The following is a 61,169-nucleotide window of genomic DNA, read 5'->3' as shown; positions in this document are numbered from 1 at the left end:
AACACATACATTTAAGCAGCATCTCAAGGTTAAAGGGACAGTGTACTATGATATTGCTTTTTTAAGGTTTATTTGTGTATTTGAAATATTTTGAAGCCAATACATAATCAAATGGATTGAGCTTGTAGGTACTTTATCACATTGTGGACATATACTTGCTTATTTACTTTCAATTGTATTACCTTCATCTCTTTAGAACCCACTGGAGTGTAATTTATTCTAATGCTAACACAGCTTGGCACTGATGCCAAAATATATAAAGGGACAGTCTAGTCCAAAGAAAACCTTCTTCTTTTAAATAGGGCATGTTATTTCAAACTACTTTAAGATTTAATTAGAACACTTCCTTTGTTCTCTTGGTATTCTTAGTTGAAAGCAAAACCTAGGATGGCTCATATGATCATTTCTAAGATCTTCTTGAAGGCTGCCTCTTTGCAATTGTGTCAAACCAATCACAGACACAACCTCTCACCTGCAGACATAAAACACCTGATAATGCCCACCCTATCAGTAACATCACTACTATATATAACAATGTGTCAATTTATATTGGATGTGAGATACATTGATTTACATCTTAGAAGTGAATATTACTATATGCACCCTTCAGAAACAACTATTGTGGATGTGAGTTATAGTACAAGAAGATGTCATAAACAGGATAATATTACCTTTTTTGGGCCATTTCCACACAGGCCTTATTATATGTTTTAACAATATTAGTGTACTAAAACACCCCTCACATGGATGTAGATGACAATTATATGGTAAATAACAGAGGACAAGATTTATGGTGAACTATAAGAATATTTATTTATTTTTTGGCTTCTGGTATGAGACAGCTGAGGTGGCTGTAGTGGATTGCCTTGTTCTTCTGGTTTGAGAAGATTCTTCTGTTTCTGCTGGTGTGCTGGCCACAGATGATAGGCTGGAGGCAGTGTCCTGCTGGTGTGTAAAGTGCTCAACCAACACACCCAAGAGTTGATTTTGTTCTCTGCATCTATTGTCCATTTGCATCTGCAAATCAGACAGAATTCGCATCATCTGGGATTGGTTATGAACACTTGCACTTAATGATGCTGCTATGTCTCTCTGTAGCTCTATGCTACGTTGTTGTCTCCTCTGTTGGCTCCTGAAGAACCTCTCTTGGGTTCTTTGTATATTCTCGGTGCTTGTTATGAGCCTCCTCTGGAGTGCAATGTATTCCTCCCACAGGGGTGAATACAATGCATCCACAGGCTCTTGAGCAGCAGGGCTTCTAGGTGCTTGAGGTGCAGGTTCAGCTGCATTTGCTGCTGCTTGAGGTGCAGGTTCAGCTACATCTGGTGGTGCTTGAGGTGCAGGTTCAGCTACATTTGCTGCTGCTTGAGGTGCAGGTTCAGCTACATCTGGTGGTGCTTGAGGTGCAGGTTCAGCTGCATCTGCTGCTGCTTGAGTACTTTCAGCTATATGTTCTTCTGCAGATGGTGGTGCTCTTCCAAGTGAAGAGGATGGTGATGCTCTTCCAAGTGAAGAGGATGGTGGTGCTCTCCCAAGTGAAGAGTATGGTGGAGCTCTCAGGGTGGATTGATAGTCCCACTGATGACCAGTGTGTGACCACTCAGCCTGTCCAGTTGGCACTTCTTGTGACATAGCCTGTGTGTAAAAGCCATGAATGCCTTGAGATTGTGTTGGGGGGGGGGGGGGATAAATAAATGGACCCTTTGTGGCTGTCTTGGCTCCCCCTCAAATCCAAAAGAAGAATATTCCTCTGGCCAGGAATCTTGCCAGGGGTCATATGTCAATGGTGGCATCACTTCCGGGTCCTCAACTGAAGCCATCCAACCCTGCTCATGTCTGGGAGCATAATGTTCACGTGGTTGCCTGAAGACTGGTGGTGGTGGTGGCTGCATGCCTGTGACTGGAAAAAATAGGTATCTCAAAGGAGATTTTTATGCCTGTGACTGGTGGTGGTGGTGGAGGTGGCGGCATGCCTGTGACTGGTGGGGGTGGTGGAGGTGGCGGCATGCCTGTTTGCATCCCCGTGACAGGAGGTTCTGTGGAGGAGTCAAATGATGAGAGGGATTAGTACAGTCATATATATGTCCATGTGGGCATACAATGTACATTGATACATGCTAGGGCCTATGCTGATTCTCATGTCAAACTCTATAACATGCATGTGCACATTGTGATTTGTGATATGAGGGAATTTAATATGCGCAGTATACAGGTATGTGTTTCATTCAATAGTTATGTGTACATGTCAATGATGGAGAAAATGTGTTCTTTAAGTGACACTATGGTCACACAATTTACTTTAGCCTGATGTAGGCACTGAACCTGCTTTCTTGAGCTAAAAGTATTGTGATGGCTATAGTGTCCATTTACTGAAAACTCTACATGTGGCTTGTGGCCTGTGTAACTCTGAGACATGTTAGTATTGCACTATTCCTCCTCATATCATGAATTACATTGTGTTACCTCTCCCTGCCCTCCTCACACTACACACACTCACACTCACTCCCAGTTCAATCACACACAATCACAACCAAACATTCAGCCTATCACACTGTAAAATTTAAATAAAATGTGTGAGGTGTTAGAAAAAAAAGTGTTGTGTATTTTGTATATGTATGTATGCAATATGTGTGCAATATGTAAAAATATGTGTAAGTGTACAAGCTTAACCAACCAACAATGCGACCTAACTCCTCTGTTTGCGCCTCTCTCTCTGCTCTGACTAATCCTCCACTCCACTGTAGTGTGCTGTAGCTCAATGAACCATCCAAACACACTGAAGAAAATGGCGGCTGCGCATGGGTTTATATATTAATTTTGAATAGCGTAATTACGTGGCGCATTTTTAGATGGAGTTGCGGTTGATTTTTACGAGTGTTAGCCTAATTTGCATAAACTACTCTTTATTGAGACTTTACGTGGACAAAATACAGACGTAAGTCACTTGCGACGACTATTTGCCCACTTTTCGGAAGATCGCCAGTTTGTCCTACTTACGCCAGTTTAGCATCTAAGGGCGCAGTATATGTAATACCCCGATGTGCGAGGTGAAATTACGGGCGCCGCCGAAAACTACGCCGTATATCGGATTGCGCCCGTAGCGTTCACATTGTACCTCACTTGTAATACCAGTGCACATTTGCATGCGCTGGTATTATTCAGTTGAGCGCAAATATCGCTTTTGGGGAAGCAATATTTTTGCGCTCAACTTGTAATCTGGCCCTTAATATATTGTTTTTAAAAAATCTTCAGCTATTCATTGAATTCAAAAAGTTTCATAGAAGTGTGATTTGAGCTATATTTTTAAAGGGACATTAACCCCTTAATGACCGAGGACGTGCAGGGTACGTCCTCAGAAAAAAGGCAGTTAACGCCTGAGGACGTACCCTGCACGTCCTCGGTGTGGAAAGCAGCTGGAAGCGATCCTGCTCGCTTCCAGCTGCTTTCTGGTTATTGCAGTGATGCCTCGATATGGAGGCATCCTGCAATAACTTTTTACGGCCATCCGATGCAGAGAGAGCCACTCTGTGGCCCTCCCTGCACCGGACATCGATGGCCGGTATCGTTGGTGGGTGGGAGCCGGTGTGGGAGGTGGGTGGCGGCCATCGATGGCCCTGGTCATGTGGAGGGGGCGGGATCGTGGGCGGGGAAGTCCGGGGGAGCGCGCGGGCGCGCGCACGTGCACGAGGGGGCAGGAGCGGGCACGTGCATGGGGAGGGAGCGGGTGGGAACCGCTGCACTACAGAAAAAATGTGTCCCAAAACAAAATAAAAGTGGGACCTATAATGTAAAAAAAAACCCTTAGGTGTCATTTAGGTAGTGGGGGTTGGTCTGTGGGGGGGGGGGGGGGAAGCTACACTACAGAAAAAAAAAAAAAACATTTGTTTGTCCAAACTGGGTACTGACAGACAGCTGCCAGTACCCAAGATGGCCCCCAATAAGGCAGAGGGGGAGGCTTAGAGAGCTGTTTTGGGGGGATCAGGGAGGTTGGGGGCTAAGGGGGGATCCTAAACACAGCATATGTAAATATGCTTTTTTTGTTCTTTTTTTAAAAAAAAAACAATTTTTATTTTAGTACTGGCAGACTTTCTGCCAGTACTTAAGATGGCGGGGACAATTGTGGGGTGGGGGAGGGAAGGGAGCTGTTTGGGAGGGATCAGGGGGTGGGATGTGTCAGGTGGGAGGCTGATCTCTACACTAAAGCTAAAATTAACCCTGCAAGCTCCCTACAAACCACCTAATTAACCCCTTCACTGCTAGCCATAATACACGTGTGATGCACAGCAGCATTTAGCGACTTTCTAATTACCAAAAAGCAATGCCAAAGTCATATATGTCTGCTATTTCTGAACAAAGGGCATCCCAGAGAAGCATTTACAACCATTTGTGCCATAATTGCACAAGCTGTTTGTAAATAAATTCAGTGAGAAACTTAAAATTGTGAGAAAATTAACGTTTTTTTAATTTGATCGCATTTGGCGGTGAAATGGTGGCATGAAATATACCAAAATGGGCCTATATCAATACTTGGGGTTGTCTACTACACTACACTAAAGATAAAATTAACCCTAGATGCTCCCTAATTAACCCCTTCACTGCTGGATATAATACACGTATTGTGCGCAGTGGCATTTAGCAGCCTTCTAATTACCAAAAAGCAAAGCCAAAGCCATATATGTATGCTATTTCTGAACAAAGGGGATCCCAGAGAAGCATTTACAACCATTTATGCTATAATTGCATAAGTTGTTTTTAAATAATTTCAGTGAGAAACCTAAAGTTTGTGAATAAATTTGTGAAAAAGTGAACAATTTTTTTTATTTGATCGCATTTGGCGGTGAAATGATGTCATGAAATATACCAAAATGGGCCTAGATCAATACTTTGGGATGTCTTCTAAAAAAAATATATACATGTCAATGGATATTCAGGGATTCCTGAAAGATATTAGTGTTCCAATGTAACTAGCGCTAATTTTGAAAAAAAGTGGTTTGGAAATAGCAAAGTGCTACTTGTATTTATGGCCCTATAACTTGCAAAAAAAGCAAAGAACATGTAAACATTGGGTATTTCTAAACTCAGGACAAAATTTAGAAACTATTTAGCATGGGTGTTTTTTGGTGGTTGTAGATGTGTAACAGATCTTGGGGGTCAAAGTTAGAAAAAGTGTGTTTTTTCATTTTTTCCTCATATTTTATAATGTTTTTTATAGTAAATTATAAGATATGATGAAAATAATGGTATCTTTAGAAAGTCCATTTAATGGTGAGAAAAACGGTATATAATATGTGTGGGTACAGTAAATGAGTAAGAGGAAAATTACAGCTAAACACAAACACTGCAAAAATGTAAAAATAGCCTTGGTCCCAAACGGACAGAAAATGGAAAAGTGCTGCGGTCATTAAGGGGTTAAACAGTTGAAAGGGATAGGAAAGTAAAAATGAAACTTGCATGATTCAGATAGAGCATGTCATTTTAAGACACTTTTAAATTCACTTCTCTTTTCAAATGTGCTTCTTTCTCTTGGTATCCCTTGTTGAAAAAGAATATGCACATATCCTACACTAGTGGGAGCAAGTTGCTGATTGGGGCCTGCACACATTTGTCTCTTGTGATTGGCTGACTATATGAGTTCAGTTAGCAACCAGTAGAGCAAAGCTGTTCCTTCAGCAAAGGATAACAAGAGAATAAAGCAAATTTGATAATAGAAGTAAATTGGAAAGTTATTTAAAATTGTATGTTCTATCTAAATCATGAATGAAAATTTTGGGGTTTCCTATCCCTTTAAGATTGTACCTATTTTGTAATTTACTTTAATTCAGTCCTATTGAGTCCTTCGGCCAAGGACAATTATGGACAGATTATAAACATAAAATAAAAAAGATAGTATGCAAACAAGGCTGTGGGGAAACCCTGTTAGATAGTTCATTTGTTTGCACCCTCTTTTTTCTTGCATGTTTTATATATGTCTCTAATTTTCCTAAGCAGAAGAGTTAGATAAGGGAAAAACCTGGGTTTCAATGCATGTGATAGAAACTAAACCTTTCAATTTATATGTTCAATATTTAAAGAAATAATAATAATAATAAAATATATCCACATACTTACTATTCCCAGGCTAATCTTTGATTTTGATTATGTCTAACATGTATTGACTGTTTAAAGGATTACAAAAGTTTTAAAAACTGAGAATATTAAAAACATATGGCCAGATTACGAGTTTTGCGTTATGAGTGGCTCGGTAATAACTTGCAAGTTATCTCCACCGCTCACCTTTAATAGCGCTGTGGGCAAAATGGCAGCGTTGAGCTCCATATCGCACACAAATACCAGTGCTGCTTTAGGGCGCGATCCGATATAGATCGCAGTTTGCGGCGCAAGCGAGGGAACCGGCGTCGCCCGCAGTTTCAGCTCGCAACTCGAGCTATCCCATATAAGTCGCCGTCAGATGCTAACGTGCCGTAAGTCTGACAAACCAGCGATGTCCAGAAATCTGCGCAAGTACAAATTTCTGGTGTCGCCAGTGACTTGCGGCACGTTATAAACTGCCGGCGCCTATAAAACCTGACTAAAGTCTAAAACACCCGCACTGTCTAACACGCCTCCCTAACAAAGCCCGACAAGTCTAACACGCCTCCCTAACAAAGCCCGACAAGTCTAACACGCCTCCCTAACAAAGCCTGGCACGTCTAACCCTCTATCCGCTATCCCCCCTCACTATCCTAACAATAAAAAAGCTATTAACCCCTAAACCGCCGCTCCCGTACCCCGCCGCAACCTAATAAAGTTATTAACCCCTAAACCGTCGCTCCCGTACCCCGCCGCCAGCTATATTATATCTATAACCCCCTAAAGTGAGCCCCTAACACCGCCGCCATCTATATTAAAATTATTAACCCCTAATTTAATCTACCTACCCCGCCGCCAGCTATATTATCTATATTAACCCTAAGTATATTATAGTTAATATAGGTATTACATTATATATATTAACTATATTAACCCTAATTATATTAGGGTTAATATAGTTAATATAGTTACTATAGTATTTATATTAACTATATTAACTCTATCTAACCCTAACACCCCTAACTAAATTCTTATTAAATTAATCTAATTCATTTATAAACTAAAATATTCCTATTTAAATCTAAATACTTACCTATAAAATAAACCCTAAGATAGCTACAATATAATTAATAATTACATTGTAGATATGTTAGGGTTAATATTTATTTTACAGGTAAATTGTTAATTATTTTAACTAGGTATAATAGCTATTAAATAGTTATTAACTATTTAATATCTACCTAGTTAAAATAATTACCCAATTACCTGTAAAATAAATCCTAACCTAAGTTACAAATACACCTACACTATCAATAAATTAAATAAACTACAAACATCTATCTAAAAATACAATTAAATTAACTAAACTAAATTACAAAAACAAACAAACACTAAATTACAAAAAATAAAAAAGATTACAAGATTTTTAAGCTAATTACACCTATTCTAAGCCCCCTAATAAAATAATAAACCCCCAAAATAAAAAAAATTCCCTGCCCTATTCTAAATTAAAGAAATTTCAAAGCTCTTTACCTTACCAGCCCTTAAAAGGGCCTTTTGTGGGGCATGCCCCAAAGAATTCAGCTCTTTTGCATACAAATACAATACCCCCCCCCCCATTACAACCCACCACCCACATACCCCTATTCTAAAACCACCCAAACCCCCCTTAAAAAAGCCTAACACTACCCCCCTGAAGATCTCCCTACCTTGTCTTCACCACACCGGGCCGAACTCCTGATCCGATCCGGGCGATGTCTTCCTCCAAGCGGAAAAGAAGAATTCTTCCTCCGGCGATGTCTTCCTCCAAGCGGCAAAGAAGAATTCTTCCTCCGGCGACGTCTTCCTCCAAGCGGCAGCAAAGTCTTCATTCTTCCAGCGGCATCTTCAATCTTCTTTCTTCGCTCCGCCGCCGCGGAGCATCCATCCCGGACGACTACTGAACTTGGAATGAGGTACCTTTAAATGACGTCATCCAAGATGGCGTCCGCCGAATTCCGATTGGCTGATAGGATTCTATCAGCCAATCGGAATTAAGTTAGAAAAATCTGATTGGCTGATTGAATCAGCCAATCAGATTCAAGTTCAATCTGATTGGCTGATCCAATCAGCCAATCAGATTGAGCTCGCATTCTATTGGCTGATCGGAACTGCCAATAGAATGCGAGCTCAATCTGATTGGCTGATTGGATCAGCCAATCGGATTGAACTTGAATCTAATTGGCTGATTCAATCAGCCAATCAGATTTTTCTAACTTAATTCCGATTGGCTGATAGAATCCTATCAGCCAATCGGAATTCGGCGGACGCCATCTTGGATGACGTCATTTAAAGGTACCTCATTCCAAGTTCAGTAGTCGTCCGGGATGGATGCTCCGCGGCGGCGGAGCGAAGAAAGAAGATTGAAGATGCCGCCGGAAGAATGAAGACTTTGCTGCCGCTTGGAGGAAGACGTCGCCGGAGGAAGAATTCTTCTTTGCCGCTTGGAGGAAGACATCGCCGGAGGAAGAATTCTTCTTTGCCGCTTGGAGGAAGACATCGCCCGGATCGGATCAGGAGTTCGGCCCGGTGTGGTGAAGACAAGGTAGGGAGATCTTCAGGGGGGTAGTGTTAGGCTTTTTTAAGGGGGGTTTGGGTGGTTTTAGAATAGGGGTATGTGGGTGGTGGGTTGTAATGGAGGGGGGGTATTGTATTTGTATGCAAAAGAGCTGAATTCTTTGGGGCATGCCCCACAAAAGGCCCTTTTAAGGGCTGGTAAGGTAAAGAGCTTTGAAATTTGTTTAATTTAGAATAGGGCAGGGAATTTTTTTTATTTTGGGGGTTTATTATTTTATTAGGGGGCTTAGAATAGGTGTAATTAGCTTAAAAATCTTGTAATCTTTTTTTATTTTTTGTAATTTAGTGTTTGTTTTTTTTTGTAATTTAGTTTAGTTAATTTAATTGTATTTTTAGATAAATGTTTGTAGTTTATTTAATTTATTGATAGTGTAGGTGTATTTGTAACTTAGGTTAGGATTTATTTTACAGGTAATTGGGTAATTATTTTAACTAGGTAGATATTAAAAAGTTAATAACTATTTAATAGCTATTATACCTAGTTAAAATAATTAACAATTTACCTGTAAAATAAATATTAACCCTAACATAGCTACAATGTAATTATTAATTATATTGTAGCTATCTTAGGGTTTATTTTATAGGTAAGTATTTAGATTTAAATAGGAATATTTTAGTTTATAAATGAATTAGATTAATTTAATATGAATTTAGTTAGGGGTGTTAGGGTTAGATAGAGTTAATATAGTTAATATAAATACTATAGTAACTATATTAACTATATTAACCCTAATATAATTAGGGTTAATATAGTTAATATATATAATGTAATACCTATATTAACTATAATATACTTAGGGTTAATATAGATAATATAGCTGGCGGCGGGGTAGGTAGATTAAATAAGGGGTTAATCATTTTAATAGAGATGGCGGCGGTGTAAGGGGCTTACATTAGGGGTTAATAATATTAATATAGCTGGCGGCGGTATAGGGGGATTAGATTAGGGGTTAATAATTTTTATATAGGTGGCGGCGGTGTAAGGGGTCAGATTAGGGGATAGATAAGGTAGATGACAGCGGTGTAAGGGGTTCTAATTAGGGGATAGATAAGGTAGATGACGGTGGTTTTAGGGGCTCACAGTAGGGGGTTAGTTTATGTAGATGGCGGCGGGGTCCGGGAGCGGCGGTTTAGGGGTTAATAACTTTATTAGGGATTTCGGGGGGGGGGATCGCGGTTGACAGGTAGATAGACATTGCGCATGTGTTAGGTGTTAGGTTTATTTTAGCAGATCGCGGTTGACAGGGAGATAGACATTGCGCATGCGTTAGGTGTTAGGTTTATTTTAGCAGATCGCGGTTGACAGGGAGATAGACATTGCGCATGCGTTAGGTGTTAGGTTTATTTTAGCAGCCAGTTTAGGGAGTTACGGGGCTCCAATAGTCAGCGTAAGGCTTCTTACGGCTGCTTTTTGTGGCGAGGTGAAAATGGAGTAAGTTTTCTCCATTTTCGCCACGTAAGTCCTTACGCTGCATATTGGATACCAAACTGCGCGGGTTTGGTATACCTGCCTATGGCCCAAAAAACTACGGGCGACTGCAGAAATATACGCGCGTAACTTCTAGGTTACGCCGTATATAGGATACCAAACCCGCGCAAATATTGGCATCGCCGGCTTTTGCGGGCGACGATTTTTATCGGATGGACGCCTTGAGCTGGTTTTATGTGCTCGTGCACGATTTCCCCATAGACATCAATGGGGAGAGCCGGCTAAAAAAAGCCTAACACTTGCAATGACGGAGCGTAAAGCTCCTAACGCAGCCCCATTTATTCCTATGGGGAAAGAAAATGTATGTTTAAACCTAACACCCCAACATAAACCCTGAGTCTAAACACCCCTAATCTGCTGCCCCCGACATCACCACCACCTACATTACACTTATTAACCCCTAATCTGCTGCCCCGACATTGCCGCCACCTACATTACACTTATTAACCCCTAATCTGCCGCCCCCGACATCGCCACCACCTACATTACACTTATTAACCCCTAATCTGCCGCCCCAAACATCGCCGCCACCTACATTACACTTACTAACCCTTAATCTGCCGTCCCCAATGTCGCCGCCACCACTATACTAAAGTTATTAACCCCTAAATCTCTGGCCTCCCACATCACTAACACTAAATAAATATATTAACCCCTAAACCTAACCCTAAGTCTAACCCTAAAGCCCCCCCCCCCCCAAAAAAAAACCTAGCCTACACTAAACTGCCAATGGCCATTAAACGGGCCTTTTGCTGGGCACTGCCCCAAAGAAGTCAGCTCTTTTACCTGTAAAAATAAATAAATACAAACAACCCAGCAAACGTAAAACCCACCACCCACACACCCAACCCCCCCCCCAAAAAAAACCTACCTAAAACACCTAAGCTCCCCATTGCCCAGAAAAGGGCATTTGGATGGGATTTGCCCTTAAAAGGGCATTTAGCTCTTTTATGTTGCCCAAAGTCCCTAATCTAAAATTAAAACCCACCCAATAAACCCTTAAAAAAACCTAACACTAACCCTTGAAGATCCACTTACAGTTTTTGAAGACCGGACATCCTCATCCAGCCGGGAGAAGTCTTTATCCAAGCCGCAAGAAGTCGTCCTCCAGGCGAGCAGAAGTCTTCATCCAGACGGTATCTTCTATCTTCATCCTTCCGACGCGGAGGGGCTCCATCTTCAAGACATCCGGCACGGAGCATCCTCTTCTTTTTCGATGGCTCTTCAAGAATGAAGTTTCCTTGCATCAGCCAATAGGATTTTTTACCCTTTAATCCTGATTGGCTGATAGAATTTTATCAGCCAATCAGAATTCAAGGGATGCCATCTTGGATGACGTCATTTAAAGGAAACTAAATTCTTGAAGAGCCATCAAAAGAAGAGGATGCTCCGCGCCGGATGTCTTGAATATGGAGCTGCTCTGCATCGGAAGGATGAAGATAGAAGATGCCGTCTGGATGAAGACTTCTGCCCGCCTGGAGGACGACTTCTTGCCGCTTGGATGAAGACTTCTCCCGGCTGGATGAGGATGGATGTCCGGTCTCCAAAAACTGTAAGTGGATCTTCGGGGGTTAGTGTTAGGTTCTTTTAAGGGTTTATTGGGTGGGTTTTAATTTTAGATTAGGGACTTTGGGAAATGTAAAATAGATAATTGCCCTTTTAAGGGCAATGCCCATCCAAATGCCCTTTTCAGAGTTTTTTAGGTAGTTTTTTTTTTGGGGGGGTGGTTGTGTGGGTGGTGGGTTTTACTGTTGGGGGGTTGTTGTTTTTTTTTCTTTTACAGGTAAAAGAGTTGATTTCTTTGGGGCAATGCCCCACAAAAGGCCATTTTAAGGGTCATTGGCAGTTTAGTGTAGGCTAGGTTTTTTTTTATTTTGGGGGCTTTTTTATTTTGATAGGGCTATTAGATTAGGTGTAATTAGTTTAAATATTTGATCATTTCTTTATTTTATTTTGTGTAATTTAGTTTTTATTATTTATTGTAATTTAGATAAATGTATTTTGTTAAAAAAAATTTTTAAATATTTTTTATTGAGGTTATAAAATGTACATGCAAAACAAGGTTATTGTCAGGGTTTTTTCCCTGTTGTTTGCCATGTGCTGCTGGCAGCCATTTTACTCACCTCTCTTCCTGACTATGGTGCATTGTGAGGATGCTGCTCATTTCCTACACTTCCTTTTATGGCCAGACTGGTGTGCATCATCCATGTGAGACAGGATGCAGTCTCAGAAATGTGATGTGTTATTTAAAGGGCCTCTGTTCAGTACGCTTTGCATTGTCTCAGACCTGTTTGTGAGAGTTCCTGTGTATTACCTGGCTGCCTGACATCCTTCCTGGTTCCTGATCCCTGGCTTGTTCCTGACTCTGCTGTTTTCCTTGTTCCTGATTCCGGCTCGTCTGACTATTCGCTTTGGCTCCTGACTCGGCTCGTCTGACTACCAGCTCTGGTTTTGACTCCTGGCTTGTTATTTGACTTGTGGACTTTTTATTATTTTTTGCTATGAATAAAGGTGTGATTATTTTTGCACTTCTCGTCTCAGTCTGATTCCTGGCACCCTGACATTACGCAAAGGCCATGAATCCTGATGGTGCTAATAATCCACCTTTACCTGCCATCATTTCCAGGATGGATGAACAGGATCACCGCTTGGATCAATTTGCACTAGCCCTGCAAACCCTGCTGACTCACACTGCACATTTGGACCAAAGTGTCCCGCAAGTTATGGCTGCTCCTGTTTCCGCTGCTGCACCTATGCCTACCAGGAGCATGTCTGGTTCTGCACCTCTACCTCAGCGATATGGAGGCGATCCTATTCAGTGCAGAGGGTTTTTGAACTAGGTGGGCATTTACTTTGAGATGTTACCTCAGGCGTTTCCCTCTGACAGAGCTAAGGTGGGATTTCTCATCTCGTTACTTTCTGACACAGCTCTTGCCTGGGCTAATCCCTTGTGGGAGACTAATAAACCTGTGATTTCAATTACCCTGAATTTGTGGCCTCCTTTCGAAGGGTATTTGATGTTCCAGCTCGCTCCTCCTCTGCTGCTAAACGACTCATGTCCATTCAGCAAGGTACAAGATCTGTTGCTTAGTATGCTATTGAGTTCCGTACGCTTGCCGCAGAGGTAGGTTGGAACAATGAAGCCCTTGTTGCCGCCTTCTTTCATGGGCTCTCTGATGCGATTAAAGACGAAGTTGCTGCCAGAGATTTACCAGAGGATCTCGAGGCATTGGTGTCTTTTTTTATCCTAATTGACATCAGACTCAGAGAGAGGCCCTCTTTCAAGGAGCACTTGCGGAAGCCTCCTGTTCCGTTGTCTCCTACGTGTTCGTTCCCACCCATGCCTCCCTCTCCTCCCATGCCTTCTGGTCCCGAGTCACCAGGTACTGCTGAGCCAATGCAGTTGGGATTCACGCGTCTCTCCGTGGCAGAGAGGGCCTTTAGGAGGAGGGAGGGGCTCTGCCTCTATTGTGTAATGCTATTTACTGAATCTATTTTTACAGAGTTAAGGCATTAGGCGTTAATCTAATTTCTTATGTATTTGTAGCCTGCTTATGATCCTTATACAACCTTATATATAAGTGTCAGTAAATAGGCAGTTAGTATGTTAACCCTTGATAACATGTAAGTGTAGGTCATATATTCACATAGCCCCAAGCACCACAAAGGGTTAATAGAATAACAATTGTTATGAACACTGGTTAAGGATACAGGTAGGAAACCACATGAATAGAAATCAGGCTACTGGTATGTGGATTACTATAAAGGCTGTTAGAATAATACAAATTACACATTGTAAGTTGTTACTTTAGACTTGTAGCAAAATAACTTACATTTGTCACGCAATATTGCATATAGTGTAGTTACCGGTGCTGGGATCCCAGATAGAGCAGGCTCTGCTCAGAGGAGACACACTGTTATGGACACGCTGTTATGGACACGCTGTTATGGACACGCTATTATGGCGGCTGATGCAGTCTGCAGGTCTGGTTGTGATCCAGGCTGTGAGAAAGGTGTGTCAGAGAAAGGCAAAGCTGCACACAGCTGATTGCAGCTACTGAGTAAATGAAAATCCAGAATGCTCAGAAAATGAGCAGGCAAGTCTTGTACTTCAGTTAATACAAATGAGTAGGCTTTAGGTGCTGTATTCCAGAGAAGTGAACACATGCCACAATAACAAGCAACTAAAAGTTATCAGAGGTGTGGTTAAATAGGCAGAGTGAGAAAAAGGTGCATGCCTCTAATTAAAGGGACAGTAGCATGACAGTACCCCCCTCACAAGGAACGCCAAAGGTGTTCAGTTCACGGAGGTGGCCTGTCCGGATTGTGATGATGGAATAGAGATACCAGACGGTTGGCACGAAGATTAGTCAAGGGCTCCCACGAATCCACGTCGTCGTGAGTCCAGAACTTCAGAAATCTCATATTCCGGATAATTCGAGAGATCAACTCGTGGGACCTGCAAAGGCTTATGGAATATAAACAAAGTAAGCGGTGCTTACCCCCAGGCAGTGTAAAAGGCGGCTTTCTTCAACGATCCATCCAGCGCGTCTTCAGCGTGTGCACTATTAACATTCCTACGGATGCAGATAGGAGCCAGATCCAGGCGTCTCGGTCCGATGACGTCAGTAAACTTCAAGCTGTACAGAAAAGAAGCCGGCTAACCATCCGCCAATAAATCCAGTGAGAAATTGCAGGCAAGATGCAAAAAGGGGTTTATTTCACAGGTACAAACAGTGCTAAAAATCAAATGGGCATGCAGAAAAAAGGCACCAAACGGAGCAGGTCCGGATGGTTACAGAACAGTAACAAACATACGCGTTTCGTGAGGGACTGCCTCACTTGCTCACTGCTTAAACTGAATACAGGTCTGTAAGTCTACATAGAGGGGTATCAAGGTTAATTGAGCACCTGTATAACATTAAATACTTAATCCAATTTTTAACCCCTCATATATATACAGGCTGCAACAAACAGTATTAATACAGGAATACAATACCATTAAGATACATTGCAATGAAAATGCATTTATAAAATTTGCAGTTTGAATATCATATATATATATATAAATTCTATGCCATTAAAAACACACTATATGTATAAGAAGGGAAAATACCCCTACCATAAATACAAAATGCTAAAATAGTAAAGAATTAATGTGCAACATATAGACTCATCATTTAAAGAAGCAGGATGAAGTGCATTACACAAACAAATTAACATCTGACTCAATAATTAAGCCAAAATGGTATCCTAGAATTCACATTAAAGATCCACCTGACCTCTTTTTTGCTTAGCTGATACTCCCTGTCCCCCCCTCTTTTTGATAAGGGGACATGATCAACTGCTTGGAAAAAAGCTAGGGAGGAATATCCCTGGTGTTCAAATTTGTGTGAGGCCACTGAGGTAAATACATCTGGGTCATTTATATCTCTGATATGCTCCAATACCCTATCTCTCAACCTTCTTTTTGTTTTACCGAGGTATTGAATCTGGCAGCCTTTACATGTCATAAGGTACACTATATGTGTTGAGTTACAGTTAAGATTATATCTAATCGTATATTGTTTCCCTGTGCTATGTGATTGAAAAATGTTCCCTTCTGTGATATGATCACAGGTTATGCACCTAGTGCCTCTACATTTAAAACAGCCAAATCTGGTTGGTAGCCAAGTACCTTTTCTAATTTCTGGCAAAGGCTTACCCCGGATTTGATGGTATGGCTTTAGTAAGGAGACGTGGAAAGTCGGGTGTATACGCATAGTTGATGGGAGGCTGAGAGTCACAGCATTTTTATTCACTATTTTGCTGATTGAATAAGGACCTATATATAGAGAGGTGAGTTTCTTTGATGGGACATGAAGGTTCAAATGCTTTGTTGACAACCAAACCTTATCACCTATGTTGTAGGTGGGTGGTTCACGTCTCCTGAGATCATAATAAAACTTTTGGGTTGCTTGGGCTTCTTGAATGTTATACTTCATGACCTCATGGATCTTGGCGAGATCCCTCACCAGTTGTTCAGTAGTTAGGGTATTGGTGGTAGATTCCGTAAGAGGGTGAAAAGTAGGGTTGTATCCGTAGTTCGCATAAAAAGGTGAGTATTTAGTAGAGGAGTTGACAGAATTGTTATAAGCAAATTCTTCATAAGGTAGGTAATCTGCCCATTTATCCTGTTGTTCATTACAATGAGAGCGTAGGTATTGTTCCAACCATTGGTTGGCTCTCTCAGTTTGTCCATTGGACTGAGGATGGAAGGCAGAACTGAGTCTTGGGTTAATGTGTAGTTGGCTACAGAGCTCCTTCCAGAATCTGGAGGTAAATTGGCTTCCTCTATCTGATGTTATGGTATCAGGTAATCCATGAAGTTTTACTACGTTAGCAAGGAATAGGCGAGCAGTGATGGAAGCAGTTGGAAGTCTTTCTGTAGGGATAAAATGAGCCATCTTTGTGAATAGATCCACGATAACTAGTATGGTTGTATATCCTGAAGAGGATGGTAATTCAACGATATAATCCATAGCTATATCACTCCATGGTCTAGTTGCTATTGGTAGGGAGAGTAGCAACCCATAAGGTTTTTTGTGTTGCGGCTTAGTTTGTATACAGATAGGACAAGTTTTTAAGTAATTACTAATGGTGTGAGTCATGTTTGGCCACCAAAAGTTACGCTGTAATAATTCTAAGGTTTTCTTCTCACCCGGATGGTTTGTGAGAACCGAATCATGAACATAAGATAGTACTTCATTTTGAAGTTGTGGAGGTATGTACAACATCTGGTTATGGTAATACAATCTATCTGGATGTATTGTTAGTTTATCGAGAGGTTTTTCCTTATCTTGATTTTGTGCTACACAAACTTGTTGTTGGAAAGATATGTTCATAGCAATTATATGAGTATTTGGTATAACAGAACCTGGTGTAGTATTTTTAGTTGGTTGAGGTGGTAACCTAGAGAGTGCATCAGGTTTTCCATTATGAGATCCGGGTCTATGCATTATAAGATAGTGGAACCTAGAGAAATAGAGGCTCCAGCGAACCTGACGTGCGGATAAGGTACGAGTGGTTTGTAGGTACTCCAAGTTTTTGTGATCGGTGTATATTATGATTGGTTTTTCTGTACCCTCTAGGAGATGCCTCCAATGTTCCAATGAAACTTTGATTGCCAATAGCTCCTTCTCACCTATTGGATAATGAAGTTCTGAGGAGGACATCGTCTTTGAATAATAAGCGATAGGATGCATAGGATGTTCCAAAGATTCCCCTTGCATCCACTTCTAGAATGAAATGTAGATTATGGTCCGGAAAGCAGAGGATAGGAGCAGTGGTGAACTTAAGTTTTAGGAGGTCAAATGAGTGTTGTGTCTGGGGAGTCCACTGGAATTTTGTAGCTGTACTGGTCAATCTGGTTAGTGGTTTTACTATTCCAGAAAAACCCTGTATAAATTTCCTATAATAATTAGAAAAACTAAGGAATTTTTGCACTTGTTTCCTTGAGTTGGGAACAGGACAGTTAGTGATTGCTGTGATCTTATTATCTTCCATTTGTATGCCCTGGGGACTGATGCTATAACCAAGAAATGATAACTGAGTGGTATGAAATATACATTTTACCGGTTTTGCGAATAGGTGATGCTTCCTGAGCCTATCCAGCACTATTTGTACATGTTGTATGTGTTGTTCTAGTGTCTCTGAGTATATCAGTATGTCATCTAGGTAAATAATAATGAATACATCCAATAGATCATGAAATACGTCATTCACAAAAAACTGGAATGTGGCGGGGGCATTACACAGCCCAAACGGCATCACCCTATATTCATATAGGCCGTATCGTGTGCGAAAGGCGGTGAGCCACTCATCACCACTTCTGATCCTCACTAAATTATAGGCGCCCATTAGGTCTAATTTAGTGTATATCTTGGCTGAGGAGAGTCTTTGTATTAATTCCGGTATCAGCGGTAGCGGATACCTGTTCTTTTTTGTAACCTTGTTTAGTGCTCGGTAATCAATAATAGGGCGTAATGAGTTGTCTTTATTACGGACAAAAAATATTCCGGCACCCGCAGGGGAAGTGGATGGTGTTATGAATCCTTTCCTAACATTCTCATCTATATATTCCTTGAGGTGTTGTAACTCAGGCTGTGATAAGGGGTATACACGACCTACTGGTATCGGTGATCCAGGAAGCAATTCAATGGGACAGTCGTATGTCCTATGTGGAGGCAGAGTTTCTGCCTCCTTTTTACTGAATACGTTGGTGTATTCTAGGTATTGTGTGGGAATTGTGTCATTAGTGGTGGAAGCAAGAATGTGACTGATGTAACAATTATCCTTGCAATAGTCTGAATCTAGTGTGATAGTGAGCGCGTCCCAGTTAATAACTGGATTGTGGAGTTTAAGCCATGACAGACCTAATACTACAGGGAATAATGGTGAACAGGTAACATCAAATACTATATGTTCTGTATGGCCCTACTTTGTAATGAGTAGTAATGGTGTGGTTTGATGTGTGATGGGACCATTTGAGGAAGAAGTACCATTAAATACATGCAAAACAATTGGATATTGCTTTTTAACAGTGGGTATTTTATTTACAGTGATGAGTGATTTGTCTATGAATACACCTGAGGCGCCAGAGTCCACTATTGCTGTGACTTCAGTCTGATGGTGTCTCCACTGTAAAGTAATAAGATGACAATAATGGGTAATAGAGAGGTTACAAACAGTATCATAATGAATGTCTTTTTTGTTACCTTTCTTAGTCCTTGCCAGGGTAGGGCAGTCCTTAACCCCATGTCCCTTGGTTCCACAATATAAGCATAAATTCAAGAGTCGTCTCCTTGCCTTTTCTTCAGGTTTGAGGGGGCCCCTAGCCAACCCCACTTCCATAGGTTCAGTTGTTGATGTTGATGGATATGAGGGGGTGTTGTTGTAAGGTTTGTTTTTAATTGGTTCTAAAGTGCCTCTCTCTTTTTTTCTTTCTCTTAACCTCCTGTCAATATTAATACTTAGTAACATCAATTCATCTAAAGTGTCAGGAATCTCTACTCTAGCAAGCTCATCTTTGACGGCCTCAGACAGGCCAATTCCGTACTGGTTTTTTAGGGCAATGTTATTCCTTTCACTGTCTCTAGCCCATCTTTTAAAATCAGCTATATAGTCCTCTACTGGCCATCTAAGCTGTTTCAGAGATCTCATGTTGTTTTCTGCTGTTAACTGCTTAAGTGGGTCATCATATAACAATGCCATAGCTCTAAAAAATGAGTCTAAGGAATTAAGTATGGGGTCATTATTTTCATAAAATGAATTTGCCCATGACCTTGGTTCTGCACGGAGATAAGATATTACAGTAAAGACCTTTTGTTTTTCTGTGGCAAAAGTTTTTGACTTAAAGGGACACTGTACTCAAAAAAATTCTTTTGTAATTCACATAGAGCATGCATTTTTAAGCAACTTTCTAATTTACTCCTATTATCAAATTTTCTTCATTCTCTTGGTATGTTTATTTGAAAAGCAAGAATGTGAGTTTAGATGCCGGCCCATTTTTGGTGAACAACCTGGGTTGTCCTTGCTGATTGGTCAGCACCAATAAACAAGTGCTGTCCATGGTCCTGAAGCAAACATTTGCTGGCTCCTTAGCTGAGATGGCTTCTTTTTCAAATAAAGATAGCAAGAGAACAAATTAAAATTGATAATAGAAGTAAATTAGAAAGTTGCTTAAAATTGCATGCTCTATCTGAATCATGAAAGAAAAAAATTGGGTTCAGTGTCCCTTTAAGGTCAAACATCAAATTACATGAGTTGTAAAAATCTCTGAAAAGGTATCTATCCCCATAGTATTTCTCAGGAGGGCTAACATTAGGTTCATTAGTAGCTCCAGTTAACTGAACTTTTTGTGTTGCTGTGTATTTAATTACACCCCTTAATGTTTCATTTTGAATTTGTAATTCCCTTAGTCCCTGTGCTAATTGTTCTACCCTTTGGTTTAGGTTATGCACATGTGAGGACAGCTCTGTAGGATCCATTTTTTAGGCTTGTTATTTTGTAATGCTGTTTACTGAATCTATTTTTACAGAGTTAAGGAATTAGGGGTTAATCTCATTTCTTATGTATTTGTAGCCTGCTTATGATCCTTATACAACCTTATATATGTGTCAGTAAATATGCAGTTAGTATGTTAACCCTTGATAACATGTGAGAGCAGGTCATATATTCACATAGCCCCAAGCACCACAAAGGGTTAATAGAATAACAATTGTTATCAACACTGGTTAAGGATACAGGTAGGAAACCACAGGAATAGAAATCAGGCTACTGGTATGTGGATTACTATAAAGGCTGTTAGAATAATACAAATTACACGTTGTAAATTGTTACTTTAGACTTGTAGCAAAATAACTTACATTTGTCACGCAATATTGCATATAGTGTAGTTACCGGTGCTGGGATCCCAGATAGAGCAGGCTCTGCTCAGAGGAGACACGCTGTTATGGACACGCTGTTATGGCGGCTGATGCAGTCTGCAGGTCTGGTTGTGCTCCAGGCTGTGAGAAAGGTGTGTCAGAGAAAGGCAGAGCTGCACACAGCTGATTGCAGCTACTGAGTAAATGAAAATCCAGAATGCTCAGAAAATGAGCAGGCAAGTCTTGTACTTCAGTTAATACAAATGAGTAGGCTTTAGGTGCTGTATTCCAGAGAAGTGAACACATGCCACAATAACAAGCAACTAAAAGTTATCAGAGGTGTGGTTAAATAGGCAGAGTGAGAAAAAGGTGCATGCCTCTAATTAAAGGGACAGTAGCATGACAATTGTGGGTTACAGAGCCACCTTTTGAAGTCTTGTCCTACACGGCCGGGAAACGCTCACACCTAAGGTCCTGTCAGGGGCAGACCTTGGGTGGTTTATCCTCGTCCTGGAACCGCTTAAGGAGAAACCTTTTGTCACAGTTGTCCTTTCCTGGGTGGACTCCTCCATAGTCACTCATGCTCTTGTTGACTCCGGTGCTGCGGGCTATTTCATTGACAGTGCTTTTGTATCAAAGCACTCCATTCCTGTTTTGCCTCGGTCCGTTCTGCTTGCTATTGAGGCCATTGATGGCAGGCCCCTTCAGCCCACACTCGTTACTCATGAAACTGCTCCGTTGTCCATGGCTGTTGGGGCTCTCCATTTTGAAACCCTCCAGTTCCAGGTGATAAACTCTCCGCATTTTCCGGTAGTTCTGGGTTTTCCCTAGCTCCAAAAGCACAATCCCAGTCTCGACTGGCGCAGGTCCGAAATTTTGTCGTGGTCCCCGCAATGTATTTCCACTTGTCTTCGGAAACCAGTTAAAGTCTTGTGCACTTCTTCGGTATCTCAATTGCCAGAGGAGTACCGAGAGTTCCTAGACGTGTTTGACAAGGTGCATGCCAGTAAGTTGCCTCCTCACCGGTTTTACGATTGTGCCATAGACCTGCAACCCAGAGCCATTCCTCCTCTGGGCCGGGTGTACCCTCTGTCTGTTGCAGAGAATTGTGCTATGGAGGAGTATGTTGCCGATGCTCTGTCGTGGGGGATCATCCGCAAATCCTGCTCTCCTGCAAGGGCTGGCTTCTTCTTTGTGAAGAAAAAGGGTGGCGAGTTAAGACCATGCATCGATTATAGGGGTCTTAATCATCTTACCATTAAGAATGCTTACCCTATTCTGCTCATTACAGAACTCTTTGACCGCCTCAAGGGAGCTACGGTCTTTACTAAACTTGATTTGTGAGAAGCGTACAATCTTGTTAGGATTAAGGAGGGTCACGAATGGAAAACAGCATTTAACACCAGGAGCGGGCATTATGAGTATCTTGTAATGCCCTTTGGCCTATGTAATGCTCCTGCTGTTTTTCAGGAATTTATTAATGATGTCCTACCAGATATGTTGCAACAGTGTGTTGTGGTGTACTTAGACGACATCCTCATACACTCACCCACACTTGAGGCTCATCGTTCTGATGTTACACAGGTTCTTCAGAGACTCGGTGAGAACGGCCTGTTTTGTAAACTCGAGAAATGTGAGTTCCATCAGACTCAAGTAACCTTCCTAGGTTATGTTATCTCCGTTGCAGGATTCTCCATGGATCCTGACAAGTTATCTGCAGTTCTGCAGTGGCCTCGCCCAGTTGGTCTTCGGTCTATTCAACGTTTTTTGGGGTTCGCCAATTACTATAGAAAGTTTATTAAAAACTTTTCTTCCTTGGTCAAACCTATAACAGACATGACCCGTAAAGAAAATGATCCACTCCATTGGTCACCTACTGCCATTAAGGCCTGTAATAGTCTTAAGACTGCCTTTGCTGCCGCTCCAGTTGTGGCTCATCCTAACCCTGTCCTGCCTTTCGTTCTTGAGGTGGATGCGTCTGAGACTGGAGTAGGTGCCCTCTTGTCTAAATGTCCTATGCCTGACGGTTCTTTGTATCCGTGTGGTTTCTTCTCTAAGAAATTGTCTCCAGCAGAGTGCAATTATGAAATTGTCGACAGGGAATTACTGACCATATTTTGGCTACCATACGTACTAATTTGACTTCTCCCTTGGGGGAGGAGATCCTGGCTGCACAAACCAGTGCACCTCCTGAGAAACCTAGTGGTAAGTGTTTTGTTCCTGAGAATATTCAAACTAAACTTTTTCACACTTACCACTATCCTAAAGCCGCAGGTCACCCAGGCAAGAGCCAAATGATTTGGTCTGTCACTCGACAATTCTGGTGGCCAGGTCTTCGTTCTGATATTGCTGCATATGTTGCCTCCTGCTCAGTTTGTGCACAGAATAAGACTCCTCAACCTCTTCCTGTGGGTCTTCTTCAAGCTATTGCTAATGGTGAGCGTCCTTGGACACATCTTTCCATGGACTTCATTGTCGAGCTCCCTGTTTCCAATGGCTATACTATTATCCTTATGGTGGTTGACCGTTTTTCTAAAATGTCACATTGCATATCCTTGATGAAGCTGCCTACTGCTTAAGAGCTTGCTTTGATTTTTGCCCGGAAAATCTTCCGTTTACATGGGTTACCCAGTTTGTCTCCAGATTTTGGCATTCCTTTTGATCTCAAATGGGGATCCAGCTTTCCTTCTCCTCGGCATATCACCCTCAATCCAATGGGGCTGTGGAACGGTCTAATCAAGCTCTGGAACAGTTCCTCCGTTGCTATGTCTCAGATCACCACAATAGTTGGTCTGAACTGTTACCTTGGGCAGAGTTTGCTTGTAATAGTGCTATTAATGCTTCCTCCAAGTTATCCCCGTTCATGGCTAATTATGGGTTTCAACCATCCTTGTTGCCCGATTCATTCATGTCTCAGGGTATTCCGGCTTTGGAGGAGCATCTCCGGCAACTCCGTTCCACGTGGGTGCAGATTCAGGATTGCCTTCATCGTTCTATGCAGCGCCAAAAGTTCCATGGCTGATCGTAGGCGTCTGCCCGCGCCTTCCTACCAGGTTGGTGAGAGAGTTTGGCTGTCCTACCGCAACTTGAACCTTCGTGTGCCTTCCAATAAATTGGCTCCCCGTTATGTTGGTCCTTTTTGAATACTCCGACGGGTTAATCTTGTGGCCTATGATCTTGACCTTCCTCCTGCTATGCGCATCTCCAATGTTTTTCATGTCTCCCTCTTGAAACTATTGGTTTGTAATCGGTTTACCACTGTGTTGCCTCGTCCCCGTCCTATCTTTGTTGACAACCATGAAGAGTATGGTATTGGTTCACTGGAGGGGCTACGGTCCAGAGAAGCGTTCATGGGTTCCCTCCTCTGATTTTCATGCTCTCGCCCTCCTCCGTGCCTTCCATGCCCATTTCCCCAATAAGCCTTTTGTCCTCCCGCGGGGGAGGGGTCGTTGAGGGGAGGGTACTGTCAGGGTTTTTTCCCTGTTGTTTGCCATGTGCTGCTGGCAGCCATTTTACTCACCTCTCTTCCTGATATGGTGGATTGTAGGGGATGCTGCTCATTTCCTACACTTAGTTTTATGGCCAGACTAGTGTGCATCATCCATGTGAGACAGGATACAGTCTCAGAATTGTGATGTCATTACTTGTTATTTAAAGGGCCTCTGTTCAGTATGCTTTGCCTTTGCGTTGTCTCAGACCTGTTTGTGAGAGTTCCTGTGTAATACCTGGCTGCCTGACGTCCTTCCTGGTTCCTGATCCCTGGCTTGTTCCTGACTCTGCTGTTTTCCTTGTTCCTGATTCCGGCTCATCTGACTATTCGCTTTGGCACCTGACTCAGCTCGTCTGACTACGAGCTCTGGTTTTGACTCCTGGCTTGTTATTTGATTTGTGGACTTTTTATTATTTTTTGCTATGAATAAAAGTGTGATTATTTTTGCACTTCTCATCTAAGTCTGATTCCTGGCACCCTGACACTCAGTTATATTACTTACAAATTCAATGCTGGCAATTTTATACAGGTCTCTCTAATATATTAAAGCTGCAACATATATTAAAAGTAAGACCTTACTTGGAAAATTAGTATAAAATCTCAGTAAGACATAACAACAGTTAATAACACTTTTAAGTAAATAGCATACCATATTAAAATCAAACCTCTTATTTATCTAATTTTCAAATATGATCAAGTTTCCCCTTTAACACATAATAGAGCCACTCATAAATCTTCACCCTCATATAATAAGTTAGGGTCATCTTTGCGCCCTTAAAATGGTACCTTTGTCATGGGGAGGATTTAGGGGGGATATAGAGACAATAAAATAGAGTTTCTATAAGATGCAATTTCTTATGCTTAACTAATAAGCCAATGGGAGTATGGGGGGAGCAAAAGGAAGGGGAAAGGTGAGATGAGGTGACAAAGTCGGCACAGACCCAGGAGGTTAAGGTTAGGGGTACAAAGAGAAAGATAATATTTTAATGCTTTAATGCTGGGCTGGTGAAGAAATGATACAGGGCTAACTGTGATATCTCCCCTCAGGGTTTACTGTCACCACTGGACGGAGCCGGAAAAGGGATATGGGATATGACCAACTCTCTTTCGAGAGTGGGAAAGGATGAGGGGAGAGATCTTTAACCTTCCATGCCTTAGTCTTCTATACTCGGGTAATGTTTGAGGCGGACCTTACATATCTAAATCATAAAGTGAGATCGGAGTCCTGTGCAAATATAATAGTAATAACAGTGCTCTTTATCTTTTGGAGGTCCAACTATTAATTTTTAGCTCACATACATCCTGCTCTCTCGGCCACTGACAGCACGACAGTATACTACTCAACTATTCCCCATAAAGGTAGAGGCATATGTTTATAAAAAATATTATTGGAGAACATCCTATCTATCTCACACCAAACAGCCACCGTATCCAGTATGTGACACTATCTATCTAACAGGTTCTGTCTTTGTGATAGCTTAACCCTGTATTTATATACTGCCTGGAAGGTGAACCTACAATCCTACCAATGGCTTTGCACAGTCTATAGACATGTAATGATTTAGGAGTAGGTCAAGGTTATACATGATTTCTAACTGGACTAATAACTAGAGTAATAACTATCCAGAATTCCATCTATATACGATATCAGATAAGCTAGTATCATAAGCATAAGCACCTAGCCTCTAATTACTCAAATAGAGAAACAAAAGACCTTGTCAGATGCCAGTAATATACTAAGAAAAGGCTACTTATCTAAAGTATACGTAGGTTATGTAACATAACAGGCTTATTAAAGTGTACTCAAACTTAGCCAGGAATAGAAACTTGGTGTACCTCTTTTAAACTACCTGCATAAAGGATAGGATATGGATATAAAATGATTTAAAAAGTCCATCAAAGCCAATGACATCAGAACTGCTGCTATTTGACACTGGAAGGTAATTTTCAACTGAACCTGACCTTTAGCTATAAGATTGTATAAGCAACACAGAACAGGTAATATTAATCAAGCTATAGGAACATCTTGTAAGTCTAAATATAAAAATAGCTCCTAGCTGCAATCGTATATAGATATGCTGTGAAATACATATATAGATAATTTCTGCTTATTGCTGACACCATAACTCGGAGCAATAGTCTCCTTTGTTCATTATCTTCAATATAGGGGTAAAATACACTGAGAAGCATCCTAATCTATATAACTTAAACATCAAAATGTACTATTATGTATATTAGTTTAGAATTAGTAGAGGCATTTGCAGGATAGCCAGCATATAATTTATAGCGCTAACCAGCTTTGGTAGGTTATGCCAAGTGAAATAGAGTAGCTACTGTACTTGTACTAGTTATATGCGGTTAGGGCTATCCTGTAATATCAAGTAATCTTAAAATAAAATATGCTGAAGAAAACACATCATACCTACATACAATCATCAAATAAGATTGGATGGCATAACAATTACCATAGTTGAGTAGCTCCAGCTCCACTGATATATTTATAAATAGCATTTGGCCTCTATATATACTCATTAGAAGATCTGCATATAATACAAAGTTAGACAATGGAACTGGTATATGTTTATACCTCTAGAAAAGGACCAAACTGTAGGCATAATATACTCTAGTAGGTCTTAACAGCATGTACAAAAGACCTGCAAGTAAATATAAAACAGAAAACACCTTCCTATAATCTAGTATAATTGACATTATGCATAATAATAGCAGCAACATCTACAAAATCACTTCTATGGGATATACTGTAAAAGCAAGTCCCTGGGCTAAAATAAAACATAGCCTAGTTCTTTTAGATAGTAAACAAACACAGTATAATTACAATTAACGTTTTCTCAGTGCAAATTGCATAAACTTGTAACTTAGACCTACATGGTAGAAAAACGAGCAGTTTAAACATGAGAGGGTAAAACACATAAACATATAACTTATCTCGTGTTAACTGAATATTGGGCTCTTTAACTTATGTCTCTGATCAGAGCTAAGTAGCTCCTCACCAAGCTTTTATCTTTTAGCCCACTCCACACCTTAGTAGACTGGGTCTCTCAGTTGTAATATGCTTCTCTTTGGGGTCCGTTAAATTAGTCACTGGTGTTGACAAGAGAGATCTAGTTGGCCTGCGGTAGTAATGTTCTGAAACTCTGAGTCCCCTGTGAAATATGTTTGCTCCGTTATAGAATCTGAGACAAGGGAATAGGGCTATCTTGCTATTGCAAGCGTTTTCAAGTATGTATGGATCCCTCTCCAGGGTGCGCGAAGTGTCCTGCAGAAGGTCTTTCGGTAATTCTAGCATCACCACCGGCATAAAACCGCTGTGGCAGTCAAATGGCGGAACATGAAACACACCGGGGATCTGAAGACACATTTCTAGTGATCTTAGGTCCCGTTTCTGTAAGGACTCTTCCATTAAACAGGGCGTATCTTTGATTGTAGGGTTATGAATGTCCGTGTTCCTAACTAGCCAATAATCACCAGTACTTGTTGTTCCTTCTCCCTTCATAGGACACGCAATTGGTTTTCTGCTTGGCGTCGTCTCTGCTATAATGCTTAGCAGTTGTAGTTCCATATGCTGAAGAGAAGTCTCTAGAATACATAGAACCCCTAGGTTTAGGGGTAATAACTTTAGTATAGTGGCGGCAGCAGATTAGGGGTTAATATTTAACTAGTGTTTACGATGCGGGAGTGTGGCGGTTTAGGGGTTAATATGTTTATTATAGTGGCGGCGATGTCCGGAGCGGCAGATTAGGGGTTAATAATTTTATTTTAGTGTTTGTGATGCGGGAGGGCCTCGGTTTAGGGGTTAATAGGTAGTTTATGGGTGTAAGTGTACTTTGTAACACTTTAGTTATGAATTTTATGCTACAGCTTTGTAACGTAAAACCCATAACTACTGACTTTCAGTTTACGGTACAGATCTTGTAGTTATGGGCTGTACCGCTCACTTTTTGGCCGGACAGGCAAACTCGTAATACCGGCGCTGTGGAAGTCCCATTGAAAAAGGACTATTCTTTTACAAAGATATGATGAGTCCACGGATTTCATCCTTACTTGTGGGATATTAACCTCCTGCTAACAGGAAGTGGCAAAGAGCACCACAGCAGAGCTGTATATATAGCCCCTCCCCTTCCCCTCCACCCCCAGTCATTCTCTTTGCCTGTGTTATACTAGGAAGACATGGTAAAGTGAGGTGTTAGTTTTAGTTTCTTCAATCAAGAAGTTTTTTATTTTAAATGGTACCGGTGCATACTATTTTCCTCAGGGGGATATGGAAGAAGATTTCTGCCCTGAGGTTTGATGATCTTAGCATTTGTAACTAAGATCCACGCTGGTTCCCACAAGACTTCTGAAGGTAACCATGAGACATCTTCAGGGTGGAGACCGGTTTCATGCTACAAGCAGCATTAAGGTATGTGCAGCCTTTTTTTCTGAGGAGACTTGGTGTATCAGAACTGGCTGGCATTATTTCCCTGTATGGGAATGGGGTAAGCAGTAAAACCTATTTTAATAAGAGGGGTGTTACTGGAGTCCCTATTTTATATTTATCATTAGTTGATATTTGGGCATTATGTGACATGGGAGACAATATAAAAACAATGTTTAATGTTTTTTATTTTTGGCACTTAAAACTTATTGGTTTTATGCTTGAGGGTTATATTGTGTGTGTATTTTTACTTTAGTGCAAAACTGCATTTCCATGCGGTGTTGTTTGGGCCTACTCTGACTTTTGACCTTAAGCAGTAAGCTACGGATACCTCTCTTTCTTTTTGGCTGAGAAGTATCATCCACCTGGCATATGAGACTGCTGGACAGCAGCCTCCTGAAAGAATTACGGCTCATTCTACTAGGGCTGTGGCTTCCACATGGGCTTTTAAAAACTATGCATCTGTGGAACAGATTTATAAGGCTGCGACTTGGTCGTCCCTTCACACTTTTTCCAAATTTTCCAAATTTGATACTTTTGCTTCTTCAGAGGCTATCTTTGGGAGAAAGGTTCTTCAAGCAGTGGTGCCTTCCGTTTAGGTTCCTGTCTTGTCCCTCCCTTTCATCCGTGTCCTATTGCTTTGGTATTGGTTTCCCACAAGTAAGGATGAAATCCGTGGACTCGTCATATCTTTGTAAAAGAAAACTAAATTTATGCTTACCTGATAAATTACTTTCTTTTACGATATGACGAGTCCACGGCCCTCCCTGTTATTTTAAGACAGGTTTATTTTATTTTTTGAAAACTTCAGTCACCTCTGCACCTTTTTAGCCTTTCCTTTTCTCTTCCTATACCTTCGGCCGAATGACTAAGTGTGGAGGGGAAGGGGCTATATATACAGCTCTGCTGTGGTGCTCTTTGCCACTTCCTGTTAGCAGGAGGTTAATATCCCACAAGTAAGGATGAAATCCGTGGACTTGTCATATTGTAAAAGAAAGTAATTTATCAGGTATGCATAAATTTAGTTTTTAAAAAGTGCGGTAGTTACGTTGCGTGACGGCCAAAAAAGTGTGCGGTACAGCTATACTTACAAGACTCGTAATAGCAGCAGTAGTGAAAAAGCAGTGTTATGAGGCTTTTTCACTCATAACGCAAAACTCGTAATCTAGCCGATAGATTTTCAAACAGTATATAATGTTCTGCAGATTATACTTATTTATACTTGTAAACAAAGCAGTTATCTATATAAAAACATGTAATATTTTTTCTCATTTTACATCACACACGACCGCCCATAAAATGGTCGTGTGTACTAGAAAATAGATTAAATGTTGCCCAATCGCAGCTCTCAAAATTTGCATATTGATGAGGTCTTTGCGCATCAACCATCGCATGCGCAAATACATTCATTTGCTCTTTCTTCTTTCTTTTGCTAGCTCTTCTCTGTTGCTTCTGTGGCTTAGGTTGCAATTCCGGTCATGTGAAAGCAATGGAGGATGACGTCGGCTGAAGACAAATTGCGCATGCGTGGAACAACAATATTCAATAGTGCATGCATTGGTCTCTGGCTAGCTACCCGGATCTCTGTGGAAAGACAGAAAAAACAGGTTACCCACCGTTTGCTACAATAATGCTGAATAATCTTACAATTTGCCATCACTTTAAAAGAGACAGGCTACACCTTAGTCATTTAAAAGTCTTACTTTAGATTAAAGGGACAGTCAACACCAGAATTGTTGTTGTTTAAAAAGATAGATAATCCCATTATTGCCCATTCCCCAGATTTGCATAACCAACACTGTTATATTAATATACGTTTTACCTCTGTGATTAACTTGTATCTAAGGATCTTCTGACAGCCCCCTGATCACTTGACTTTTTATTTATTATCAATTGACTAATTTTAGCCAATTAGTGCAGTGTCTGCCACAAGCCATGGGCGTGATCACAATGTTATCTATTTGTCTCACATGAACTAGCTCTCCCCTGTTGTGAAAAGCAAATAAAAAAGCATGTGATAAGAGGTTGTCTTTGAGGGCCTAGAAATTATCATATGAGCCTTCCTGGATGTAGCTTTTAACTAAGAATACCAAGAGAACAAAGCAAAATTGGTGATAAAAGTAAATTATAAAGTAGTTTAAAATTGCATGCCCTATTTGAAACATGAAAGTTTTTTTTGGACCTGACTGTCCCTTTAAGCTGCACATATGGTCACTTTGAAATAGCTGCCAAGCTCTGCCCACTGATGATATCACGATCCGGGCTGCATCTATGCACTCTGCTAAATAGCATTGACAGTCTGTTGAATCAAATTAGTGAGTATTTTGTAACTGAAGCCTTTAATACAGCCCAGATCTTGATGTCATAAGTGGGCAGAGCATGGCAGCCATTTCAAAGTGAACAGAACCAATAGTCATTTTGCTTTTTTTTATTTTTTTATACTGTTACTATTGCATGATATAGAGAGGGTGCAGGATGATATTTGCAGGTTAATCTAAAGTAAGACTTTAAGATGACTAAGGTGTAGACTTTCCCTTTAAGTACTCATCTACTTAACCCCTTAACGACGCATGTCGTACAGGGTACGTCGCACACACCCTGGTCTTAAAAGACCAGCGATATACCCTATACGACATTAAAGGTTTAAAGCAGCTGGAAGCGATCCTGCTCGCTTCCAGCCACTTTCAGGTTATTGCAGTGATGCCCCGATATCGAGGCATCCTGCAATAACACTGTGACAAAACCAATCTCGCCACTGTACATTGGAGGGCCTGTTATGGAACATTCTTTGGGCTGGAGGTACATGGGCTTAAGGATACCCAGAGACTGCATGGAAATATGGAATTTTATATGCTGGACACCCCATGTACTTTCATAACTCTGTCTTATGTCTATGTCACCCTGTATCCATAAATACAGGATGGGTACAGGGTGTGAGTGCCCCTTGTGGGAGCAATTGTGACTCTATAAGCCAAGTGGGCATAAAAGACTTTATAGCTAATAAGAACTGTTCCTATATTCAGTAATAAGATGTATTCTATGTATGTTTCAGATCTGATTGTGTCTCAGGAGTCTGTCTGGGTAAACTGATTGTGTCCTTGTGTGATTATGTTAACTAGACTGCCCAACATCAGATTGTCTGAGTAAACGTTCTTCCCTAGTTAATTAACTTAATATGTTAATCTGTTTTACCTGTGAATAGACAATTGTTAGAGGTTTGATGCATTGTTCATATGTTTGCTTTACTGTTAAACCAATGCCCTTTGTAACCTGAAGCCAGGGTGTATAAATCTGTGTGCTGCCTTCAAATAAAGTAGACATTCTGTTTTAAACCTGAAACTGGCTGGGTTGTGAATTGCTGATTCCCTATGCAGGACATTGTTCATCTGGTATTAACCCTTGGTACACTGTTGGTACCGTAACATTGGTGGCAGCGACGGAATGAACCTTATCGCCCAGAAGAGCAACTACACAAGCCAGTAACCTCAGGAAGAGGGGGATTATTACAATACTGACTAAGATGGAAAAGAGAAAAGTAAATTTTGCAGCTTTTAAAAACTTCCTGGAAACAGAAGGAGAGATTGATGGGTACCTTGCGGATTTTGAGAGGCAATGTGCACTACACAAGGTACCCGCAGAGGACTGGGTCACGATATTATCTGGAAAATTATCCGGCCGGGCCAGAGAGGCTTTTCGGGCCATTCCAGATGAGGAAGTCAGGGATTATAATACTGTAAAAGAGGCTCTGCTCTCCAGGTATGCGGTTACACTGGAGGCATACCGGAGGCGGTTCAGAGACACTGTTAAATTAGCTGGAGATTCCTACCTTGAGTGGGCATGTAAGGTGCACCGCACAGCAGCTCACTGGATAGCGGGGTGCCAAGCCATATCTGGGGAAGAGGTGCTGCAGCTATTCCTGTTGGAACATTGCTTCGACAAGTTACCCGCAGGAGTTCGAGAGTGGGTTCGGGACCGTAAACCCTCCACCCTGCAGGAAGCGGCTCGCTTGGCAGATGAGTATACGGATGCCCGCAAACTGGACACTGCTACCACTAAGCCCCCTGCTAGAGTGGAGTACAGACCCCCAGTCACCCCAGCAGCTGCCAGTTACCAAACCCCGGCGCACCGCTATACCACACGGCCTCCGGCCACGAACTACCCTCAGAGAGCCCTGTTCAATTTGTGGTGCTACTCACAACCTATTCGGTGCTTTAGATGTAAGCAACTAGGGCACAAAAGACCAGAGTGTCCCCTAAACGCAGCGAACCAAGCGCAGTCCTGGAGAAGACCCGCCGGCGGAATCCCACGTAATCCTCAGCCTACGGCCCGCTACGTAGAGGCGCAAGAATGCTGGAGCATCCTACATGAGGCAGACCTTGAGCAAGCTGCCCATCGGAATAACCGGCAACTGGTTAAAGTGAATGGGAAGAAGGTCAGTGGTCTACGGGATACTGGTGCTACCATGACCTTGCTTCAAAAGAACTTGGTGTCTGAGAAACAGTACACGGGAGACACTGTGGCTGTGAGGTTAGCAGGGGGCGATGTGTTCAGCCTACCTGTTGCCAGGGTACATTTGGATTGGGGAGTGGGCGCTAGACCTGTGAATGTGGGGGTCAAGAAGGACTTACCTGCTGATGTTCTTCTTGGAAATGACTTGGCCCCCCTTGTTTCTGCCTACGCTCCTATGGGTCCCGCTGATGTTAACTCTGTGACTACCCGTGCCCAGATCCATGCAGCAGAGACTGACCCACCTGCTGCTAAGCCCCAGGACGATGAGCTCAGTAAATCTCTATCCGCTATTGATATGTGGAGGTCCCGTTACAATGCGCTGATGAAGGAGAAGAGGAGCGCAGAGGAAAAAGCACGTTTAGAACGTGAATCTCTGCTAGACAAGCTGCACCGACAGACTGCAGAAAACACCAGCTTGAGAGTGGGACATGAAACCTTAAAGACAAACTTAGCGACACTTGAGGAGAAGCTGACGCTGGCTCATAGTGAGGTGCAGCAACTCAAGGGCACCCTATGTCAGTATGAAGGGATTGTGGATACCTATAAAGAGCAGGTACAGAAAACTCGTAAAGAAGCTGATGGGATTTTGAAGGACTGTTTGGCCCTGGTCTGGGCACTGAGGAATTTGAACCCTTGTTTGTATGGACAGGAATTCTCTCTCATAACGGGAATCCAGATGGATTGTCCCAGCAAACTGACATGCCTACCAGGCGCTCTGGTGGTATATGGCACATTATATACCCTGGACAGCCGAGCATGACAAACCAGAGGGAGAGGAGTTTGATGGTCCTGGCTTGTTATGGGAGTCCTTTGCAGAGCCTGACTTTGGGAGCCCAGACTCCATTCCCCAGCGGCAGGCTGCGTTACAAGGGGTAGGGACAGTTGGTCCTGTCCCCCAGCAACACGGCTGTTTAGCCAAAGGGGAGACGAATGGTCTCCCCCTCCAGCAGCACAGCTATGTATCCAAAGGGGAGACAGTCGGTCTCCCCCTCCAGCAACCAGGCTCCCACCAGGCTACTTCCATGGTAGTGCTGGCACCCGGGCAGAGTACAGCTGGTCTCTGCCCACCTCGCAACCCACCAATTCAGCGTACCAGTCCCCCACACAGCTGTGGTGAGGTACCTGGACATGGACAAGTTTTCCCCGTACTCAGGTGTAGTAACCATTTATTGTGGGTGGGCTGTACTACTAATTGTGTTTTATGGGTGGGTTGCTGGACTAACCAGGGCACTGACCGGCAGGAGGTCAGATACCCTGTTAGTCTGTTTGGAAAAGGGGAGAGATGTGACAAAACCAATCTCGCCACTGTACATTGGAGGGCCTGTTATGGAACATTCTTTGGGCTGGAGGTACATGGGCTTAAGGATACCCAGAGACTGCATGGAAATATGGAATTTTATATGCTGGACACCCCATGTACTTTCATAACTCTGTCTTATGTCTATGTCACCCTGTATCCATAAATACAGGATGGGTACAGGGTGTGAGTGCCCCTTGTGGGAGCAATTGTGACTCTATAAGCCAAGTGGGCATAAAAGACTTTATAGCTAATAAGAACTGTTCCTATATTCAGTAATAAGATGTATTCTATGTATGTTTCAGATCTGATTGTGTCTCAGGAGTCTGTCTGGGTAAACTGATTGTGTCCTTGTGTGATTATGTTAACTAGACTGCCCAACATCAGATTGTCTGAGTAAACGTTCTTCCCTAGTTAATTAACTTAATATGTTAATCTGTTTTACCTGTGAATAGACAATTGTTAGAGGTTTGATGCATTGTTCATATGTTTGCTTTACTGTTAAACCAATGCCCTTTGTAACCTGAAGCCAGGGTGTATAAATCTGTGTGCTGCCTTCAAATAAAGTAGACATTCTGTTTTAAACCTGAAACTGGCTGGGTTGTGAATTGCTGATTCCCTATGCAGGACATTGTTCATCTGGTATTAACCCTTGGTACACTGTTGGTACCGTAACAAACACCCCTTGGCCATCCGATGCAGAGAGAGCCACTCTGTGGCCCTCTCTGCACCGGACATCGATGGCCGGTATTGTTGGTGGGTGGGAGCCTGTGTGGGAGGCGGGTAGCGGCCATCGATGTTGATCGATGAGTGGAGGGGGGCGAGATCATGGGCGGGGATGTCCGGGGGCACGCACGGACGCGAGCTTGCACGGGAGGGCGGGGACGGGCGCGTGCACGGGGAGGGAGCGAGTGGGAACCGCTACACTACAGAAAAAGTTGGAGTACAAATAAAAAAAAAAATGATAAAAAGTAAAAAAAAAAAATATCAGGCAGGTGGTGGGGGTTGATCTGTGGGGGGGGGGAAACTACACTACAGAAAAAAAAATAATACAAAAAAACTACTTTTTTTTTTGCAAACTGGGTACTGGCAGACAGCTGCCAGTACCCAAGATGGCCCCCAATAAGGCAGATGGTGAGGGTTAGAGAACTGTTTTGGGGGGATCAGGGAGGTTGGGGGCTAAGGGGGGATGCTACACCACAGCATATGTAAATATGCTAAAAAATATATATATATATTTTTAAAAACCTTTTATTTTAGTACTGGCAAACTTTCTGCCAGTACTTAAGATGGTGGGGACAATTATGTGGTGGGGGAGGAAAGGGAGCTGTTTGGGAGGGATCAGGGGGTCTGATGTGTCAGGTGGGAGGCTGATCTCTACACTAAAGCTAAAATTAACCCTGCAAGCTCCCTACAAACTACCTAACTAACTCACTGCTAGCCATAATACACGTGTGATGTGCAGCAGCATTTAGCGGCCTTCTGATTACCAGAAAGCAACGCCAAAGTCATATATGTCTGCTATTTCTGAACAAAGGGGATCCCAGAGAAGCATTTACAACCATTTGTGCCATAATTGCACAAGCTGTTTGTAAATAATTTCAATGAGAAGCCTAAAATTGCGAAAAAAATTTAGTTTTTTAAATTTGATCGCATTTGGCGGTGAAATGGTGGCATTAAATATACTAAAATGGGCCTAGATCAATACTTTGGGTTGTCTACTACACTACAGTTAAGCTAAAATTAACTCTACAAGCTCCCTACATGCTCCCTAATTAACCCCTTCACTGCTGGGCATAAAACATGTGTGGTGCGCAGTGGCATTTAGCAGCCTTCTAATTACCAAAAAGCAACGCCAAAGCCATATGTCTGCTATTTCTGAACAAAGGGGATCCCAGAGAAGCATTTACAACCATTTATGCCATAATTGCATAAGTTGTTTGTAAATAATTTCTGTGAGAAACCTAAAGTTTGTGAAAAAGTGAACAATTTCTTTTATTTGATCGCATTTGGTGGTGAAATGGTGGCATGAAATATACCAAAATGGGCCTAGATCAATACTTTGGGATGTCTTCTAAAAAAAAATATAGACATGTCAAGGGATATTCAGGTATTCCTGACAGATATCAGGGTTCCAATGTAACTAGCGCTCATTTTGAAAAAAAGTGGTTTTGAAATAGCAAAGTGCTTCTTCTATTTATTTCCCTATAACTTGCAAAAAAAGCAAAGAACGTGTAAACATTGGGTATTTCTAAACTCAGGACAAAATTTAGAAACTATTTATACATGGTTGTTTTTTGGTGGTTGTAGATGTGTAACAGATTTTGGGGGCCAAAGTTAGAAAAAGTGTGTTTTTTTCAATTTTTTCCTCATATTTTATAATATTTTTAATAATAAATTATAAGATATGATGAAAATAATGGTATCTTTAGAAAGTCCATTTAGTGGCGAGAAAAACGGTATATAATATGTGTGGGTACAGTAAATGAGTAAGAGGAAAATTACAGCTAAACACAAACACTGCAGAAATGTAAAAATAGTCCAGGGGCCCGATCCTATATGCAGCGTCGCCCGCAAAAGCCGGCGATGCCAAAATTGCCGGCGACGCCAAAATTTGCGCGGGTTTGGTATCCCATATACGGCATAACCTAGAAGTTACGCTCGTATATTTCTGCCTTCGCCCGTAGTTTTTTGGGCCATAGGCAGGTATACCAAACCCACGCAGTTTGGTATCCAATATACAGTGTAAGGACTTACGTGGCGAAAATGGAGAAATCTTACTCCATTTTCACCTCACCACAAAATGCAGCCGTAGCAAGCCTTACGCTGTCTATTGGAGCCCCGTAACTCCCTAAACTACCTGCCAAATAAAACCTAACACCTAACGCATGCGCAATGTCTATCTACCTGTCAACCGCGATCTGCTAAATAAAACCTAACACCTAACGCATGCGCAATGTCTATCTACCTGTCAACCGCGATCCCCTGCCGCAATCCCTAATAAAGTATTTAACCCCTAAACCGCCGCTCCCGGACCCCGCTGCCAGCTACATTAGAAGTATAACCCCCTAATGTGATCCCCCTACACCGTCGCCAGCTACATTACATACCCCCTAATGTGAGCTCCTACCCCGCCGCCAGCTATATTAAACTACCCCCTAATGTGAGCCCCTTACACCGCCGCCAGCTACATTAAACTACCCCCTAATGTGAGCTCCTACCCCGCCGCCAGCTATATTAAATGTATTAACCCCTAATCTAATCCCCTTACACCGCCGACACCTATATTAAATAGATTAACCCCTAATCTAATCCCCCTACACCGCTGCCACCTATATTAAATAGATTAACCCCTAATCTAATCCGCCTACACCGCCGCCACCTATATTAAAGCTAATTATATTAGGGTTAATATAGTTAATATCGTTATTATATTATATATATATATTAAGTATAATAACCCTATCTAACTCTAACATCCCTAACTAAATTCTTATTAAAATAAATCTAATTAATATTAATATTATTAATTAAAATATTCCTATTTAAATCTAAATACTTACCTATAAAATAAACCCTAAGATAGCTACAATGTAATTAATAATTACATTGTAGCTATTTTAGGGTTTATATTTATTTTACAGGTAACTTGGTATTTATTTTAACTAGGTACAATAGCTATTAAATAGTTAATAACTATTTAATAGCTACCTAGTTAAAATAATTACCAATTTACCTGTAAAATAAATCCTAACCTAAATTAATTAGATTTATTTTAATAAGAATTTAGTTAGGGATGTTAGAGTTAGATAGGGTTATTATACTTAATATATATATAATATAATAACGATATTAACTATATTAACCCTAATATAATTAGGGTTAATATAGTTACTATATATAATATAATAACTATATTAACTATATTAACCCTAATACAATTAGGGTTAATATAGGTGGCGGTGGTGTAGGGGGATTAGATTAGGGGTTAATACATTTAATATAGGTATCAGCTGTGTAGGAGGGTTAGATTAGGGGTTAATCTATTTAATATAGATGGCGGCTGTGTAGGGGGATTAGATTAGGGGTAATACATCTATTATAGGTGGTGGCGGTGTAGGGGGATTTAGATTATAGGCAAAAGAGCTGATTTCTTTGTGACAATGCCCCGCAAAAAGCCCTTTTAAGGGCTGGTAAAAGAGCTGATTTCTTTGGGGCATGCCCCTCAAAAAGCCCTTTTAAGGTATGGCAATAGAGCTGTTACTTTGGGGCAATGTCACGCAAAAGGCCCTTTTAAGGGCTGGTAATAGAGGTGATTACTTTAGAGGGATTAGATTAGGGGTTAATGTATTTAATATAGCTGGCGGCGGTGTAGGGGGAGATAAATTAGGGGTTAATTAATTTAATATAGCTGGCGGCGGTGTAGGGGGATTAAATTAGGGGTTAATGAATTTAATATAGCTGGCGGCGGGGTAGGGGGATTAGATTAGGGGTTAATAATTTTAATATAGCTGGCGGCGGAGTAGGAGCTCACATTAGGGGGTAGTTAATATAGATGGCGGCGGTGTAAGGGGCTCACATTAGGGGGTTGGTAATATAGATGGCGGCGGTGTATGGGGCTCACATTAGGGGGTAGGTAATATAGATGGAGGCAGTGTACGAGCTCACATTAGGGGGTTATATAGATAAAATAGGTAGCGGCGGTGTAGGGGGCTCACATTAGGGGGTAATATAGATAATGTAGGTGGCGGCGGGGTCCGGGAGCGGCGGTTTAGGGGTTAATAACTTTATTAGGTGCGGCGGTTTAGGGGTTAATACATTTATTATTATTAGGAGAGTGAGGGGGGATAGCGGGTTAGACGTGTCGGGCTATGTTTGGGAGGCGTGTTAGACAGTACGGGTGATTTAATAACTTAGTCAGGTTTTTTATGTGGCGGCAGTTTCTAATGTGCAGTAAGTCACGGGCGACTCCAGAAATTTGTACGTATGCAGATTTCTGGACATCGCTGGTTTGTGAGACTTACGGCACTTTAGCCTCTGACGGCGCCGTATATGGGATAGCTCGAGTTGCGAGCTAAAACTACGGGTGGCGCCGTATATCGGATCTCGTCCCTGGTCCTTAAGGGAAAGAAATTGAAAAATGGCCTTGGTCCTTAAGGGGTTAATCATAAATATTGGATCCATATCCATCTTGTATTTGGCTTTGACACCATATATTTTGCTTTTGCAAAAGTCTGAAACCCCCATTGAAAAGCATATGAAACATATTTTTCTATTTATTTTTTTACTTGTTTAATCAGCTTCTTCTGTTGAGGGCTGGTTTTACAACGGAGAAGAGAGAGGGCACAAAACATTATCAGCAGAGAAGTTGTAGAAAATGGTTCTCTGCAATTAGGTTAGATCTGCTTGTGACTCATCCTCCAAGTTACTCCAGCTCTGCAGCCCAGTTAAATTCTAGATGTAGGGGATGTATTCATTATAGTGCAGTGCTCAGCTGCCCTCTGCTGGAAAATATCAGCACTGCAACTTACAGACACATAACTTCAGAAAATGTGCACAACTAAATCCTATGATGAAAATAATTATACAATAGGTTCATGTATATAAAGAAAGCTGGTAATTAGTCTTCAGATTTGCTGCTGGTTATTGTAAAACAACCAGGTATGTTTTAAAATCTCACAGGCTCACTCTTTCCAGTTTTATATTATTTCTGTACAGCACTTTTCAGCCTGGTCACCTAAAAAGGTAGCTAAACCCGGAGTTAGGCATAGGAAGGAGAGTGTTTTTTTATGAATAAGATATTCATATTAGTTAAAACGACAGGTAAATGAAAATGAAGCGTCCATGATTTAGATAGAGCATACAATTTTAAAACACTGAGCTGGCGTTTGGTGGATACACACATATGCCTCTTTTCAATGGGCTCATCAATATATGTGTTCAGCTAGGTCCCAGTAGTGCATTGTTGCTCTGACTGTGTTTAACCTATTTGCAGGAGTTAAGAATACAGTCATATGTAAGCAACAGAACAATAATGAAATGCTCTAATATAGTGGAGCATTTTCTTTCTGCACTTTTACGTCCCTTTAAAGGTATATGAGACCCAAATGTTGAAGCAATTGAAAGTGATGCAGCATAGCTGTAAAAAGCAAACTAGAAAATATCCCCTGAACATTTCTATGTAAAAAAGGAAGAAATTTAACTTTCAAATTCCTTAGGAGCCACATCCCATTGTAAAGGGATTTTAAGCAGCCAATCAGGATGCTAGTCCCAGGACTTGCTAGGGAGCGTGTATCTGGCATGTACAGGCAGTCATGTTATTTCCTATGCAGTTTAAGGAAGTTTACTATGAAATATTGCAAGTTTTCAGTAAAGCAAAGTGTGACATCAGCAATGATGTAGCTGATTGGTTGTCGTCCCCCCCCCCAACATGCTGATAGCTATTTACAGAGCACTTACTAATGTTAGCTCAAATCATTTTGTAATAAAATATCTTCCTTTTTACATAGATATATTTAGGTGATATTTCCTTGGCAACTTTTTCAGTTTTGCTGCATCACTTTCAAGTGAATTAGCATATGGGTATTAAGTCCCTTTAAATATCTGCTACCCTTTCAAAAATAGACAGCAGATGTTTAAAGTGATGTTTGTGTAAAAAATGTGCTTGCCCAACACTCCCTAGAGAGACAATAAAGCAAATGATGTAGCCGTATTCAAAATGCCACAAAACTGATTTAGACAACCTGCAGCATTTTGAAGAAAACCCATGTTACAGAATTTGCTTTATGGCATCTCTAGGGAATGTAGGGCAATCACAATTTTTACACAAATGCAAAAGGTGTGTCTCTTTAAGTACACGCTGGAAAGAGATCTTGCCAGCGTGTACTTAAAGCCCGCCCCTTAAGTTCCAACAATGACCTGCTCCTTGAGTCCTCTACCATCACCTCCTCTCATGCTAGACAACAGGACTTCTCTCGTGCAGCACCAGCCCTCTGGAATGCACTTCCTCGAGCTGTCAGACTCTCCCCTAACCTTTCCTTTAAACGTTCCCTAAATTCCTTGAACTTCACTTACCTAACAGTTGACCTCATCTATCTCCTCACTAATATCATTCTCACCTTTGCAGTCCTCACCTCCTGTTTCCCATCCTCCTACCCATCTAGATTGTCTTTTATTGTATTGTTTCTCCATTTTATGCTTGTACCCATGGGCAGCGCTGCGGAATCTGTTGGCGCTTTATAAATAAAGAATAATAATAATAAATTCACATCACCCGACTCAATCCCAGTGTAATACCAATATTTGAAAGGGACATAAAATACATTTTTCTACCACGATTCAAATAGAGCATGCAATGTTAAACAACTTTACAATTTACTTCTATTATCAAATTATCTTTATTTGTTTTTTGTCCTTTGTTGAAAAGCTCAGGAGCGTGCATGTGTGTTTTGCAAGAATCTTATACATTTTCAAGAGCACTAGTTGGCAGCAGTTTTTCCTGCAATGTAGTTTTCCAGACATGTGCATGCCACCTGCCTAGGTATCTCTTTAGCAAAGAATACCATAAGAACAAAGTGAATTTGATAAGTTTATGTAAGAACTGATAAATTCATTTCTTTCATAGTGGCGAGAGTGCACAAGCTAGTTACTGATAGGATATACATTCCTACAAGGAGGGGGCAAAGTTTCCCAAACCTCAAATGTCTATAAATACAGGGAGTGCAGAATTATTAGTCAAGTTTTATTTTTGAGGATTAATTTTATTATTGAACAACAACCATGTTCTCAATGAACCCAAAAAACTCATTAATATCAAAGCTGAATAGTTTTGGAAGTAGTTTTTAGTTTGTTTTTAGTTATAGCTATTTTAGGGGGATATCTGTGTGTGCAGGTGACTATTACTGTGCATAATTATTAGGCAACTTAACAAAAAACAAATATATACCCATTTCAATTATTTATTTTTACCAGTGAAACCAATATAACATCTCAACATTCACAAATATACATTTCTAACATTCAAAAACAAAACAAAAACAAATCAGTGACCAATATAGCCACCTTTCTTTGCAAGGACATGCAAAAGCCTGCCATCCATGGATTCTGTCAGTGTTTTGATCTGTTCACCATCAACATTGCGTGCAGCAGCAACCACAGCCTCCCAGACACTGTTCAGAGAGGTGTACTGTTTTCCCTCCTTGTAAATCTCACATTTGATGATGGACCACAGGTTCTCAATGGGGTTCAGATCAGGTGAACAAGGAGGCCATGTCATTAGATTTTCTTCTTTTATACCCTTTCTTGCCAGCCACCCTGTGGAGTACTTGGACGCGTGTGATGGAGCATTGTCCTGCATGAAAATCATGTTTTTCTTGAAGGATGCAGACTTCTTCCTGTACCACTGCTTGAAGAAGGTGTCTTCCAGAAACTGGCAGTAGGACTGGGAGTTGAGCTTGACTCCATCCTCAACCCGAAAAGGTCCCACAAGCTCATCTTTGATGATACCAGCCCAAACCAGTACTCCACCTCCACCTTGCTGGCGTCTGAGTTGGACTGGAGCTCTCTGCCCTTTACCAATCCAGCCACGGGCCCATCCATCTGGCCCATCAAGACTCACTCTCATTTCATCAGTCCATAAAACCTTAGAAAAATCAGTCTTGAGATATTTCTTGGCCCAGTCTTGACGTTTCAGCTTGTGTGTCTTGTTCAGTGGTGGTCGTCTTTCAGCCTTTCTTACCTTGGCCATGTCTCGGAGTATTGCACACCTTGTGCTTTTGGGCACTCCAGTGATGTTGCAGCTCTGAAATATGGCCAAACTGGTGGCAAGTGGCATCTTGGCAGCTGCACGCTTGACTTTTCTCAGTTCATGGGCAATTATTTTGCGCCTTGGTTTTTCCACACGCTTCTTGCGACCCTGTTGACAATTTTGAATGAAACGCTTGATTGTTCGATGATCACGCTTCAGAAGCTTTGCAATTTTAAGAGTGCTGCATCCCTCTGCAAGATATCTCACTATTTTTGACTTTTCTGAGCCTGTCAAGTCCTTCTTTTGACCCATTTTGCCAAAGAAAAGGAAGTTGCCTAATAATTATGCACACCTGATATAGGGTGTTGATGTCATTAGACCACACCCCTTCTCATTACAGAGATGCACATCACCTAATATGCTTAATTGGTAGTAGGCTTTCGAGCTTATACAGCTTGGAGTAAGACAACATGCATAAAGAGGATGATGTGGTCAAAATACTCATTTGCCTAATAATTCTGCACTCCCTGTACACCTCCTACCTCACTCATACCTCAGTTTAACGTAAAAAAGCCAATTATTAAGAGTAGAAAGGATAGTAACCAAAGAAGAAAAAAAATCTGAGAATTCAAGAAATGAGGGAGAAATTTAAGGAAACAGGGTACCCAGAAAAACTCATAAATGATCACATTGTAGATATAAATAAAGGTGATAGGATACCTACAGAAAAACAACAGAATAAATTGGTATTATTTACACAATACAATCCATTGAGTGATAACATTTGTAAAAGAGTGAGAAAACATTGGCATGTACTCAAGGATTGTAATAAAGTTGTAAAAGAGTTAAAGGAGGTACCACTTATGGCATATAGAAGAGTTAAAAATTTAGGAGATCAATTAACAAAGACAGATGTAGGGTCTAAAAAGAAAAGCAGACAAACCTTTCTTAATAAGAAAAATCTAGGATGCTTCCCATGTTTGGGATGTATGAGCTGCAGCTCAATGATAAAGGGCAATAGTTTCTTTCACCCAAGGAGAGGGAAAAAATATAAAAAAAGGGACTATTATACATGTGAGTCTACACATGTGGTTTATCTGATTAAATGCCCCTGTTCCCTAATTTACATAGGTGAGACAATTCGTATGGCTAGAGACAGGATGTCACAACATAGGTCAAACATCAGGAACAACAATGTAGAAGCCCCAGTGTCACATCATTTTTTGAATTGTGGACACCAAAATAAGCCAACTTAGGTGGCAAATCATAGATAGTGCATGCCCACAAAGAAATGGCAGCAGCAGAAAAAAACTACTAAAACAAAAATAAATGTTTTGGATTAGAGAATTAGAAAGTATGACCCCTAAAGGTTTAAATAGAGAATATGATTGGACAGTCTTTCTATAAGTCATAAAATACAACTATGAGTTTTTCCCTTTGCATAAATTTCTCAAAATTAAAAGTAGAATGTACAGGCAACTATAACTATAGGTAAACGTTTAAGATATATAAATAATAATAATTTTTTAGCATAGGGTGTAATTATATTTTTTTTAAATGGGGTATTAGAATAGGAAAATCATTTTTTGTAAGGGTAATTTTTTTTATTTTTTGTAATTTTAATGTTTATTATTTTTTGTAATTGTAGGTTTAAATTTTTAGTAATCTTAAGTTTTTTTATTTTTAGTAATGTTAGGTTTTTTATTTTTAGTAATGCTAGGTTTTATTAGTGTAAGCTTAGGTTTTATTTTTATTTCACAGGTAAGTTTGTATTTATTTTAACTAGGTAGTTAGTAAATACTTATGTAGTAGCTAGTTAGTTAATAATTGTAACTTTAATTTAGGTCTATTTTAATTATGTTAAAGTTAGGGGGTGCTAGGTTTAGGGGTTAATATAATTTAATTTAGGTTGTTGCGGTGTGGGAGCTGGTGGTTTAGGGGTTAATAGGTTTAGTTAGTGTTGGACTTGTGGGTGCACAGCGGTTTAGGGGTTAATAGGTTTAGTTAGTGTTGGGGATGTCGGGGAACTGCGGTCTAGGGGTTTATAGGTTTAGTCAGTGTTGGCGATGTCGGGGAACTGCGGTTTAGGGGTTAATAGCTTTATTTAGTGATTTAGTTAGTGTCGGCAATGTCGGGGAACTGCGGTTTAGGGGTTAATAGTTTTAGGTAATGTTGGTGATGTGGGGGGGTGGTGGTTTAGGGTATAATAGGTTTAGTTAGTGTCGACTATGTGGGGGGACGGCGGTTTAGGGGTTAATAGCTTGATTTAGTGTTGGCGATGTGGGTGGCGGCGGTTTTAGATCATTTTATTTTGGCAATCGCCGGCATATTAGTTATGTTTAGTTAAATAATTTTTTCAGATCCTTTCGTTTTTTTTCTGATCCATTCTTTATTCATATACATTGTTCTATTCTAAACTTCAGAATAGAATAATGCATATGAATAAAAAATAGATCCCAAAAAATGAACGGATCTGAAAAAACGATTTAACTAAATAAGCTTTGTGAATCAGAAGTTTCAACCAAGATGCCAAAGAAATAACAGAGGCTTTCTGACCTTTTCTGGAACCAGAACCCCCCCCCCCCAAATAGACTAGAAATATTTCTGAAATCGTTAGTAGCCTCAACATAATATTATAAAGCTCTTACCACATTCAAAGAATGTAAAGACCTTTCAAGAGTGTTCTTAGGATTAGGACACAAGGAAGGAACAATAATTTCCCTATTGATGTTATTAGAATTCACAACTTTAGGCAAAAATTTAAGCGAAGTCTGCAAAACAGCTTTATCTTGATGGAAAATTAGATAAGGAGACTTGCAAGACAGAGCAGACAATTCAGAAACTCTTCTAGCAGAAGAGATAACCAAGAAAAATAATACTTTCCAAGAATGTAGTTTAATGTCCAAAGAATGTATAGGCTCAAAAGGAGGAGTCTGCAAAGTCTTTAATACCAAATTTAGACTCCAAAGAGGAGAGATTGATTTAATAACAGGTTTGATACAAGTCAAAGCCTGTACGAAACAGTGACGGCTGAGATAATCTGCTTCCAAATTTTCTACACCTGGTATATGAATCACAGTGATCAGACAAGAGTTGGATTCAGCCCAAGAAAGTATTAGAGACATTTATTTCATTGCTAGGGGACTGTGAGATCGACTTGATGATTGACATATACCACTGTTGTGACATTGTCTATTTAAAACCGAATATACGGTTCTCTCTTTAATAGAGGTGAAGCCTGAAGAAAATAGCACAGAGTTCTAATATTGATTGGTAACCTCGCCTCTCGAGGATTCCAAACTCCTTGTGCTGTCAGAGACACCTAGACAGCTCCCCAACCTGTGAGACTTGCATCTGTTGTGATCACAGTCCAGGTAGGATGAACAAAGGAGGCCCCTTTAAAAATAAGGTGATGGTTTAACCACCAAGTCAGAGAGAGTTGAGTATTGAGATTTAAGTATATCAGTTGTGATATCTGAGTATAATCCCTGCACCATTGGTGCAACATGCAAGCTGTAAACAAGCAAAAAAAATTGCGTCCAATGCTGCAATCATGAGTCCTAAAACTTCCATGCACATAGCTACTGAAGGGAATGATAAGAGACTGAAGGTTTAGACAAGCTGAAACCAATCTCAAACATCTCTTTTCTGTTAGAAATAGAGTCATGGACACTGAATCTATCTGAAAACCTAAAAAGCTGACCTTTGTCTAAGGAATCAAACTCTTTGGTAAATTGATCCTCCAAACATGTCTTTGAAGAAACAACAGAAATTGTTTTGTGTGAGATTTTCTAAATAAAAAGATTGAGCTTGTACCAAGATATCGTCCAAATAATGAAACACCGCTAATAGCCTGCTCTCTGATTACATACAGAAGGGCACCTAAAACTATTAAGAATATTCTTGGTGCTGTTGCAAGGCCAAACGGAAGAGCAACAAATTGGTAATGCTTGTTTAGAAAAGAGATTCTCAGAAAACGATACTGATCTGGATTAATCGGATTGGGAAGGTAAGCGTCCTGTAAGTCTATTGTGGACATGAAGTGACCTTGCTGAACAAAAGGCAGAATAGTCCTTATAGTCACCATCTTCAAAGTTGGGACTCTTACAAAATGATTTAAAGTTTGCAGATCCAAAATTGGTCTGAAAGAATTTTCCTTCTTTGGTACAATGAATAGATTTGAATAAAAACCTCAATCCTTGTTCCTGCTGTTGAACCGGGATAATTACCCTTGAAAGTTCTAGATCTGAAACAGATTTCAGAAAGACTTGAGCTTTTACTGGGATTTTTGGTACATGGGTAAGAAAGAATCTTCCCAAAGGAGGTCTTATTCTGAATCCTATTCGACACCCCTGAGAAATTATATTCTGAATCCACTTATTTTGGACAGAGTCTGTCCAAACTCTTTGAAATAGCTTTAGTCTGCCCCTACCAGAAGAACTGGCTTGAGGGCCGCACCTTCATGTAGGTTTAGGGGCAAGATTTGGTTTCTTATAAGGCTTGTATTTATTCCAATTCGGAGATGGTCTCCAATTAGAGCCAGAGGCCTTAGGGGAAGGAGCGGTTTTCTATTCTGAAGAAAGGAATGAAAATGATTGGGAGCTTTAAATTTACCCTTAGATTTCTTGTCTTGGGGCAGAAAAACTTCCTTACCCCCAGTAACAGTGGAGATAATAGAATCTAATTGTGAGCCAAAAAGATTTTTACCTTGAAAAGAGAGAGATAATAATCTAGTTTTAGACACCATGTCAGTATTCCAAGATTTAAGCCATAACGCTCTTCTAGTCAGAATGGCTAAAGACATGGATTTGACATTGATCTTCATAACATCCAATATAGCATCACAAATAAAATGATTTGCCTGATGAAGAAAAACAATAATGTTAGATAATTCAGAATCTGAAGACAACTGCTGTGCTAAACTGTCCAACCAAAAAGTAGAAGCAGCAGCAACATCAACCATAGATATAACAGGTCTAAGAATATAGCCAATATGTAAATATGGCTTCTTAGATAAGATTCAAGCTTCCTATCTAAAGTATCCTTAAAAGAAGTACTGTCTTCCATAGGAATAGTAGTACATTTGGCAAAAGTGGAAATTACCCCATTAACTTTAGAAACTGTTTCACAAAGTTCCACAGGTAAAGGATACAATTTATTAAACCTAGAAGGTTTAAAAGAGGTACCAGGCTTAGACCATTCTTTTGCAATCACAGAGATAGCGTCAGGAATAGGAAATACTTCAGGAGAACGAATATATTCTAACTTAAATAAAAAAGATTTGTCTATATCAGTCTCTGACGTGGCATCCTCTGAATCAAAGGAGATCCCATCAGTAGAGGATACATCAGTATGCTGAAGGTCAGAACTTAATTCACTAGGTTTAGGAAAATGTTGCAAAACCCTTTTACATTTATTTAAAGGCAAAATAGCAGTGATTGCCTTCTCTATAGCTGCAGCAATAAAATCTTACATTTCTGCAGTAATGCTATGTACATTTAGACTGAGATGGAATAAGAGTGGATATATTTGTACTCATACTCATTTAACAATTTGTAAAAACAGGAGCCACATAATTGAGCTGAATAATTTAGACCAGCTTTATTACAACAAACATACTTAGCTTTGGTAAATACATGTTCAGGCAGCTTAAATCCTATGGTAACATCAGAGGCAGGTTCAGTTGTAGACATAATTGCAAAAAAACAAAATTAGAAAAAATAAATGAATTCTGCAAATTTATATCCATGCTCCTATATATGATATATATAACAGGATTGAGAGAATGGGAAACAGAGCGAAAATGTATAAAAGAAAGAAAACTGATTCATAAAATGCTGCATGAAAGCTCTTTAAGCTGGGGACGGAGCTTATAACAGGAATTTTGGCAGGAACATTTTTGGCTGAAAAAAATGGCACAAAATAATGACATGTCACCCTATGACATAAATAGCATCATCACATGCGCGACATGCAAAGCTGTAGTGGATTTATATTACACCTATCACTCTAAAAACCAGGTAAGAATTTTGATTGTATATACAAAAAAACTAAATGTACCTAAATAAAGCCTAATGGATAGTTCTATTATAGCTGCATAAAATGTGATTATCAACATTCCATGAGACTAACAAAATACTTAGCATCTTAATTTATAATTAAATTACTAGCTCCAAAAAACCCTGCATGTTTCACAGACTCTACCAACCTTGACAAATATTTAGCCACAAATAAAGTTGCTAAAAAAGAGCACTGAATTACTGACTGAAGGCTTGTATACAAACAATATATAACAACTTTAGTTAAAAAGTGCCCAATCCATAGCTGAGAGTGTCTTATATAATAAAAGTATATACTTACTGTATAAGACACCCATCAACATATAGCAGACAGCCAAACCAGTACTGAAACATTTCAGCAGAGGTAATGGTACAAGAGTATATTGTCGATCTATAAAGGGAGACAGCAGATGAATCCCTGCGTCTGATTTACAGAGAGCCTTATGAAAAGCTTTCCCATAGGTGGAAACATGGTATCATCAGGCAATACTCCCTTCACATCCCTCAGACAAACACTGCACTTACAGAGGAACTGGGCTTCAATATGTTTAGAAGTGCCTTTCACCACCTCCTAAGGAGGCAAAGTTTTTAAAACTGAGGTATGAGTGAGGTGGGAGGTGTATTTATAGGCATTTGAGGTTTGGGAAACTTTGCCCCCTCCTGGTAGGAATGTATATCCTATCAGTAACTAGCTTGTGGACTCTCGCCACCTATATGAAAGAAAAGATGGTAAACATGTTGGATTTTGTGTCCCTTTAAGCGATACATATTGTAACACCCCCAGTGTACTTCGTTAAACAAGGAATATTGAGTGTAAGAGTATATAAAAGTGTGAATGTACAGGAGTCCTTAAAGATAATTAGTAAAATGAAGTTGGACAAGTACAAGTATTCAGGATTTAGCTAGGCAGCTGGGAATTACAATAAACACTGACCATCTATTGCCTACTAAACAAGATGTCAGGTTTTTGTTATCAGTGGGTTCACTTAACCCCTAGACGCCTTTAGGACGGCATGAAATGTCCTCATTTTTCCGGCATCCTGCTCCCTCTTGCTTTTAGAAAATGGAAAAACCCGACTGGGGGACATACCAAGCATCATAGGCAGTCACCCAAGATCCGATCTTGGCGGTAAAGTCATGTGATCACATAGACAATCTATTGATTTCCTTTTTCCATCAAATGTTTACATCAGAACTTTGTTCCGATCTTCAACTTTTGTCCCGTCCTGAAGGAGTTAATATGCTCAGTTTCTCCTCTGAAGACCACTGTGAAGGGTTGCAGCACATATTTCCATAGACAGACAGTGATGGGCTCTACTGTCCTGTGCATGTTGCAGATGATGATATAAAGGTAAATAAGCTACTTATAAACAATTTAATACACTCAAGCAGGTAAAATGGATTATTGGGCAAAATTAAAGGAGATAAACATTTGGGGCAAACCCTCCCTTTAAGGGAGTCTTTGGAATAAGTGAGGAAATATAGTTGGGCTTTAGGTTGTGGATACGTTTAGAATCAATATTATTATTTTTTGAGTTTCAAAAAAAGCTTTATTTTGATCATCTGGATATACATGTTACACATTGGGTATTCATAAAGTACATCAGAAATGGCACAGCACACAATAACCTCAATATTAAACAATGAAATAAACTTATTCTCCAATAGAGTTCATGTCCAGCTTGGTCTCACCTTTTTAATAGTTTAGACCTCTTTTGGGTCTGCAATAAACATCATAAATGACCCGTCATTGTCCATTATCATTGAATATTAGTCTTTAAACGGGTGCAACATATTAACTGAAAACTGGAACAACAATAACTATACATCATTTCGTGACACCTTTAGGGTCGCCGCCAGATCCGGAATGTGGGGGGGGGGGGGAGGGGATTTGAGCAAGCTGAGGCCCAAGGAACAGACCTATGAAAGTTAATGGTCGTTAATCTTGTTTCCATATCTCTAGCATCCTTTCATGTATTTCCACAGTGTTATTTCTAATGTGATGTTTTATTTCTATGTGAGGCAATGTAATTGCTTATCTGTGCATACGTCAACCATGAAATTGGGATGGTTTTAATTTGCTCTGATGTTGTTGTGTTAGGTGGTATATTGTGTTTTCTCTAATGTGTTGGCCAGTGGGGGCATACTGCTTTGCTACATTCAATTTCTGGTCGGAGTTCCCTGTATAATGTGCAAAAGGTGACTCTGGTGTGGAGATATGCGTGGATGTATGGACAATTTTGTCCCATTTTACAAAGAATTCCCTCAATAAAGGGTAATCCTCCAATATGTTGGGTCTATCTTTTTTATGTCCATGCAAGGTGGCCTGGGTTATTTGTGTGCATTATGAATCTGTCTATCTGGATCCAATGTTTTTAGGGTCATTTGTGCACCAGTCCATGAGCCTCTGCAACAGTATTGCTTGTCTGTACAATTGCAAATCTGGGATACCAAGCCCTCCTCGGTCTTTGGGCAGATACAGGGTTTGCTTAGCTATTCTTGTCTTTATACCATTCCATATGTAAGCCTCTATTGCGTTTTGTAATTTGCTTATATAATCTGAAGGCATGGAGATTGGGAGAGTCTGCAAGATATAAAGAATTCTAGGTAATACATTCATCTTTATAACTCCGATCCTGCCCAACCATAAAAGATTCTTGTTTCTCCAGCAGGAGAGGTCTCTCATCAGAGTCCCTTCAAGGTGCTTGTAATTAGCCACAAATAGAGTCTCTGCATTCGCCGAGAGTTATATCCCTAAATATTTCATTTTATTTGGTTGCTGCTTTAGTGGACACTCCAACAGCAGTTGCGGAGTCTCCTCCGTAGGCATTGTGATATTTAAGAAATCCGATTTATTGACATTTAGTAAGAAGTTAGAGTGCCTACCATAATCACTAAAGATCTGCAAGACTCGTGGGAGGGAGTATTCCGAGTTTGTGAGTGTGAGTAGTACGTCGTCCGCGTACATCGCTATTCGCAACTTAATGTAATGCCTGTGACCTATTCACAACTAGGTGGGGTGTTAGAAGTGCAGCAAAGTGCTTGTAATAGGACATACCAAACCCATCTGGGCCCGGGCTCTTTCCTGCTGGCATGTCCTTGATGGCTTTTAATATCTCTTTGTGTGTTATGGGGGACTCCAATTGTTTTTCGCCTCTTCTGTGTCTATAGTGGGGATTTCTATGTCTTTTAGGTATTCTTCTATTTCCGTCAAGTTAGTCTCAGTATCTATGTCAACTTTTTGTGCTAAGTTGTGTGGTTGTAAGTTGTATAATGAGGAGCAGTATAATCGCAGTGTCTCGGCTATTTTCTGACTGTCCTTATGTTGTACCCCATGTTGGTCATATATGTGAGCAATATGCGCCTGAAATTGCTTCCTTTTGAGAGCTTTGGCCAAGAGTGCCCCTGGTTTATTACCAAACTCAAAGTATTGTTGTCACAAGTGTAGTGCCCTAGTTTGTGCTTCCTTAAGGTGTAGCGCCTGTAGTTCCTCCCTGACTTTTGTGAGTGAGTTGAGTATAGTGACCAATGTGTTTTTTTGTGTTCGGTTTCCCAGTATGCACTTGCGCCTTTAATGAATTGCTATACTGTCTATTCTGCTTGCGCTGCTGTCCTTTAATTTTAATCAAGACTCCACGTATGACGGCCTTGTGAGCTTCCCATATCATTGGGGTTTTAGTCTGTCCTACCTTATTAAGTCTAAAGTAATCTTTTAGCTCTCTGTCGATCTCTAATCTATTTAGTGGATTTTTTAGTAAATGTTCGTCTAGTCGCCAGATGTAGGGGAGTAGTGGCTTCTCTGTCCAAGTAAAGTCGCACAGCAATGGGGAGTGGTCTGACCACAGGCATGGCAATATGTCCGCATGGTATACTTGAGATAAAGTTGCCGAATCTGTGATTATATAATCTATCCTAGAGTATGACTGATGTGGGTGTGAATAGAACGTGTAGTCCTTGTCTCTAGGGTGCAACGTCCTCCATGTATCATGTACCATAAGTTGGTGTAATTGATGATTGATGGATTTGAGCACTTTCCTGGGCATGCTGGAGGAGCCACTTGTGGTGTCCATTGTGTGATCTAGCGGTATATTGAAATCCCCACCTAGAAAGACTGTGCCCCTACTCAGTTCTAGTATCCTTTGTATGACCCCTCTCATGGCTTTGTGTTGTTGTTGGTTAGGCATGTACACATTCACCAGTGTTATATACCTGTTATATAGTAATCCTACCACTAGGATAAACCTTCCCTCTCTATCTTTTTCCACGTGTGTTGGTTGGAACTGGAGTACATTCTTGATCAGGATGCCCACGCCCCCTGATTTAGTCTGCCCGGAGGACAGAAATGATCTCTACTATACCTGGGCTGATCTTTGACTGTTTCTGAGCAGGATAGCCTCGCTTTTACTAGTTATGCTGCCATACAGATTATAGACACTTTCAATTTTATCCTTAGGTTATGATGGGTTTTACTTATGCTTGTTTTCTCCAATTGGGAAGTTATTTATATATGTGTCCGTAAATAAGTGTGTATATGTGTTTATACTATTGAATAATATGTGGTTTCAATTTCACTTTTATTCTGTTTTTTGCTGCCTGAGAACATTAGATCATAGTTATAACCCTTTCCATAATGTCCCTACAACCACTTCTTCATAGTCTGTAACCTATATATTGTATACAAGATAATAACGGTATGTCTAGAGTTAAGGGTATACACTGATATCTTTACAGAGTTAATAATATAACCTAACCGGTCCACAGATTATTCCTCTGCCCCTCCAACATTAAAACCCACCACCCACACACCCAACCCTACTCTAAAACCCACCCAATCCCCCCTTAATAAAACCTAACACTAACCCCTTGAAGATCACCCTACATTGAGATGTCTTCACCCAACCAGGCCTAAGTACTCTACGAAGCCGGACGAAGTGGTCCTCCAGACGGCCAGAAGTTTTCATCCGATCCGGGCAGAAGAGGTCCTCCTGACGGCCAGAAGTCTTCATCCAGGTGGCATCTTCTATCTTCATACATCCGGAGCGGGTCCATCTTCAATCCAGCCAACGCGGAGCATCCTCATCAAACGAAGTCCAACGGAAGAATGAAGATTCCTTTAAATGATGTCATTCAAGATGGCGTCCCTTCAATTCCGATTGGCTGATAGAATTCTATCAGCCAATAGGAATTAAGGTAGGAAAAATCCTATTGGCTGATGCAATCAGCCAAAAGAATTGAACTCACATTCTATTGGCTGATTGGAACAGCCAATAGAATGCGAGCTCAATCCTATTGGCTGATTGGATCAGCCAATAGGATTGAACTTCAATTCTATTGGCTGATTGCATCAGCCAATAGGATTTTTCCTACCTTAATTCCGATTGGCTGATAGAATTCTATCAGCCAATCGGAATTGAAGGGACGACATCTTGGATGACGTCATTTAAAGGAACCTTCATTCTTCAGTTGGACTTTGTTTGAAGAGGATACTCCGCGTTGGCTGGATTGAAGATGGACCCGCTCCGCGCAGGAAGGATGAAGATAGAAGATGCCGCCTGGATGAAGACTTCTGCCTGTCTGGAGGACCACTTCGCCCGGCTTCGTAGAGGACTTCGGCCCGGTTGGGTGAAGACGTCTCAAGGTAGGGTGATCTTCATGGGGTTAGTGTTAGGTTTTATTATGTGGGGATTGGGTGGATTTTAGAGTAGGGTTGGTTGTGTGGGTGGTGGGTTTTAATGTTGGAGGGGCAGAGGAATAATCTGTGGACAGGTTAGGTTATATTATTAACTCTGTAAAGATATCAGTGTATACCCTTAACTCTAGACATACCGTTATTATCTTGTATACAATATATAGGTTACAGACTATGAAGAAGTGGTTGTAGGGACATTATGGAAAGGGTTATAACTATGATCTAATGTTCTCAGGCAGCAAAAACAGAATAAAAGTGAAATTGAAACCACATATTATTCAATAGTATAAACACATATACACACTTATTTATGGACACATATAGAAATAATTTATTTATGTGGGTAGTGGGTTTTAATGTTGGGGGGGTATTGTATTTTTCTTTTACAGGTCAAAGAGCGGATTACTTTGGGGCAATGCCCCGCAAAAGGCCCTTTTAAGGGCTATTTGTAATTTAGTATAGGGTAGGGATTTTTATTATTTTGGGGGGCTTTTTTTATTTTATTAGGGGGATTAGAGTAGGTGTATATAGTCTACACAAAGTATTGGGATACTTTCTTAAACTATATTAAATACATCCCCATATTGTGTGCTGTAAGTTGTAATGAACTTAGGTTTTTGATTTCTCTTCCTGTTGGTCTTTGATTTGTAGCTTAAAAGCTGTTCTCTCGGAATCTGATTGACTTCCATTTTGGCTTTACAAAGGATCTCATCACTATATCCCCTTTCTTTCAGACGTTGTGTCATAATATTAACTTGTTTTGAATAGCTCTCTTGGTTGAAACAATTGCGTTTAGCACATATAAATTGTCCCTTAGGGTTACCCTGTATCGTGTGCTGTGGAGGAACTAAATTCTAAAATTGTTTCCTGCAGTAGGTTTTCTGAAAAGATCAGTCTACACAATTTCTTTGTCTGAATTGCCTGTAATAACAATATCCAAAAAATGTTTCCGATTCAAATTTTGCTCCCCTAGGAAGCTGATGCCACAGTTGTTCCTATTCAGATACCTACAAAAATGATCAGTTGTTGCTTCACTGCAATCCAAAATAAAAAACAGATCATCTATATAACGCACATATAGAATAATACTGTCTCGATAGGGGTTTCCATCTCCATAGACGTGAGACTGCTCCCACCAACCCATAAAAAGGTTGGCATAACAGGGGGCGAATTTTGCCCCTATAGCAGTCCCATGCCTCTGGCGATAGTAACTCCCATCAAACATATAAAAAATTATGAGTGAGTAGATAGTCAATGGATCTGAGTATAAATTGTTTTGTTGTATTTTCAAAATTACTACATCTTTCCAAAAAATATTCTATGGTTTAAAACCCCTTCTCATCTTGGATTGATGTGTACAATGATGTAACATCAGCAACAAAGAGCCTGTATGTTGGTTTCCATTTGATTTGTTTGAGCTCTGACAGAAGCAATGTTGTGTCCTGAATAGATATACATATATACAGTATATAAGGGGCAACCAGATGTGGACTCCTTGCTCAGTGTGCTTAGAGGAATATGGCTATACCTCACTGATGAGGCCCAATGAAGGCAGAAACAATTGTCTGGGGTTGCTGTGTTCCTTGTTCAGAGGCGGGATCAGACTGATATACTACAGGAAAGTTCTACTCTGTGAAAAGCATTACTGGGCTAAAAAGCTGCACCCAGGTGGTAAAACGCGATAGAACAGGCTAACAATGGTATTGAGTTGGTTGTTCGTTCCTGTGAGTGTGCTTTTCTTTATATGTATAGTAATCACTGTGCAGCACATAGGATTTGTTTGTTAATAAAATTAATTTAAAACAAATGTAATGCTATGCCCTGCAAACACATGGGCGTAGATTTTTTATAGGTAGCTGTAGCGAATCATGTCCCCTCAACCTTGCTAAATGCCGACAGCATACACTGTCGGCATTTAACATTGCACAAGCATTTCTTGTGAAGTGCTTGTGCAATTCCGCCCCCTGCTCACTCGCAGCCAGTCGGCCACTAGCAGGGGATGTCAATCATCCCGATCGTATCAGATTGGGATGATTGCAGTTTGCCACCTAAAAGGTGGAGAAGTTAAGGAGCAGCAGTCTTACGACAGCTGCTTCTTAACTTCTGATTCAGGCGAGTATGGAACGATGGGCATAGAATGCAGCATCCATTGCTTAATAAATCTGCCCCTAAACCTAACCATTAAACCTTTTATTACTAACCCCCTAAACCATCAGACCCCATCACTACAACTATCACCCCAACTGCCAGAGATTGCAACTCCATACCTTGGTGTCAAGATTTGAAGAGGTTGAAGACCAAGGGAGGCAGTATCAATACAAAGGGACGGGGCGTTATATTTTTATTCTTTTTAAATAACCATTTACCATTACGTTGCTTATATTTTAAAGATTGTAGCGAATTCAGTTTTGTGCCTATATTGCCTACCATGAATAATTTAGAACTGGTTGAAGATAAGCTTCATACATGGACACAAGATTAAGGGGTTGATTTATTATATATCGAGGTAACATGGCTTGACATTGCTAAATGCTGACTGCATACGCGGTGTGCATTTATCATTGCACAAGCATTTCTGGTGAAATGCTTGTGCAATGCTGCCCACTGGCAGCTAGCAGGGGCTGTCAATCATCCAGATCGTATCGGCTTGGGATGATTTCAATCCACCACTTAAAAGGTGCCAGACAGGTAAAGGTATTACATCTATTATATCATTTTTCTAGACCGCTAGTTCTGTAATGAGCGCTTTTTCCTTTTGTATTATACTTTGTTTACTTTTCACATTTTTAGAGATTTGTGTGAATATTTAGGGAGTTAAGCCAGTTACTGTCTGTTGAGAGCTATTATACCTTACCTTTCTTTTCATACAACAATGACATGCATAAAAAATAGTATAATGGAAACTGAATAGAAGTCAACACCAAGCTAAAATAAACTTTTATTTAGGAAATGTATACATACTGAAACCATCAACAGAGCAGCCATAAATTGTATATAACAAGTATTTTTAACTTATTTTGCAATACCCCATTATTGAGTTTATAAAAAAAAATGTAAAAAGACACCATGCCTTCCAAAGTTAAATATAAAAAAAAATAAGATTGTAACAGTAAAAACTACCATATTGTTTGTTCTTTTCCAACTATCATTTAAATTGTAGCCCCTTTTAAATAGTAAACATTGGACTAGTTTTATGAAAGCTGGGAAGGATTGGAGATGCATGCAATGACTACTGCTATCTTTGCAGTTAAACCATTATTGTATTTTAATATGTATTTCCTTCTAGTTAAGAATAAGAAAGGTTTGTACTACCTCCTTTTTACCTTTGTTGGTCTCTCTTTTCTTTTCTATTTGTTCTATATTTTGTCCATCCAGTGCTTTTTTGACAAATCACAATAAAGCTTGAAGAATAAAAACCCCCCTAATTTATTTTTACCTGATAAATTAATTTCATTCTTGGTTGTGAGAGTCCACAAGACCTTACTCTCGGGATTACATCACCTGGCCACCAGGAGGAGGTAAAAACACCCTACACCAGAGCTTACATTTTCCCTCCTACTTCCCACTTCCTTCTAGTAGTGTGTATAGCCAGGGATAGAAACAAATAAGAAAGAAAGATAGTAGGGACATAGGTGCAAACAAACTGTCACCACAAAACAAAAATGGGCAGGTTCGTGAACTCTCACAACTAAGAAATAAATTAATTTATCATTTAAAAATACATTTTGTTTTCTTTCTATTGGTTGTGAGAATCCACAAGACTTTACTCTTGGGAACTAATACCCCAGCTGAGAAGTCCACAAAAATGTACCACTGCCTTTAAGACATTCCTTTCAAAGCTGCCTCCACAGAGGCGAAAATATCAAAATGATAACATTTACTGAAAGTATGCAAAGAATTTCATATTGCAGCTTTGCATTTCGGCTCCACTGAAGCCTCATTCTTGAAGGCCCACAAATTAGAGACAGAACGAGTAGAATGAGTCGTAATTCTGGCGAGTGTTTGCTGATCTGCCTCCATGTAAGCTTTGTGAATCAAACTCATCAACCAAAAAGACAAAGACACAGAAGTCCCTTGCTTTTTCCTGAATATAGGACAAGCTTTGAGACTGCTGAAAATGCTTTGTAGCCTGTAAATAAAACTTCAATGCCCTGACCACATCCAAATTATGCAATATCCTTTCCTTAGAAGACTAAGGCTTATGACATAAAGAAGGAGGAACAATCTCCTGTTTAATGTTTTCTGATGAAACTACCTTTGGCAAAAACCCAGACACCGTACGTAACAGATCCCTTTCCTGACGGAACACTAAATAAAGCAGACCACAATACAAAGCCGATAACTCTGAAAACCATCAAGCTGAAGAAATTGCTAACAAGAACAGGGCCTTCCAAGATAGAAACTTATGTCCAAGGAATGCATTGGTTTAAACGGAGCAAACTGTAGGACTCTAAGGACCAAATTAAGACTCCAGGGAGGAGAAACCAGCCTGATTACAGGTCTGATTCTAACCAGAGCCTGAACAAAGGACTGAATATCAGAAAGATCGGCTAACATCCAGTGAAGTAAAACAGAAAGTACAGAAATCTGGCCATTGATAGAACTGTCCGACAAGCCCTTATGAAGAAGTTACTGAAGAAAAATGAAGAATACGGAGGGGGGGTGTTTCTGACAGGCCGACTGAAGCTGGAGTTTGTATTGATCTGTCAGAAAAAGCTTCATTGCCACTAAATCAATGATAACCCCACCAAAAAAACACATTCTCAATCGAGGTGTGAGAGAACTTTTATCAACATTGACCTTCAACCATGACTGTGAAGAAACCAAAAGTAGTTTATCTGTATGAGCGACTGCTAAAGGTAAAGATGGAGCCTGAACTAATATATCATCCAGGTAAGGAGCCACCACTACTCCTTGAGCCCAAATTACAGAAAGAAGAGCTCCCAGAACCTTTGTAAATATCCTGGGAGCAATAGTCAGACCAAAAGCTAGGGCTGTAAATTGATAGTGCTCGTCTTGAAAAGCAAACTATAGAAACTGATGATAATCCTGATGGAATGGGATTGTGTAAATATGCATCATTCAGGTCCACTGTGGACATAAATTGACCTCGAAGTACCAGAGACAGAATTGATCTGATGGTTTCCATCTTGAAGGAAGGAATTTTTAAGAACTTGTTGAGAGTCCCCTCCTTCTTCGGAACCCCTTTCCTTGGTCTGCCAACAGAATTGGGACTACCCCCATGTCCTCTATGTCTTGCACATACCAAAGAAAAGCCGCCCTCTTTCCTAGTCTTTTGGAAATGTACAACAAGATAAACCTACAACTCGGAGGCCAAAATCTGAAGCCTATTCGGTAACCCTGGGAAACAATTTCCGGAACCCAAGGGACCGACAGACCGAGCCCATGCCTCCAGAAAAAAGGTTTAATCTGCCCCTACCTGAGAAGGATCTAGATCGGGGGTCACATACTGTCTTGGACTCGGAAACAGAGTTCTTGGTCTGCTTAGACTTTCTCTAGATTGGATTTGGTATCCAGGTAGGCCTAGAGGACTCATTGCTCTGGGAGGAAGTTCTTTAGTTTTGTCTAAAGGAACTAAAACGGCCACCGGACTTTCCTTTAGGCCTAGACATCTTATCCTGAGGGAATAAAGCTCCCTTGCCACCTGTCACAGTAAAGATAATCAATTCCAATCCCGGAGCAAACAGGTTCTTACCCTTAAATGCTAAAGACAGTAGTCTGGACTTAGAAAACATGTCAGCTGACTAAGAATTTAGCCAAAGAGCTCTTCTGGACAAAACTGCAAGCGTTAGCATTGATGCAAATAATCTGGGTGATCGCATCACAGACAAATCAATTTGCTGTCTTTAGGTAATGAATACAAACTTGGATATTCTACAAAGGGGATTCCACTGACACTAGATCTAATAAGGAGTCACGCCAAAATGCTGCAAACTCCAGCCACTGCAGCAATACTTACTGCAGGCTGAAACAACAGCCCCCTTGTAAGAAAGCCTTCCTAAGGCAACCCTCCAATTTTCTATCTATTGGGTCCCTGAAATAAGTACCGTCTTCCAGAGGAATAGTAGTTCTCTTGACTAAAGTAGATATGGCCCTACTTTGGGAATAGTCCACCATAATTTCAAATTCACCTCAGGGACAGAGAAAAGCTTCTTGAAAGTAGGGGATGAAGTGAAATGAACCCCAGGCTTATCCTATTCATTTGAAATAATTTCTGACACTAATTACAGGACAGGAAATGTTTCAGGAATCCTGGATGTAGGTTTGAAAATGAGGTCTAACTTCTGAACTGGCTTGTCCTCAACAGGTCTAGATTCTTGACCTCCTTAAGTTAGGATTGTAG

At 40.6% G+C, this 61,169-nt stretch overlaps 2 protein-coding genes across 3 annotated transcripts in view; both read right to left on the bottom strand.

The window, feature by feature from the left end:
* Window positions 1-787: 787 nt before the first annotated feature.
* LOC128642420 (AP2-associated protein kinase 1-like) lies at window positions 788-20,853 on the bottom strand. 2 transcript variants are annotated; one of them, XM_053695194.1, is made up of 2 exons: window positions 20,581-20,853; window positions 788-2,036 (listed from the first exon to the last, which is right to left on the bottom strand). In XM_053695194.1, exon 2 carries the CDS (start codon window positions 1,630-1,632, stop codon window positions 811-813), a length of 822 nt encoding a protein of 273 aa, XP_053551169.1. In that variant the 5' UTR covers window positions 1,633-2,036; window positions 20,581-20,853; the 3' UTR covers window positions 788-810. The 2 variants fall into 2 exon arrangements, with proteins under 2 accessions (XP_053551169.1, XP_053551162.1); XM_053695187.1 differs by lacking the exon at window positions 20,581-20,853 and adding an exon at window positions 14,008-14,461.
* A 36,872-nt stretch (window positions 20,854-57,725) lies between these two features.
* Window positions 57,726-61,169, bottom strand: part of GPT2 (glutamic--pyruvic transaminase 2) — a 326,120-nt gene continuing 322,676 nt past the window's right edge. Inside the window, exon 11 of the mRNA XM_053701929.1 lies at window positions 57,726-61,169. This exon is cut by the window's right edge and continues 5,783 nt beyond it. The gene's annotated coding sequence lies outside the window, so the exon portion shown is untranslated.

The sequence above is a fragment of the Bombina bombina genome, chromosome 1 (genome assembly GCF_027579735.1).
Source record: "Bombina bombina isolate aBomBom1 chromosome 1, aBomBom1.pri, whole genome shotgun sequence".
Classification (NCBI taxonomy): domain Eukaryota; kingdom Metazoa; phylum Chordata; class Amphibia; order Anura; family Bombinatoridae; genus Bombina; species Bombina bombina.
The sequence above is the reverse complement of the archived record's forward strand: the minus strand, read 5'-3'. Positions and strand labels throughout refer to the sequence as shown.

Excerpts from the sequence above, each read along its gene's own strand:
- LOC128642420 (XM_053695194.1), bottom strand. The coding sequence starts at position 1,632 with ATGTCACAAGAAGTGCCAACTGGACAGGCTGAGTGGTCACACACTGGT.